The sequence below is a fragment of the Oncorhynchus kisutch genome, linkage group LG19 (assembly GCF_002021735.2).
Source record: "Oncorhynchus kisutch isolate 150728-3 linkage group LG19, Okis_V2, whole genome shotgun sequence".
NCBI lineage: Eukaryota > Metazoa > Chordata > Actinopteri > Salmoniformes > Salmonidae > Oncorhynchus > Oncorhynchus kisutch.
This window is the reverse complement of record NC_034192.2, coordinates 39,045,956-39,099,907: the sequence shown is the minus strand read 5'-3', so window position 1 is coordinate 39,099,907 and position 53,952 is coordinate 39,045,956. Positions and strand designations below refer to the sequence as shown.

The 53,952-nt window shown below is 42.3% G+C and overlaps 1 protein-coding gene across 1 annotated transcript; it reads right to left on the bottom strand.

Annotated features, from left to right (window-relative positions):
* Positions 1-16,191: 16,191 nt before the first annotated feature.
* Positions 16,192-47,262, bottom strand: LOC109864809 (ankyrin repeat domain-containing protein 50). The gene is made up of 5 exons (XM_020452770.2): positions 47,025-47,262; positions 44,923-46,069; positions 33,967-34,202; positions 19,305-22,846; positions 16,192-18,799 (listed from the first exon to the last, which is right to left on the bottom strand). The coding sequence occupies exons 2-4, from the start codon at positions 45,507-45,509 to the stop codon at positions 19,308-19,310; spliced, it is 4,362 nt and encodes a 1,453-aa protein (XP_020308359.1). The 5' UTR covers positions 45,510-46,069; positions 47,025-47,262; the 3' UTR covers positions 16,192-18,799; positions 19,305-19,307.
* Positions 47,263-53,952: the final 6,690 nt, after the last annotated feature.

Below are 53,952 nucleotides of genomic sequence, written 5' to 3'. Positions count from 1 at the left end.
AACAGCACTTATCAGTTGACCGGGGCAGCTCTAGCAGCGCAGAAATGTAAAGAACTGACTTGTTGGAAAGGTGGCATCCTGTGACTGTGCCATGATGAAAGTCACTGAGCTCTTCAGTAAAGCCATTCTACTGCCAATGTTTGTTTATGGAGAACTGTGTGCTCAATTGTATACACCTGTCGGCAACGGATGTGGCTGAAATGGCCAAATCCACAAATTTGAAGGGGTGTCCACATTCTTTTGTATAGAGTGCATTTGGAATGGATTAATTTGTATTTTTTACTCATCAATTTACACACAATACCACTTTTATGACAAAGCAAAAACAGATTTTAGACATTTTAGCAAATGTATTAAAAAAATTATAAAACTGATATCACATTTACTCAGTACTTTGTTGAAGCACCTTTGGCGGCGATTACAGCCTCGAGTTGTCTTGGATATAGCGCTACAAGCTTAGCTTGTTTGGGGAGTTTCTCCCATTTCTTCTCTGCAGATCCTCTTAAGTGCTATCAAGTTGGATGGGGAGTGTCGCTGCAGTTATTTTCAGGTCTCTCCAGAGATGTTCGATCGGGTTCAAGTCTGAGCTCTGGCTGGGCCACTCAAGGACATTCAGAGACTTGTCCCGAAGCCACTCCTGCATTGTCTTGGCTGTGTGGTTAGGGTCATTGTCCTGTTGGAAGGTGAACCTTCGCCCCAGTCTGAGGTCCTGAACGCTCCGGAGCAGGTTTTCATCAAGGATCTCTCTGTACTTTTCTCTGTTTATCTTTCCCCCAATACTGACTAGTCTCCCAGTCCCTGCTGCTGAAAAACATAATGCTGCCACAACTATGCTTCAATGTAGGCATGGTGCGAGGTTTCCTCCAGAAGTGATGCTTTGCATTCAGTCCAAAGAGTTGGTTTCATCAGACCAGAGAATTGTCTTTCTCATGGTCTGAGAGTCTTTAGGTGCCTTTTGGCAAACTCTAAGCAGGCGGTCATGTGCCTTTTACTGAGGAGTGGCTTCCGTCTGGCCACTCTACCATAAAGGCCTGATTGGTGGAGTACTGCAGAGATCGTTGTTCTTCTGGAAGGTTCTCCCATCTCCACAGAGGAACCCTACAGCTCTGTCAGTGTGACCATCAGGTTCTTGCTCACCTCCCTGACCAAGGCCCTCCATTCCCGATTGCTCAGTTTGGCCAGGCGGCCAGCACTAGGAAGAGTCTTGGTTGTTCCAAACTTCTTCCATTTAAGAATGATGGAGGCCAATGTGTTCTTGGAGACCTTCAACTCTGCAGACATTTTTTGGTAGCCTTCTCCAGATCTGTGCCTCGACACAAAGCTCTACAGACAATTCCTTCGACCTCATGGCTTGGTTTTTGCTTGGATATGCACTTTCAACTGTGGGACCTTATATAGACAGGTGTTTGCCTTTCCAAATCATGTCCAATCAATTTAATTTACCACAGGTGGACTCTAATGAAGTTGCAGAAACATCAAGGATGATCAATTGAAACAGGGTGTACCTGAGCTCAATTTCGAGTCTCATAGCAAAGGGTCTGAATGTAAATAAGTCATTTCTGTTTGTTATTTAAATACATTTGCAAAAAAAAGCCTTTTTTTGTTTTGTCATTATGGGGTATTGTGTGTAGTAGATTGATGAGGATTTTTATTTAATTGAATCCATTTTAGAATAAGGCTGTAACGTAATAACATGTGGAAAAGGTCAAGGGGTCTGAATACTTCCCGAATGCACTGTATGTAGTGTATGTTAGAGAACAGAGGAGGATACAGATGTGGGATCTTAATTTGAGCCAGTTTGCTACAGCAGGAAAATAATTCTGCAGCATCGGGTAATGTGGATTATAATTAATGGACAATTTTTGTAGGGGTTGATACATCTTTCGTTAAGGCAAATCAAGTCTGATATTTTAAAGTGGAATTAAACATTTTAGAAGCCTTTTAAACCTTAAATATACTACAAGTTTGAAAATTCTCAGCGACAAAAGTGATCCAAGTTAAAATTATATGACTGTATAGGCTTATATTATGACCTTTTACATTCTGTTCAGGAGGTTGACATTTACAGATTTCATGCACCAGACTCCCTTAAGAACAGATGGATCTCTTGCATGTCATTCACACTGATCTGACATTTTTAAAGAAACTGTGTACAACTTTCAATATAATGCATCTCAATAGGAAAATAGTGCTTTTGCACAATGTTAGAAACCTAATATTCCACAAATTACTTTGTAATTTCAATAACAGGTATTCTTATCAACATTTTAGTTTTTTAATAAACTAATGTCTTCACAGTGTTGCATATTTGTTTCTAGGGCACAACATGTGCTTCAAAAGTAGATTTCGTATTGGGGTTGTTCCGTCTCAAAAAGCAGAAGATTTCAACACCAACCATCTCAAATTGTTCTGAAATCATTTCTGTAGTTCGGAACAGATACGGTGAGCATTCCGGAAACATTATTTTGTTGAATTATAATTTGATCTCTGAGAAATTAAGCTAATTGAATACCCCCAAATTGGCCATTTTTATTTATAGGGTTCATATAATATTCAATAATTATAGTACCTAACATCCAATTTGGACCAAACCTTTTTCTAACAATGAGTAAGGAATCCAAAGAACTGGTCAGAAGCCATCCACTGTTTCAAATGTTTAGCATTTGTGGCACAAACCCAATATAATTCAATAGTACACATATTAGCATTTTCGCGCTTCATTTCCAATTGGCTTGCTGAAATGACATGGAACGACCCATCGGCCCAATATAGGCTGGATGTCAATCAACATTTTTTTAATTATATTATATATATATATTATATATTTTTTAATCAACCAGTTTTGTCCTTTTCAAGTTACAGATGTAGAATAGAGTTAAGCTGCCATGACATTACACTTTAAGAGTCATGACATATCCACATGTTGACTTTCTTGAAATCATTTTTGCTCTGTGTGTCTCAGCAAACCATTTGCTATCACTGTTCTGTATCTAACCCCAGAAATAGATGTCTAGCATCCCTTCAAAAAAAAAGAGAGACTGGGCGGAGCCGGAATATCACCACAGAGCATTTTCAAATAGGCTTCCATCCAAGTGCCTCCAGCACACCCCCCCCCACACACACACCATAATTGCAGTGTCAATGCACCCCTTGAACCAAAAAGGCTTCTGCAGTGAATCAGACATAATTCCCATGAGGCACAAGAAGAAAAAAAGGCTTATGTTTCTTCAATGGAGGATCCTCTGTTTCCAGGCTCAAAATGGAAATAGACTGACCTCCACCACCATGGACCAATCACAACAGAGCGATTGGAGCGTTCATTGAGTTAATTGTTTCCTGACACTGAGGTACAGTAAAGTGATTTAGGGACAAAGAAAGTGGGCAGTGTGCTACTCAATGCATGGAATTGTGTGCGTCTATTCTCCAACATTCACTTTCACATGGAGAGAAAATAAATAATATTTTTGGATATTGTAACATTGATATGTTGATATGAAAGGAGTATAGCATAGCTGCCAATCATCGTATTCATAGATACGGATTGTAAACGTTCATCTGATTTATCATAATCCTATTCAAAGTGGGAAAACAAGTACTTCCTTTAGTTGCGAAAAACAGAAAAAATAATTTAGCACATCCATCGTAACCATACAATGTTAGTGAAGCTTGTTAGATATCCCATTGATCGAAATGTTAGCACAGGCCCATAGCATGTTAATGCACATACACTCAACATATACATGCCCTACACCCTACACACACAGACTCACAAAGACAAGACCCAGAAGATAGCTAGCAAGAGAACCCCCATAGCCTAGGGAAGAACTAGCTAGCACCAGCTGGCACCTTGCTGTGGTAACTCCCTCCATAATGGTAGCTAATTGACGCGCAGCGCCAACAAGTCAAGCCTCCCTTTCATCTGTCCATGAAAGAAAAGGCTTGGGCTGGGTTTGGATGAGGGACAGGAGAGGGTAGGCTGCCTAGTGCCAACACCCATTGACGGTCATGAAATATGTATGGTTGCCGAGCAGCAGCCAGCCGTAATTGATCAGAGGGCACCATTGTGACGGCACACCCCTATTTGGCTGCACCTGTGGACCCTTCCACTCCATTAGTCCTCTATGATGATCAGAGAGAGGAAGGAGACACCCCCTGATGATTTACTGCCACTCTCACACTGGGTCTTGGGCCTTGGTCTTCACTGTTATGGAAGGGGGGTTTGGATGCTATCCTTCAATGTTATCCAGCGTCTTTGCTAAGGTTGTTTACATAGGGAGGGCTTAAGTCTTTCACATGCAATACAGATATGAATAGTGTGAAGTCAAAAAGGATTGTTTCGTCGATTTAAATATGTAGAAATATATTAAAGAGCTATAGCTTGCACAGGCATAGCAGTTATGCTACTGCCTTTATTCTGACTATCATGCTAAACAACATGGCCTAGAGCCTATCTAGCTGCAGAATCATCTGAATGAACCATCCTATGCATAATATGCATTCGTAACAGTCGCAGGTAGCAGCGCTATTCTTCACCATAGCAATGACCAGAATCTGGTGTCATTGTTTGCACACAGGAAAGGGCCCACATGTAATCCCCTGGCAGATGTCAGGCGCCACATTCTCATTCATTTCATGCATTGTTAGCTGCCCCTCAATAAGAGGTCTGCTAAATTACTTAATAATCATCATCAGGAGAATTGTAATTGCACAAACATTGCAGAAGACAGGACGAGGACGGCCTGTGATGTGTGTACCACTGCTGAACCCAATTCCCAGTTATGTGACGATAATCCATATGGACAGGTGAATTACAGAGAATTCCCTGGCAGATTGTGTGGACTTAGACAATCAATGGGTTGCAGCTGAGAAGTGCAGCGAGTTCTGAGAAAAGGCATATGTTTGTCCTGCACTGTAGCTCTTTTGTTGCTTTCCTTGTTCCTTCTTGAAGTAATCACAGATCTGAGGAGACTGGTGAGAAGACCAATATGGTGGACAGGGCTGTGGATTTTGAGAGTTTGAGACCCATTCCCCTGCACTCATTGATTCCTTATCTATACAGTGTCATATGTCAAGGCCTGTCAATCCAGAGCAGTAATCACCTTGAAGGGATGGATTGTGGTAGGTTGGAAAGCCTTTTTTTAGAGAACGTTTAAAGCCACTGAGAGAGATTGATTACTTTTACAGTGATAGGGGTAAAATCATCTGTTTAAAGCCCTAGAATTACCATCAGTATCAATCTAAACATATGAGTCTTCATAGACTTTACGGCTGTTATGATAATACTAGTACTGAGCGATTAGTGATTTTTGAGGTCAGTTCGGTTTTAGTTTGACTGTTAGAAAATAATCACAGATTTCAGTTTCAAATATTTTCTTTTAAGGATTAAATGCACTATGCATTTTGTGGGCTGAATGCTGTAACACAGAATAAAACAATTAATACAAGTCCCATGATGGCAGTGACTGCCCATTACTGCTTATCACTAATTAACCATAATTTATTCACATTACTTTACTTTAGTAATATGTTTCAGTTGTGTATATTACATTTGCTTTATTTGATGACTTTATTATTTAATTCAAAGTCACCATCTCATCTCTATAGAGCTGCTTCCTAAGCTGTCTGACAAAATCACTATTTTAGTAGTTCAAAGTAAGGCATACTTTTATGACAGCTGAATACCAGCTATCAATCATTTGGATCATGTATTTTCAGGTAGAGATAACTCGTGCGGCAACTGCTCTCTATCCCTCTCATCGAGCATTCTTCTGTCCCTTTTAAATAGCAGTCTTAAAAGAAACACAGATTGGACAAGTAGGCAAGCAATGGATTATGGTCATTGCAGTTCATTAACATGTTTTCGGCTCTAAACTATGTCGAATATTGGCCTGTTGAAAACAACAGGCCTACATCGCATAGTCCGGGCTTGATCTGATTTATCTCTAAAAAGCCTGTTTTAGAGAACGTTTAAAGCCACTGAGAGAGAATGATTACTCTTCTTTCGGATTACAAATTGGTCCTGCATGCTCTAGAACTCTTTCGGAATACAAATTGGTCCTGCATGCTCTAGAACTCTTTCGGATTACAAATTGGTCCTGCATGCTCTAGAACTCTTTCGGATTACAAATTGATTGCAGGCCTTGAATCACTCCGTTTATTGATATTCCTCCTATCGCAAACTGCATCCACTCCGTTCATTTTGATCTCCCTGCTGAAAGAAAAAAGGTTACTGAATGTTTGATGTCTGCATACAAATTAAGAATGCTCTATTGAGAAATTTTACAAATCAATGACTCGGGAGTTTAAAAGAATCGGAGGTTCCATCTTGGTTTCCCACGTCGGTTAATTGGAAAAGTGTGAATGCGTAGGCTAAGTGTACACACTTCACCTTAACAGTACAACTTCTTAATAATCTTCTACTCTTAACTCTAAAGAACTCCACCAAGCTTATATAACTGGATGACGATTCAAATAGACGACAAAAGTTCATAGAATATTTGACATTCGATGGTGTGTCTGTACAAAGATGTGCCAGTCTGAAAAGGCTCCAAGGCAGCCATCTTATAATAGCTTCCTGAGCAGAACAAGGCCATGACACGCTGAATTGAATTTCATTGTGGACACCAAGGCTGTGGGATGTTTGGCTCATTGTTAGAGTCATCTCATTTCCTCCTGCCGTTGGCGGTTTCCACTTCTTGTTGTGTCAGGTCAGGCAGGTGAAATGTGTCATGACCAAACGTAGGGAAAAAGTTGCGTTACATCTAATTTAATGGAGCTGGTTTTTTCTATGTCAAGTGCATGTTAATTAAACATTAGTATGATTACAGGAAGCCGAGTAGCATGTTTCTATAAAAAAAATATTGAATCAGATTTACTGGAGCTGACGTCATTCTAAGTGTAATTGACAGTGTAAAGCTGACCCTGAGATACACAGTACAACTCATTCATCTGTACATGTGTATTTATGAAGAGGATGTTGGGTGACATTCCGGTCCAAGGTTACATAGCAGGGTGTATATACTTATTTCCTACAACAGAAAAAAAAATCAAGGTTAGTGAGCACTATTTACTGTCGATCACATGCATATGTCTACTTAACACCCTGAGTGCGTCGATCCAGTCTCTCTACACGTTTTGAAATTGGTCATCAAAAATTATACTATATGATACTAAATTCTTGGTTTCATGAAGAAAGACCATTGCCACCTACCGATTTTAGTATATACACAATACACCCATCTTAATGCGGTTGCTGTTCAGTAAATCGATAGAAAGGTTAAGAAAACAGCTCTGCACACCTTGGGTCATCCAAACACAGATTGGAAGAAACTGTCTAAATGTGCATATTTCCACCAAAAGGCCAACGGCTTAGATTTAATGAGCAACATCTTGAAAAACAGAAGACATCTTTGGAGGCCAAAGTCGAAATGATGAGCCAAAGAAGAACAAAACCAAGGTACACAAGTAGATTGAGAATTGACCCATGCCTCATTAAAAATTCCCTTTCTTTCACCGTTCAGTCACTTTCTGTGTGCCTGAGCAGTAATTTGTTGCAGGGGCGTTGATGAGTGAGAACGGCATATCACCCTAATGGGCATGTGAGGGGGTGGTCTGCACTCTGAGGGTTGTAGCATCTACCAATGACTCAGCCATTCAGCGCTGGCCTGCACACAGGTTTCTCTCTCTTCCTGTTCTGTTCCCTGTTTCAATGCAATAAAGCGTGCTGTTAACACATGCTTTCATAAAAGCCCACTTTTGTTATGTGTTTGTCTCTTATGCAGTACAGCACATATTCAAGGTAGTTATTAACAATGTAGTCAAACCTGTTGAACACATTCTGCAGTTATGACAATCAAATGCCCTTCTTCAAATCAACCCTCTCTGAAAACTGGCAATTTTATGAAATCATCCCTCCATCACTCGCAAATACCATATTACAAGACAGAAATATTGTGTTATTGTACATATATCATTTCTGTCAAATGCGGTAAACACAGCAAACCCACACACATGCATAAAAACTAGCTGCACCTCCCAAAATAACAAAGCTAGCGTAACATGCAATTACAGTGCTACATGTGTTGGTTTAGTTTAATTTAGTGCATGTTTGAGGGCTGAAATAAAGCTAGGAGAAAACCCTTAGCAGAGAATGATTGAGGAACGCTCTCAGGTTTGTGGTGCTCAGAAGCTGTCTTTGCAACACTCCATAATAAGTGTGGCTTTCGAATTATTATTCTTCACTGGAGTGGTGTTATGTAACTATTGCCGCTTATGCAATACTTTCTATGTGAAATACCCATTCAACATACCAAACAGAGAGGCCATTAATTGAATGCACTATGTACCTAGGCTTTTTGTCACAAAAAGCTTTATGTAGTGGAGAACTTGTGTCAAAGATACCTTGACAAAGTGGATGCATTATGGGATGGAAAAGGGAAGAAAACATTTCCACCCACGTTGTCTCCTCTTGTGTGGTAAATCCATTTCACAAGACACCCATCTCTCATTGAAATCCCACTGACCTCACAGAAAGTCTAAATAAACAGATAGGAAATGAGGGGCAAGAGCTTGCCTGTAGTTCCATTTATATGTTAATCTGTTGCAGCCTTGGTCTTGGGCTTTGAGTGATTCTCGTATAAGGCAAGGTAATGAATTCAGCTGGACATATTCTGCTGTACGTGACATTAAAACTTGAAACTTGGTCATGTAGAGCCTACACATCCTTTGAACTCAGAGACAATCCATCATTATGTAGGTCCTGCAATGCATTAGGTTCAAGCCTCCGTAATTGTCCCATTTCTTTAGAAGATAACTGGTTTGTAGTGAAATGGCTGGTGTATATAAATCACCTTTGTAACCATGGGTAATCGTAACTCCAGAGGACAAAGCATATACATTTGCCTTTTGTCCAGTGCAAAGAATAAATGTAGAAGAAGAAGAAGATGAAGAAGAGGACTTCTTTATGGACTACTAACTAAAATTCACCTCTTGAGTCTCTCCATTTGCATGATGGATTGTACATTTTGTCAAAGTGAAGGAGCATTGGACCTGCACTGTTTCACCCCCTCAAACACCACAGTACATTAATGGAATTTTAACGCTCCTGTGAGTTTTGGTTGTAACGACATTAATTCTTCATCGTGTGTGTGAGGACAAGATGGCACCAACAGACACGGTCACCCTATTTCTAGCTCCTAGCCAACTTTGTAGTGTTTCATTTTTGTGTGTGTTACACACAGACAAAAAATAACCTTTGGACATTAGAATAGAGGTCACTGCCAGAAATGTAACTTCCCTGACCTGGATCCTTTGTTTGAACTTCATGAGGCAACTCTATTCATCCCGGGGGCAGCATCAAAACACTGACGTCTGGAGAAAAGTAAGAAGTGGGGCCATAGTCAAACTCAGGCGGCGTGCATACCATCGACTGCTTCAGAGTATATTACTCTCTAACGTTCAGTCCCTGGACAAGAAAGTAGACAAGCTCAGGGCGAGGATCTCCTTCTAGAGTGCCATCAGGGACTGTTTTACAGAATCATGGCTCTCTGGATATATTGTCCCCGTCCATCAGCCAGCGGAGTTCTCTATCCATCGCATGGACAGGAAGAAAGAACTCTCCGGGGAAGAAAGGCAGAGTTTTTTTTCATGATTAACAACTCATTGTGTGATTGTGGCAACGTACAGGAAATCAAGTAATTTTGTTCTCCCGGTCTGGAATACCTCACCATCAAATTCCGAACACATTACCCCAAAGATACTTTTCAGTCATCATCACAGTCATGTATATCCCCCACTCCCAAGCAGACACCTTGACGGTTCTCAGGAAATCTGAGGAAAACGCTACCGAAATTCTATCAATACATCAACTGAGCTACACACACATCATGTACCCTGGATCAATACTACTCTCCCTTCCGGTACGGCTACAATGCCATCCCCCGACCTCCGTTTCGGCAAATCGGATCACGCCTCCATTCTGCTCCTCCCCAGCTATAAACAGAAACTTAAACAGGAAGCACCCATGGAAAGGACTGTTCAATGTTGGTCTGACCAATTGGAATCTATGATTCAAGATGGTTTTGATCACGCGGATTGGGAAATGTTCCGGGTCGCCTCTGAGAATAATATGACGTATACACCGACTCGGTGACTGGGTTCATCAGGAAGTGCATAGAGAATGTTGTTCCCACTGTGATGATTAGAACTTATCCAAACCAAAAGCTGTGGATAGATGACAGCATTCATGCAGAACTGAATGTGCGAACCACCACATTTAAACATGGCAAGGTGACTGGGAACATAGACACGTACAAACAGACCAGCTATGACCTCAATAAGGCAATCAGAGACAAAACGACAGTACAGGGACAAAGTGGAGTCGAAATTAAACGGCTCAGACACGAGACGTATGTGGCAAGGACTCCAGATAATCATGGCTTATAAATGGAAATCCAGCCACATAACAGACACGACGCCTCGCTCCCAGATACGATTTAAAAGTTCTGTATTGACTGACCTTCATGTCTTAAAGTAATAATGGACTGTCGTTTCTCTTTGCTTATTTGAGCTGTTCTTGCCATGGACTTGGTATTTTAGCAAATAGGGCTATGTTCTATATACCACCCCTACCTTGTCACAACACAACTGATTGGCTCAAACGCATTAAGAAGGAAAAAAAAAAACTTTTAACAAGGCACACCTGTTAATTGAAATGTATTCCAGGTGACTATTTCGTGAAGCTGGTTGAGAGAATGCCATGAATGTGCAAGGCTGTCATCAAGGCAAAAAGTGATACTTTGAAGAATCGCAAACAGAAAACTATATTTTGATCTGTTTCACACTTTTTCAGTTACTATATGATTACATGTGTTATTTCCTAGGTTTGATGTCTTCACTATTATTCTACAATGTAGAAAATAGTACAAATATATCTATATATACACACACACACAAACACACACAGTGTTAAAAACATTAGGAACACCTGCATTTTCCATGACATAGACTGACCATGTGAAAGCTAAACTCCCTTATTGATGTCACCTGTTAAATCCTCTTCAATAAGTGTAGATGAATGGGAGGAGACAGGTTAAAGAAAGATTTTTAAGCCTTGAGACAACTGAGACATGGATTGTGTATATGTGCCATTCAGAGGGTGAATGGGCAAGACAAAATATTTATGTGCCTTTGAACGGGGTATGATAGTAGGTGCCAGATGTTGCAGTTCTTGAGTGTCTCAAGAACTGCAATGTTGCTGGGTTTTTCACACTCAAGAATGGTCCACCACCCAAAGGACATCCAGACAACTTAACACAACTGTGGGAAGCATTGGAGTCAACATGGACCAGCATCCCTGTGGAACACTTTGGACACCTTGTAGAGTTGATGCACGACGAATTGAGGCTGTTCTGCAACTCAATATTAGGATAGTGTTCCTAATGTTTTGTGCACTCGGTGGGTGGGTGTGTGTTAATTCCGATCTTTTTACTTTTTGGATTTGTGTGTATTGTTTTTTATTGCCAGGTATTATTACTGCACTGTTGGAGCTAGAACCACATTTCACTGCACCTGCCATACCATCTGCAAATCTGTGTACGTGACCAATAAACTTCGATTTGATATCCCTTCTAAACTCCATATAGCCCACAATAGCAGATGCTTGACACGTCATACCCGACATATTTGTCTCAGTTACTCATTCCAGTGTGAAATGATATGTTTTTAAAGAAATTTGACCCAAGGGCCGAAAATAAATTGTTTCACATGGCTATCAAGAAAAGTACACAGACCTAGCCAGAGAGGCGCTTTCTAGGTTATAGTAACTACAACCCAAGGCTATATGTTTGGGCTCCCAAGTGGCGCAGCGGTCTAAGGAATGCATCTCAATGCTATAGTCGTCACTACAGACACCCTGGTTCGAATTCAGGCTGTATCACAACCGGCCGTGATTGAGAGTCTCATAAGGCTGCGGACAATTGGCCCAGCGTTGTCCAGGTTTGGCCGGTGTAGGCCGCCATTGTAAATAAGAATTTGTTCATTACTGACTTACCTAGTTAAATAAAAAATTTAATAAATGTATTTATGTGCACTGCAAATATTCAAATGGTATTTGTGGCACATAGTCAGTAGGTCAAATAAATGACAGACCACTTGAGAGCCCTTACCTCTTCCACATCCCAGCTTCTGTGGTTAATGAGTTCAGACTCTATGTGCTGCTTGACTGGCCAGAGCAGCAGAAAGGGGCCCCTTTACAAGGAGTCAAAGGTACTGACCTGGAATAAGGGTTCAGGGGTACGTGAAGGGCCATGGAGCCAGTGAGAATGCGCATCTGGGGAGTACTGAGTCGGAAGGTCATGCACTGATTGTGCTGAATTGCGGCTAACTTTGAGGGTCACTCGACCACACAAAGGGTCGGTCAATGATTTCGATGGTAGTTAACGCATGGCCGGATGGAGCGGCAGGTTTTGACGGAGTGATCAGTCGATAAGGCAACATGTCAGGCTGCCCACGAGTTATCCCTTTTGCCTTAGCCCTGGAGTCATGGCCATAGTTGTTTGGTTAAAGTAACTCTTATTGGTGTCCAGCAGCTAACCATCTCGTGTTCCCCCGGTGTCTTCAAACCCTTTCTCCACACTGTATTCAACAATATTCAACAACGCCCTCTGGAGTTCATGCTATCGTCTGGCACTCACATCTAGCCTTGCTTGTCATTTCACTATGTTGATTTCCAGGCTCCTTCCATATTCATTCTCAGTTCCCTCATACACAGTAACAGTTTTTGTTTCTTCTCCACAATTCGCCATTTGTCCCAGGGCCCTTCGACACCTAATGTTTGTATTCGCTCGACGCAGTGGAAAGCAGAGCAGAGAAGAGAAGAGCACTGGTGTCCTGAGCTGAACCAAGCAACAGTCAGGGAGGATTATTTGCTGAAGAAAGTCGCCACTGCTAAAATTCACCAACTCCCTACTATAATAGCTCAAACGCAATAAGCTGTTCATGTAGTTTATCAATATGCATAAATGCGTGCGCTCTCGTATTCCTCAGTTTCGCGGTTTGATAGCGAATGGTCTATTTGATAGAGATTCAATCTCATTCCGTTGTGCACAATGTTTATAGCTGAAAGGGGGAAGGCAAATCTGTTGATGATTATTCCCAGCTGTCTCTGCAAGATTCCAGTTCCCTTGTGTCCCACAGACATGAAAAAGAGAAGATATCACAAGCTACAGCATCAAATGCTGCAAACAGCAGTTTAATGTAGTCCTCTGTCTTGGCCACTGGGATGGTTAGGCTGTAATGAACTGATGTTTATTTCCCTTGGCTTCATCTGTAATGAGAAATTACGTCTGTGTGGTACAAAGGTACAGTATATGGGCGATTCACATACTAAAGGCCAGCCTTTCAAAAGAAATGTCTCCTCAGTGACAACACATATTCTAAAACTATTGTGAAGAAATGGCAGATATGAATGTTCAGTCATGAGGGGTATTCAGACTACAGTGAAACTAGGACACCTGTGTACATACTGGGCCATCGCTTCGAGCATCAAAGAGAACAGATTTTCTTTGGAGAGTCCTTTTAAGGCTTTTTAGCCACTTTTTTTGATAGATCATAGGGATTAGGTAACCTTAAGCAACAAAGGCATACGGAATATGCATATAATGTTATTGTTTTATGTGAAATATTAGCATTACCTGCCTTGAGGCACCTGCTTTCAAAATAGAGTCATATAGATAGGTACCTTTATTGAACAAGGCATGCTTTTATCACTGCATATCAATATTTGGTTTGATGCTGCCTTTGGTCACTTCAGCAAGTTAAAAAAACTAAAAGACTTAGAAAAGTATCGCTTAGAAACAGTTTATTTTGTGCTCTGTTACTCATGAGGGCCAATTCATTCATTCCTCTGAAGGGTATCATCTCAGAACACAAGTCTACTTTCCACATTGCTTTTATGATTTCAGTCTTAACAAATGGTCGTTTAACGTCTTCTTTTACTCTCTGTTCAGTCATGTCCTTTGCCTTAAAACATTGCCTCATATGAAGAGAAACGTTCCCTTTCCCCAATGTATAATCCAGCGCCAGCTCCCCACGTAATGAGATATGCAGCAGGGCATGTATTTAATGCTACTCTGAAGTTCATTTGCCACCTCCATCTGCAACATAATAAATCTCCATCCAGCATACCCAAATCATAACCTTTTCCTCCAGTAAATTATTATCTCATTGCAGGAACGTTCAGCAAAATTCTAAATATTTATGATTATTAAGAAAACCCTAGCAATGGAAACATCTGGCGATTTCAATTTGCAAACCAGACGGATAAAGTGTTATGCCTCACGGCACTTTTGTCGTAAAATAAATGAATGAGTGGACTTATATTTCCCATTGAGAGATTTCTCCATGGCCCCTACTTTATTGCTCCTCACCAGCTCCTACACTGACAGGATGTACAGTATACTTCCTTACTCCAATCCAGCTCATCCACTAAATGTGTTTGTTTTGAAACACCACAGCAGCATATTGTCCCATCACATGTTAAAGATCACTCGTGAACAGACTGGCATCAAAACATGTCAGATCCATTTACCAAGTAATTTGAATGCAATATTACTTGAAATTGGTCTACGGAAAACAATTGGGCTCTGTTCAGAGGTTGTATTGTGAGAATCCACAAGGAGGAGGAACAGATGTGGACACTGGCAGAGTCCAAGAAAAATAATCAACCATGGACACTCCTGATGATGTCATCACCAGCTGATTTGCTCATTAACACCCTGGTTGAATCGCCTTAAAACATTCTATATGTGAGGACCTACAACAGAACTTCTTTATTACTGGCAGGGTGGAGATATCAAAGACCATGTCGCCCTTGTTTGTGGTTGGAAGCTCTGAAGTCCCTAGAGCAAGATTAGTCTCTTTGTTTTGATGGGCTCATTTCTGTATTACAGAAGCTGGAAATTGCATCGAAGGCACAACTCCACCCCCCAACCCACAACAACTAAACCTATAGTAATTAGATTTGTATATTCGAAACCACAAAATAACACAATTTTCCTGTTCAGTCAATGCCTGGATGAAAAGGGTGCAACGATCGAAGTGACTTACTGTCAAAAGCATGACAACAGAAAAGAGAAATAACCATTATGATCGCCAACTTATAAAAAATAAACTGCTAATAACTGTTTTGATTACAAATGTTTGCTCCAATCTGCTTCATAATCAAGCATAATATCAACACTTTATTTATTTGGAAGTAGATTCAACATTTAATCGCTCGTGTAACATACGATACCATCCCTGTGATCAGACCCCTCATGTATCTCTTCCTATGTGGTGAACTGAGTGAACCAGAGCTGTGATGGAGCTTGGCACAGCCCTTTGTTCCACTTCAGTTTGATCCAAGTGCTGCGATGCATGCAATGTCCTGGTTCGGCCCTCCGCCATCAACTGCATGGTGGGGAAAGATTGACAGTGTAGCCTGTGGTTATATAGCTTTAATAACAGGAAAATCAGACCCTATTCTTTATCTACCCTTCTGCATTTTGACCAAATGTCCACCCCACTGGGGGCTACTGACTCAGGCTTTTATTTGACTTCATCTATGCTCGGATAAGTTGGCTGTAAATAATTATGGTTGCAATACAATCTTTAATTTGAGTCAGATATCCACTATGGAGACTCGTTGAAAAATGTGAGTTGGATACATTTCAGTGTCAATTTGTCAGTAAAAGACATTATCCAATGAATCAACAGATTACCTTTTGTATGTTGCGTCATACTGCTGACCTACAGTATGTGTCGTTGCTGAAGTAAACAGTAGAAAGCCATGTATTATATATAGATAACACAATTGACACAAGGCTCATTGGGAAATGACTATCCCAGAACGTGACATACTTCTCGAGAGGATACAGTAATCAAGTCAATCTGTGTGTATATGTAGGCCTCACGAGATTCAACGCATTAAGGCAGGCAACAATGCCAAACCAGGCAATTATTTGACAAGAGAAGAACTGGTTGCTCAATGCTCAGGGATGCATGTAATGGCCTTCGACACGTAAGGTTATCTAATAGGGAACAGACATGGCATAGTATGCATCTCTGTTAAGAGTCCGGTACTGTGGTTAAAAGGATTCATTGAGAATGTGGCGATAATTCAATTACAATAATGGAACAATAGAGAGTCCAGCAGTAAAGCAAATATGTTTATTAAGCACTTTAATATACATCAGAAAATTCGGCTTAATAGAGTACAGGAAATACGCTTTTTGAATGAAAAGTTCAATGTACATGGTAAGCTATTTACAATCGAATTGTTTAGGGTCAATTCAAAATAACATTACAGGCAACACAGGCAAGACAAGTAATGACAGTTTGATAGATGGCGAAACAAGTTTGAATACTCATCCAGAATTGATCCTAAAATGTTTCCTTTCTATCTTCATACTGTAGCACACCTTCATGCTGTACTGGAGAGCGGAGGGCTGTGACTTGGGCTTTATACCGTATGTGTTTGTGCATGCGACAGCGGTCCATTTTTTTCTCTCTCTCTTGGCACAACATTGCTCATTGTGAACATTGTGAAAAATATGACACGCCAATGCTCACACACAGTCCATTAGAAACACATGTTTCCAATCCGAAAGCACCATCTCCAGGACCCTCCCTTGCCAGGGGAGCCAGAGCTGGGGCAACTGATCTGCAGCCGCTCGGCGGAGAAGAAAAAAAGCTGTTTCAACTTTGGCATGATAGGCATACATTTCAAACAATGCCTAAAAAACATCATATTATTGAAGTCTACTACTAGGTGAAGTCGTGACAAGTGAACCTTAAGCCTTTTTTGTGTCTTGCCCCAAAATATACTGCAATTATCAAAACAGAGCCACACTACAATAGGGGAAAGAAAGCTTGAATTTAGTTTCTTGCATTGCGGGTTATATATAGAATTCTGTCAACGAATGCATTCACCCCGGCTTAAGCTTGAGACATTTGCATTCAGCACCAAACTCTGTAGTCGACAGTATACTAACGGTTATTTTAATCAATTTAAATGCACACAAAAACAAATTCAAAGTCCCACAGGGACAAAATGAAATCACATTGGTTTAATGTTTTCAACGAACTCTCCCCCTTAGGTACTGTATCTGCAGTACTACAATACACACAGCAAAGAAAATATAATTAAGACGACCAAAATGGAGTCCAAAATAACTGCAGGAATTTTTTTGAACACAGCACCATGATAGAGCTTACAATACAAATGAAAGTGGCTTTTTCCTAAATAAATATGCTTGATTATACTTGTATAGCAAATTGCCTTAACTATTATCATATTACACACAGCATAGTCTACATGACCAGAAGTATGTGGACACCTGCTCGTCAAACATTTCATTCCAAAATCATAGGCATTAATATAGAGTTGGTCCTCCCTTTGCTGCTATAACAGCCTCTCCCTCTTCTGGGAAGGCTTTCCACTAGATGTTGGAACATTGCTGTGGGACTTGCTTCCATTCAGCCACAAGAGCATTAGTGAGGCCGGGCATTTAGGCCTGGCTCGCAGTCGGCATTCCAATTCATCCCAAAGGTGCTGAGGTCAGGGCTCTGTGCAGGCCAGTCAAGTTCTTCCACACCAATCTTGAAAAACCATTTCTGTATGGACCTCACTTTGTGCACAGGGGCATTGACATGCTTAAACAGGTAGGAAGCACAGAATTGTCTAGAATGTCACAGCATTAAGATTTCCCTTAACTGGAACTAAGGGGCCTAGCCTGAACTGTTTTCTATTTAATGAGGCAAGTCAATTAAGAACAAATTCTTATTTTCAATGACAGCCTGGGTTAACTGCCTTGTTCAGGGGCAGAACAACATATTTTTACCTTGCCAGCTCTGGGATTTGATCTAGCAACCTTTTGGGTTACAAGTCCAACACTCTAACCACTAGGCTACCTGCCACCCCATGAAAAACAGCCACAGACCATTATTCCTCCTCCACCAAACTATAGTTGACACTGTATTGGGGCAGGTAGCGCTCTCCTGGCATCCACCAAACCCAGACGAACTGACTTGTTGGAAAGGTGGCATCATATGACTGTGCCATGTTGAAAGTCACTGTGCTCTTCAGTAAGGCCATTCTACTGACAATGTTTGTCTATGGAGATTGCATTTCTGCGTGCTCGATTTTATACCCCTCAGCAACAGGTGTGTCTGAAATAGCAGAATCCACTCATTTGAAGGGGTGTCCACATACCTTTTTATATATAGTATATGCTTAGCACACTGAACAAAGTTAACACCGATTATTTGGGGTTTTCAGAAAGACAGAGTATCAACGCGTGCAACATGTCATCGATTATCTTGATGTCCCTCTGATCAGATGTGACAATGAACTCAGTGGTAAATGGCTGTTGGTGTGTATGATTCCAGGACAAAACAACACACACAAAATATATATATGATCCTTTTGAACAATTAGTTTGAACCACATGAGCATAAACGGGAGACTGAACAAATGCATGTTTGTCATTCTCTTTTTAAAAAGTGCATACACTGCATAAATATCAATACATTAAATTAAATGATAGTGTGCATGATTACACTGAGAAGACTGTAACAGATGTAGGCACATTGAAGTATCAGTTCATGTAAGCCTTGTGCAGCGATCAACATTCTTCCCTTAGGTTTTCTGAGGTGTTCCACTTGAGAGTGGAAAACAATTCAATCGGTTCTTATGCGGATGAACATAGTTGCTTTGGCACATTCCCTCCGATGTCTGCATGACGAATGGCATTCAAGACATCTGAAACGGCAATGAAAATGATTTGGGTTTAGTGCTGAGTTGGAAAACATCGTAGTCTTCTTGGCCAGAAAAGGACATTCTTTGAAATGCATCAGTCATGTTCAAGTTTGTTTAAGTTCTACTAATGATAATAGAATATTGACAGGACATTTCCATACAGTGTTTCCAGTTAGTGGTGAGTGAGTCATTAGATTGTATTTTAATAACAACATACTGTATCAACAACGTGGCAATCAATCATACAAGTAATATACAGACATGTATACTAGTACACAGGGATTCTGATCTTCAGCCTTCATCCCATCCCTGCATGTTGTTAACTAGATCTTCTATCTTCAAGATGTAATGAAACCATTTGAAACCATACTGAAAATAAAGCCCGTCTGAATTGATCATCTACTTATTAAATCATTAATAAAACAACTGTTGAACACCAGAAGAACTCTTGAGTCGGTGGTTAATGCTTAGGAAAAAAGCATGACATCAGATTAGTTTAAACCCTTACCAGCTATAATGGAGTCTCCTTTTTGTAGTTAAACCCAGGGTCAGATCCTTCTATCTGCAGTTTCAAGACTTGTTTAAGGCTTAATTCAGTCTCCCCTATGGGGTAGTTCTCCAGAACGTCCTGGTGCCCTCTATTCTGTACAGTCCTATGGACAGAAACCCTCCCGAGGAAAACCTGATTGCCCTGAAGATGGTAGTTGGGGTTGGTCATAATGCCATTTCGCTTCTTCTCTGCAATGCTCTGCTGTTGGATGAATAACTGCTCTTGGGTCATTCCCACTTCTGGCTGGGTGGAGCCACCAACCATGATCTTGCAATGAGGATCTTTCACCGCAATGCTCGCTACAGACTTGTTGAGCGCAATCCTCTTATCAAACTGGGTCATCTCATATTCTAACACCTGACCCTGGGTTGAGCCAATGCTCTTGAGCCTTTTCTTGTCTCCAGACCCCCCTTTGCTGTTGGAGGTGGTATTTTCGGTCTTACTCCCTTTGGTCGACTTGAGACCTGGCTTAACCTGAGCCCAGTCAAATTCACTCAGAGACCCCTGTTGATGTCCAATGGACTTGGTGGTGGAGGAAGGTGAGACGATGGATTGTCGGCTCCGACTGCGAGGCAGGGAGTGTTGCTGGATTTGCTCTGTGAAGGTCATTCCGTGGAAACTATCTATGGGCACAGTCTGTGCAGTCGCAGTGGACGAGGTGGTTCTCAATGAGGAGTTCTTTGAACTTTTGAGGGAATTATTTGAGAGAGACAACTTCTGTCTGTCCACGGTAGAGTCAGGAGATTCCGAAGGGGAGCTGAAGGCGTGGACAGGACCATTCTGTAAACCACGTCCAGATGACTGCATATCTCCAGCTCCCGTGCTGCCAGAGCTGTTGGATTTTATTGTGAGGGAGTGCATTTTCCCAGACACAGAGAGTGGGATTTTCTGTTCCATAGTGTGTACTGGCGAAGGACTACAGCCATTAAGACTTGAGGCCCCATACTTCTCAAGAAGTTTGATGATCATTGAATGCCCCCCTTTTGCAGCAACACGCATGGCTGTGCGTCCAAACTGGTCTGCGTGGTTGGGGTCAGCACCATGCTCCAGAAGGATCTGCACTACATCTCTGTGCCCCTCTTGAGCAGCAATGCCAAGCGCTGTTGCCCCCTGATTACATGTATTGTCCACGTGAGTGCCATTGTCAATCAAGAACTGCACAACGTTTGCGTGGCCTTGCCAAGCTGCTGACTGGAGGGCCGATCGCTTCTCGTTGTCACAAGAGTTCAAGTCGGCATGATAGTTGATCAGCATCCTGACCATTTCTACATGCCCTTGCCAGCAGGACACGTGGAGGGCTGTCCTTCCCTCTGTGTCGCTGACTTCCACATTTGCCCCATTTTCCAGGAAGTACTCCGCCATTGCTAGCTGATTCTCAAGTGCCAATATGTATAATGTTGGGCGTCCGTCTGCGTCTTTATAATCTATATCAGCACCATGACTCAGCAACAGTTCAACAATATCCCTGTGGCCTTCCAGTGCAGCTGCCCTGAGAGAATTCCTCCCATCGTAACCTCTCTGGTCGATGCAAGACTTGTTGTCCAGAAGAATGTGGACAGAGTCATAGTGGCCCTCTTGCGCAGACAATATCAGGGGTATTCGACCATCGTTATCCACCTCTGTGCATCGGGCACCTTGCTCAATGAGGGCATCGCATACTTGCCGGTGACCCTCGAATGAGGCCATGTGCAGTGGGGTCCAGCCTGAGTCATCTCTGTGATTTTCATCTAGCCCTCTGTCCAGCAGAGTTCGTACCACCTCTACATTCCCTTGAGCGGACGCTATGCTCAGAACAGTCCTTCCTTCACTGTCGATGCTGTCAACAGCTGCACCCCAGAAAAGCAGGGTATTGACAACAGAGGCATGGCCCATGGATGCTGCTGCAAGAAGAGGCGTTCGGCCATTGTTGTCAGTGTGATCCACGTCGGCTCCACCTTCCAGCAGCAGATCAACTACGTCCACATGTCCTTCATAGGCAGCCACAAGGAGGGGGGTCATGCAGTCTTTGTCGCAGTGGTCCACCTCTGCACCCCTGTCAATGAGGAGGCTTACGACAGAGGCATGACCTTTACTGGCAGGCACACAGAGAGCAGCAACTGAGAGGGCTGTCCTTCCGTCCGCATCTTCATGGTTCACCTCTGCCCCGTGTTCCAATAGGTGCTCTACGATTTCTCTGTGCCCCATGTATGCCGCTGCAATGAGAGCCGTCCTTCCTTCATTGTCTGCTTTGTTGACTTCTGCCCCGTGTTGGAGGAGGTTCAGCACGATGTCTTCATGGCCTCCCCAAGCTGCGGCTCTCAAGGCGGTTCTGCTGTCGGCATCAGCACAGTCAACTTTGGCACCGGCGTAGAGGAGAGCAGACACCACCTCCGAATGCCCACCCCAGGCTGCAGACCTAAGGGCGGTCCACCCATCGTGGTCTGTGTGATTGATGTTTGCCTCACAGCCAATGAGGCAGTTGACCACCTTAGTATGCCCTTGTCTTGCAGCAAGAGTAAGTGCCGTTTGTCCATGGCTGTCCACCAGCTCCATGTTGGCTCTTCTGGATATGAGAAAGTTCACCACATCCAGGTTTCCACTGTACGCAGCATTGGCCAGCAAAGTTCTGCTACTGGAATCACATTGGTTCACAGAGGCCCCATTGTCTAGCAATGTCCGAATGGAATCCTCTCTCTCCAGTGCCTGCTGCACTATGCAAGAGGCATGGTCGTCCTCGTTGTTGACATGAGCCCCAGCTTTGACCAGAAGCTGCAGCACCTCCTGTTCTTTAGGTATAGAGGTGGAAAGAGAGTCTTTAGTCGGTGTGCCATTCCACACCATCCAAAGAGCCAGGTTGAAAGGCTCTATCTGCAGGTTGGATTTGATCAGATGCAGGGCAAACTCCTGCACCTCCAGCGGTTTGAGCTGCTTGGCCCTGCAAGTGTAACTCATTGCCATCATTCTATGTCCCTCTGCTTCATTACACAAGTACTTTTGGGTACAATGCTTAACATCCAGGAGCCACTCGGCAAAACTGTAGTGAAAGAGGATCTTAGTACTTCTGAGGCCATCGATCAACAACTTGGAGAGGATGTCCAACTTCTTCTGAAAGTCCTCCATGGTGAGGGCCATGTTTTTGGTCCAGACAGCATAGTAAAGCTCCTTGACAGTAAGCGGCCTGCAGGTGGCGAGGATCACGTTGAGGATGGGCTGGACTTTGGCAAACTGCTTCCGAACAAACAGCCTTTGGCAGAGCCACAAGTAGAGGCCATTGAGGGTGCCGGGGATGTCACGGATCTCTCGCAGCATGATGAAGTTCTCCACCACCCCGTCCAGCACTCGTTCCAGGTACAGGAAGCAGCCACTGCTTTTGATGTGCAGCTGGTTGAGCATCTCGGCCGTCTCCTTGGTAAGATGCTGGCGAAGGGCCTCCTCCTGGTCGAGTCTGTGGAGGATGTACTGCTGCACGTCCTTGACGATGTAGGCTTTACGGAGGTCATCCAGGCTGATTTTACGGAATCCTAGAAAATAGAGGAAAAAAAACTATTAGTTTACCACAAACTTTTATTTCCACCAACTTCTTCCCACACATTTCCAATATTAATATGGCAGTGTTACAGTGTATCAGAGTAATACAGAGCGGGTATAATTAGTCTTTACGCTGAATTTCAGCACTCATACGAAGATAAGTAATACATTTTCCCATGGTGACCTTAAATTCTCAGAAAGACGTCTGACCTTCAGAATATAGTCACTCCATTTTCCCATTGATCTTTTACCTTTGAAAAATTATATTACATCAAGCTTCCATTTCCTAAAGCAGAGACTAATTAGTGGCAAAGCCATGTTGTTCAAATAAAACCTTTCAAAGGAATTGAGAGCATGACCCTGGTCTCTGGCAGAGTAATCAGTTCAGCATCGATATGGCAGATCTTTTGTGAAGGACTATGGAAAACAAAGCTGCTGTAATTGACGCTCTAAAGGGGTATTTGATGCATAAGGCCTTTGATTATCCTAAGAAAACACAATACATTATCAGTCCAATACATTTAACCAAAGACATCAATAATATTGTAAAATATACTGCACAATAATATAAAACGCAAGAAATGCTCACTAACAGGGATGTAAATGAATTTGTGCACAAAATTTGAGAGAAATACGATTGCTGTGCGTATGGAACCTTTCTGGGATCTTCTATTTCAGCTCATGAAACATGGGACCAACACTTTACATGTTGCATTTATATTTTTGTTCAGTGTAAGTAGTTTTGGAAAATAAAGTATGCAAATAAGACTCTCTTATACAATACACATCAAAATCCTTAAAGCTCAGGGCCCAACTAATTCATTAAAGCTCAGGGCCCAACTAATTCATTAAAGCTCAGGGCCCAACTAATTCATTAAAGCTCAGGGCCCAACTAATTCATTAAAGCTCAGGGCCCAACTAATTCATTAAAGCTCAGGGCCCAACTAATTCATTAAAGCTCAGGGCCCAACTAATTCATTAAAGCTCAGGGCCCAACTAATTCATTAAAGCTCAGGGCCCAACTAATTCATTAAAGCTCAGGGCCCAACTAATTCATTAAAGCTCAGGGCCCAACTAATTCATTAAAGCTCAGGGCCCAACTAATTCATTAAAGCTCAGGGCCCAACTAATTCATTAAAGCTCAGGGCCCAACTAATTCATTAAAATGACCTCTCCTCACATACCTCAGAAACATGCATTGAGACCTGTACTGTAATATATTTGAGAGAAAAGCCACAAAGTAGGTAACATCTGGGAGACATATCCATTTTATAGTACACCAATGGCCATAAGACAACTCTACTGCTTCACTCATTAACAGACTACATGCACAGACCAGACCTTCAGAAAGAAATCACCATGGGTCTTAATGAATGACCCCACTAATGTGCAGTAGCAATCCTTTCCCAGATAGGGAAAATGAGCTCCATGCCAGACTGCTAACAGACATGTAGAGGGAAACTTCCTTCATGTTGAAGCAGTTCGCTCAGGCTACACACCCAAAGGGCAGGGGAAGCATTTCCACATAGATGTATTTACTGTTCCCATCGTCTGAGGCCTTCTGGGGAAACAAGAGACTCGTTCAATGTTGACATATTTCTCAATTCTAAACTAGCCTCCTGCTGTGGGAAACGGGTGTTAAATTCCTTTCTTTTATCTAATTGCTTAGATCATCAAAAACAAGCCACTTCTAAATGTTTCCTGAAGAAATGGGCTCGTTTCCTGCTGCCTGGGTTAGGGTAACCGGGTTAATTAAATGAAGGTACCTTAATAAATAAAACAAACATTGCAAAGTAAGGATCTGAGAGGATTCTAGACAGAGACTAATGACAACGTTTAGACACAATCAACATGCTCAGAATCAATCAGTGCCATTAATACTACAAACTGGGTTGGTTTGATTGTCTGTGCACAAGTATCACAAAGCCTGTGGCATTGTGCCCTCCATTAATAAGACTATGAAACCTTATCCAACACAGAGGCAATGGAACCACACCTGTAGGTACACGAGGCACACCCCTCTAATCATTGTCATTGTAGCTTTCGACACATGAACCTGGCAGTACTCATACATGTGTGATAAAGCGATCCTTGAGGAATATAAAACGTTTCATGCAAGTCAGGGTTAATTACATTCTACATTATAAAATGCCATTCCAAATAATTACAAACGGCTATCTGTGGTATAATACCATTCCATGCTATAACAGAAACGACAAAAAACAATGCAGCTAATCTGTCCTACATAATGTAGTCACTAATAACAGAGTACAGTAGGATCACCATAATATTACTTAGAACCCAATGACCCAAAGCCTCTGTGTGTCAGTCAATGTTTTTAGCAACAGAGTATTTTCCACTGCCTCTTCCAGGCCCTGTGGCCTCCTGCTCCACCTCAGTCTCATTCTCCGCTAAGCATTCGGGATCCCTCCAGCGGAGACAGGAAACCCACCGCCCGAGAGGAGGAAGAGGCCATTAAGAGACGGGGGACTGAACGATATCTACGACAGATGACCTAAAAGTCAATTTTAGCCAGCCGGGAGCTTTTGCCTCAGCATATTGTCTTTTAAAAGGTTATCTCAGTGTTTGATTTAGACACATGTAAACCACCATCAGAGGATCAGTGAATCAGACGACACTGCATAGCAACTTGTAGCAGTTATTTATCTCTCGAGGCAATGATGAACAACGAATGCACTCCTTCTCTCCTACAGTTCTGAGACTACTGTCCTCCCCCAGTTCCTACACGGTTGTTCATATGTACATTATGAACACTGATGATGTGGAAAAGTCAAGAGGAGGAAAAGAGAGAGAGCAAGTTAACCACAGCCATCTTGAAATAGAGCATTATCCCTGAAAACATTTCCAGAGGCCCAGAGAAAGGAAAAGAAAGAAATGAACAAGCATGGGCCCCCTGTCTGAACACACCAGAGGTCTTTTCATTAAATTACTATAAATGGAGGAATCTGACCTACAATTCCCATCACAGACATCACTTCATATGGCCTGAAACTCTGCTGTGCAGTCGTGGCAATATCATTGTTCTCCTCGTGTGGCACAGATGAACACAAGAGAAAGTTGAGGCAACAACTTCGGCTCATCGCAGTAGCAGATGTAGTCACTAGCTACACAATTAACTGCTATCAGAGGTCTGCATGACTCATGTTGCACAGGCCTTTCAAGAAGCGTGTTTTCTTTTAACTGCAGGCAAGGACATGATGCCAAGACCTTGAAACTTTTCCAGGTCAACTGGACCACAGTCAATTGTAACTGGGGGGCTGCAACAGTACGAGCATGGATGGCAGGGGTCTGAACAGAGAGGGACAGCTAACCAACCAACAACTGACGCATTCATCAGGCCAGGGATGCAGCGCCGAGTACAGGCCTCTGAGCCAGCTGCTGCTCGTTACGGAACTGGATAGGAGCCACGAGAGACACAGTCCAATACAAAATGATGTCAGATGACAAATGAGGTAGGGTGTGTGTGTATGGAGTGGGGGGTGGTTACAGGTTCTGACCCATGGACTTGGTTCTGACCGACAGCGTCTCAAATTTGTCACATTCTTCGCGAACCACCATATTAAGTCATAAGATCCAAAAGGTAAACAGAAACCCTAGCTCCTCTGCTCTAGCCTGCCGTAACCCCCCCCCCCCCCCCAACTCGACAAACGCCTGTCCAACAGCTGCAGAGGTCTTGGCTCCAACACCGAAAACGGCAGCCTCCCAAACACAAGTATGTGGGACGAGACTCTGCTCAAACCGTCTGTAGAAAAATAAGTGTTAAAAGCTTCAGTTGCCTTTTCATTTTGAAACATGTTTTGCTGCAACGCTCGAACACTGATTACATTAGATACATGTTAGTGGACTGAGGAAAACATGCCAGAGTCTATTTGTTATTGAGAAATGAAATATAGATGGAAGTTGGTATTCATTTAAAATAAGCAAGAAATGAAAACTGTAACTGTCTTCAAGTTTATTTGTTGGGAGAAACATAACTATGTCAATGATTTCTGTGCCATTTATGTCCTTACGTGGCATCCTGACATGAGAAGCAGAATTAAACGTGCCACTGGAAACAACTACATAAACATTCAAACAATTCATTTGCAGAGAGTAATCCTGGCGGCACAAGCTTGAATGGGTCTTGTCCGAACGTGTCCTCTCCTGAATTTCAAAACGGGAGAGGAGACCTTCCAGTTAGACCTGTTGTGGTAACTGAGTGGACTGGGGAACACTGAAAGGTATACACTTCGGGCCATTTAGTACAGCCTAGTATTACAGTCTACAATCTAATGGTCCCATCAAGCCACCTGCATGAAAACGCATCACACGCTGCAGGAATATATCTATCAAAGATGATTTATGTGAAACACTGCAGAGCCTGCAGACTGATTAGGGGAAATATCCTGCCAATGAAACGCTGTGTTGTATTCCAGTGATACTACAGGATAGTGGTATGAGATGAATTCATAAGGCAGCACACCTGGGTGGCTATGCTCAGCTCAGTCTTTGACCCACAATGGGTCACTATATCTACAGCTGGATTGACATGAAGCCTCCTTTTTGCATGCAGCTGCACCAATGACTAGCCTTTTCCTCCAGATGACATTTTGAAAGCCTGCATTAAACTGATGGTGATACTATGTTTCACAACTAGGGCCAGCCATTTATCCTGACCACATGACCTAGTAAAAATAGTTACTAAAAAGAACAGTATTGTTTTGGTTGCATCTTGCCATGGTTCAAGTCTTAATGACCTAATTAATAAATATTTTGTAAATTTATTGTCATCAGCGCAGACTCTCTTGCCTAGAGTGACTTACAGGAGCAATTTAGGGTTAAGTGCCTTGCTCAAGGGCACATATAAACAGATTTTTCACCCAGTCGGCTCGGGGATTCGCACCAGCGACCTGTCGGTTACTGGCCCAATCCTCTTAACCGCCGGGCTATCTTCCGCCCTTTTTGACCCACTCTTTATGATTTTCGGCACAGATTTTCGGCACAGAGTAACGTGTCCGGTCTTGGAGGCCAATCGTGTTTTATTTGCCGTCACTTCAAATCAACCTCTATCTGTTATCGGTGTGCAGCAGGGAGTCTGGAACCATATTGTTCAGCATGTCCACGCACCAGATTTAACGCTCAGCCCATGGAATGTTCACAGAGCTCGCTGTAAAACCCAGGTACTTGCAAAGTTATTCTTGGCATGAGAGTCGGAGTCAGTCTGGCATACCACCCTGTCTTTAGCACGCTTTACCCCCCGTTGCAAGGCGAACCGTTGGCTTGCCAGAAATTATAGGGCATTTATTTTCCTCAAATCAAATTAAGACCTAATTAAAGATCCCTGTATCGAAACGAGAACCGACATGCCTATACAGAAACCTAAAGAGAATACTAATCTTGTTCTATGAAACCGGGGATTGTTGGCAGGGCCATGCTGCATTCCAAAAGGCCATCACCTAGAAGGCAAAGAGACAGAGTTCTTCAACCATGTCTTGAGTCATGTTTCTGCGGTGCAGCACCAAAGGTCTCATAGATACACAGACACAGAAGACCTGTAATTTGCTTGGCTGTCAGACTGCTCGTGGTAAATACAGCATTCGGGGGGGATTAGGGTTGTCTTCAGCACAGCCAAGTAGCGCTCAACATGCAGACCCAGAGACTAACCAGCATACAGGACTACAAACCTGATGCACAATCTGTAAACACCAACTCAGCAACTATGAAGTTAACGACAACTATGACGATAACCATAGAACAACCAAATACTATCATTTTAAGGATATTTTAGTCCGTTGAGGCTGTGCATTCTGTAAGCAATACCTTCCTGACAAATAAGTGGTCCACATATCTAGCACAAAGTTATTTGAATGGTCACTTCCACTGACATCCCTCCCATTTCTAATGATTTTACGTCACCTGTACTACGTCCACGCTTCCTACATCTATGACAATATGTCATGACAGTGGAGCCTGCTGGTCAATGATAGGTCATCCAAACACCATCTTCATCCCTCTTTGGGGAGCATTCCACTCCTGGTGTAGAATAAATAAACAGTCCTCGATGCTTTACAGCGATATTTGTGTTGTCAGCTGGCCAGAATATAGTGAGGCCTCTCCATTTGCACCAAAAAGAAGAAAACAACTCCCAGGATGGAGACTTTGAGTGCTTTGACTTTCTTTCGGAGGGGCCCTATGCTCTGCGGCCCCTCGTAATCAAGCTTGGGTCTGCAGACAAGGGCTGGTCTGAGAGCTATGGTGGGGGCAGGAGAGGCCTGCTATTTCATTTCTGGTCAGTGGTGGTAAATCAGGCTTGTCACCTGGCTTTGGTGCAAAGAATGGTCCATTCAGAGCCGGAGCAGAGAAGGCACAGCTCCTCACTAGGGTGGACTACAGCTCCTCACTAGGGTGGACTACAGCTCCTCACCTGGGTGGACAACAGCTCCTCACTTGGGTGGACAACAGCTCCTCACTAGGGTGGACTACAGCTCCTCACTAGGGTGGACTACAGCTCCTCACTAGGGTGGACTACAGCTCCTCACTAGGGTGGACTACAGCTCCTCACTAGGGTGGACTACAGCTCCTCACTAGGGTGGACTACAGCTCCTCACTAGGGTGGACTACAGCTCCTCACTAGGGTGGACTACAGCTCCTCACTAGGGTGGACTACAGCTCCTCACTAGGGTGGACTACAGCTCCTCACTAGGGTGGACAACAGCTCCTCACTAGGGTGGACAACAGCTCCTCACTAGGGTGGACTACAGCTCCTCACTAGGGTGGACTACAGCTCCTCACTAGGGTGGACTACAGCTCCTCACTAGGGTGGACAACAGCTCCTTACTAGGGTGGACTACAGCTCCTCACTAGGGTGGACTACAGCTCCTCACTAGGGTGGACTACAGCTCCTCACTAGGGTGGACAACAGCTCCTCACTAGGGTGGACTACAGCTCTTCACTAGGGTGGACTACAGCTCCTCACTAGGATCGACTACAGCTCCTCACTAGGGTGGACTACAGCTCCTCACTAGGGTGGACAACAGCTCCTCACTAGGGTGGACAACAGCTCCTCACTAGGGTGGACTACAGCTCCTCACTAGGGTGGACTACAGCTCCTCACTAGGGTGGACTACAGCTCCTCACTAGGGTGGACAACAGCTCCTCACTAGGGTGGACAACAGCTCCTCACTAGGGTGGACTACAGCTCCTCACTAGGGTGGACTACAGCTCCTCACTAGGGTGGACTACAGCTCCTCACTAGGGTGGACTACAGCTCCTCACTAGGATCGACTACAGCTCCTCACTAGGGTGGACTACAGCTCCTCACTAGGGTGGACAACAGCTCCTCACTAGGGTGGACAACAGCTCCTCACTAGGGTGGACTACAGCTCCTCACTAGGGTGGACTACAGCTCCTCACTAGGGTGGACTACAGCTCCTCACTAGGGTGGACTACAGCTCCTCACTAGGGTGGACAACAGCTCCTTACTAGGGTGGACTACAGCTCCTCACTAGGGTGGACTACAGCTCCTCACTAGGGTGGACTACAGCTCCTCACTAGGGTGGACTACAGCTCCTCACTAGTGTGGACTACAGCTCCTCACTAGGGTGGACTACAGCTCCTCACTAGGGTGGACTGCAGCTCCTCACTAGGGTGGACTACAGCTCCTCACTAGGGTGGACTACAGTCTCTCTCTGAAGAGACGTGAGAAGGAAACAAAAGCTGCTGATAAAACCACCGTTTCAGAGAACGGACGCAGCATAAATGGTGACACACAAGCATGGGGGGAGTAACAGGTATGTATGTGGTAGACATTAGTTATGGGAGTGATTTGTGCTCAATTGCCCAATGGATAAATGTTGTCTCAATAAAGTAATGAACAAGTGAACCATTATTTCCCTATGGAGGGCAGAAGAATGTCCCCTGGAAGGGTTTAGGCTTCCAGCCACCATTCCTGGGTGAAAAACTGAAATATATCCTGTTGCTATACATGGCCTAAAAGAGAACACCATACTGTGTGTGTCAGCCAATACTCCACTGAAAACTTTATTGGACAGATGGTATCAATCACTACAGTTCTACTGTACTCTGACAGGGAAACAAGACAGGGCTTCATCATGCATTCCAAATGAGTTTTCACATGATTAGTCAGTCATTTTCAGTCAAGACTACAATGTTTCACTGTCCGCTGTTTACAAAGAGTGCACGGCAAACATAGTAAGGTAATCAGACAGTCCAGGAAGAAGCTCTTTCAGCTTAAATCCTGATCATGTTAACCTTCAAGACAAATCTGAGAGAGAGAGAGAGAGAGAGAGAGAGAGAGCGAGAGAGAGAGAGAAAATATATATTTTGAGATACAATGAGTCAATTTCCATGGCAACATTTTTAGGGATACCATCCAAAATATTCTCCAGGACCATTTGAGCTGAATGGTGGCCTACCCAATGACCTTTTGGTCAGAAGTCATTCTCCAAACTCAATCTTCACTATATTCATGTGACCACAAAGTTCCCACAACCACAAAACAGCGTGTATTGGGCTACAAACACCTCCTCCGCTCAGGACAGAAGTGCTATTTTCAATAGGCGCATGCGGTCGCTTTACAGAGAGCGTGACGCTGCACTCTGGCAGAACTCTGCCAATACAAACTGGCCTCGTAAACAATACAGAGGACTATTTTTAGTGTACGCTTCGACTCAATTTGATACTCTAAGTCTTGTGGTCTATTTTCATCAAGCTCTACGGGAATTGTGAGTATTCGCACAGCAGTTAAAATAAGTGGGTGTGTCTAATGGACGATCAAGTAAGCGTGCATGTGTGTGGGAGACTGCAGAGCTGAACGGTTGCTGATGGTGTGGAAAACACAGAACAATGAACACAGACTAAACCAAAATGAATGGCTTGACCATGTCAAGAAACTCTTCGAGTTTTGCTTTCTGTGAATGCTAAACCTATTACTCAGAAGCACAAGCCACTTTATCGGGTGTGTAGACTTTTGATCCTGTGACTGTTACAACAGCTAGCAGCATTTCAAAACACATGTTTGACATGTTCATTTTCCATCTGCAACAGACAGGTAAAACGTATCTCGCTGTTTTTATTATTCCGTCGGGCATTTAAAGTGACAGTAGGCTATGACATGGGCTTGGCCCTTATCATAGTGACAACTAAAGGGATCGAGAGGACGGGAGTCAAACACAAAACACAAGAGATAACTGTTGTTTATCGGATTGCTCCATGGTGAATCTTCCTCTCAATAAAACCATATCAAAACAACTAAGTAAAAATACCAGTAATCATTAATATCACTATTAATTATCAGGAAGCAACTTCCTGATGAGGATTATCATCAGGGATTTAAATTGGTGGCATATACCAGCAGTAATTCCATCCCCAACAATTGATGTCTCATGAAATCCACAAATACGGATCTACAGTTGGGGGCAATCACAAATGTCTGATATCTTTCCACTCATGATGAATGGAATAACGGAAACGTTTAAAATAGTATGCAAATCTGACAAAGCCTTCCACTCACGTCAATGTGTGCAATGCATCTGTGTGTTCTGTGGGCTAAGGACAGTATGGAAAGGAGACATGACAGAGCTATGATTCATCGGCCGCTGTGTTCGGTTAGATCAATACTGTTAGGCAGGGGGTCCAGGTCACTGGTGTAATGGGAACTGAATGCCTCTGCAGACATTCCAGCAACTATTACGTTTGATTATCTCGATGCAACGCTTACATTTCAATTTCATATCTATTTTATGTCCATTGGAATTGGCATGGCTGGTCCACACAAGGGTCAAAATATTGATTTAAGAATCCTCTCTCAAATTCCTGCTCATGTTATCGACGTACAAAACAAAACAGTGCCATAGAAGAGCTTGGGGCAGGCTTCCAGAACCCTATCCTTTCACGATTCCAAAAGATCTTGACTGTGCTCAGAAACAAAAATGTGTTTTCATACAGCGCATGTAAATATGATTGAATCTCTCTAGACATTTCTTGAGTTGTTTGCCCATCTTATTAACATTTGCAGTTATGTGGCAGAATATGAATCAGTACATCATCTTGTTCAAAACTGCCAGCTTCCCTGTGTTAACTCTGCCCACAGCCAGTAATACCTAAACTAGCATAGCATAGGAATTATATTCAGCAAGAAACCTTAATTGCATTTGGCAACCACTTTCTGAATAGAGCACAGAATAGACAGGGCTGTTTTAAATGGGGTTTTACATGATGTTTCAAGCAGCAACAGGAGGGCATCCGAATCTCCCACATATTGTGTTTGGAGAGCTGAAGGGGAAACAACACTGCAGGCTCTGCGGCGGGTATTACACCCACACTGTCTTACTGGTTCGATTAATGTTACGCCAGCCTCTCTGCTCATCACCCAATAGTGGGCTGTTATTCTGACAGCTCCATAATGGCCGCTAGTTCGGCTTGTCATGGCACAGAGAGCAGTAGTCGTTTTCGCAAGACACCGTGATATTTAAGCGTTCTGTGGCAGGACCTAATCTTTTTAGCATTTCACGATGTTAAAATCTATACGGAATTAGCATTCGCTGAGCCGACGTGGCTGGAAGCACAGCATGACATGTGCTTTGTTTAATAGTTGCCGAAAAGGCTGACATTTATCACGACACGGAGTAGAATAATCTGTACTCCAGAAGAACATAACCTGCTCAGTAAGAGTTTAAATATAACTGAAAAGGCTTTTACTATGATTACCTTACAGAAAACCCAAAGGAAATCCATATATCTCCTGAGAAACATATGCTTAATGTATGCAAACAAAAGCAGTTAAGAGGAAGTTTTATTCTTCAAGGAGCCACAAGTGGCAGACTAGTGTCAGTACAAGATGCCACATTCCCGTTAATTGTTTGTTTGTGTGGCCATGTGTGTTGTCTAAAGGGAACTAAAATGTGTTCTGCGATACATTTTTCCATTTGGTGGAAAATGACTCATTACGTGAATATACGAAACAACATATACAAACTGCTGTATATAAGCCTCACCATATGGATCCCAAAAGAAATTAAAAACAAAGTCTTTCAAAACCTGGTGAGAACCCTATCACCCGACCCGAAAGGTACCCAAACAAATTTACTCAGACCTGTGAACAGTTTGGTGATGGCCCTGTTCTGTCGGCGTGCTGAGCAGATGAGGAGGAGCCAGGGTGGGAAGAACTCATGGTGGCTGGCCAGAAGCTCAGCGATGGTTCTGGGGGTGCCTGAACCTGAAGACCTCTGTTCCCCCTCACCCAGCTGACAGCCTTCGTCAATAGAGTCTACCAGGAGGAAGAGGGCCTGCTGAGGCGGCTTGGCGCTCAAGAGTGGGAGGAGAACACACCTGTAGGGCAAAATAGAAGAGGAAAGATTTAGAAATCTCTCTGTGCACCTAACGCTTCCCACAGCAAGTTGATACTGCCGAGGAGAGGTGAGGATGAAAGTCCACCTACATCAAAAATTGATTTAATGTCAGTCAGTATCAAACGTTTGATTGTATCTTAGAAACTTTCTCTCAATCAACAGTTTAACTTTCAGGCCCTTGACCTGCCTTCACAGTGCAAACGCAATCTCTAAAACTGAAACCCCTTTAGGGAATTGAAATCTGCAGTACAGACATCACTGCATATAGACGGTATAACACTGCATATAGGCTGTATAACACTGCATATAGACTGTATAACACTGCATATAGACTGTATAACACTGCATATAGGCTGTATAACACTGCATATAGACTGTATAACACTGCATATAGACTGTATAACACTGCATATAGGCTGTATAACACTGCATATAGACTGTATAACACTGCATATAGACTGTATAACACTGCATATAGACTGTATAACACTGCATATAGACGGTATAACACTGCATATAGGCTGTATAACACTGCATATAGACTGTATAACACTGCATATAGACTGTATAACACTGCATATAGACTGTATAACACTGCATATAGACTGTATAACACTGCATATAGGCTGTATAACACTGCATATAGACTGTATAACACTGCATATAGACTGTATAACACTGCATATAGGCTGTATAACACTGCATATAGGCTGTATAACACTACATATAGGCTTTATAACACTGCATATAGGCTGTATAACACTGCATATAGGCTGTATAACACTGCATATAGGCTGTATAACACTGCATATAGGCTGTATAACACTGCATATAGGCTGTATAACACTGCATATAGACTGTATAACACTGCATATAGACTGTATAACACTGCATATATGCTGTATAACACTGCATATAGACTGTATAACACTGCATATAGACTGTATAACACTGCATATAGACTGTATAACACTGCATATAGGCTGTATAACACTGCATATAGGCTGTATAACACTGCATATAGACTGTATAACACTGCATATAGACTGTATAACACTGCATATAGACTGTATAACACTGCATATAGGCTGTATAACACTGCATATAGACGGTATAACACTGCATATAGGCTGTATAACACTGCATATAGACCGTATAACACTGCATATAGGCTGTATAACACTGCATATAGACTGTATAACACTGCATATAGGCTGTATAACACTGCATATAGACTGTATAACACTGCATATAGACTGTATAACACTGCATATAGACTGTATAACACTGCATATAGACTGTATAACACTGCATATAGACTGTATTACAATGCATATAGACTGTATAACACTGCATATAGACTGTATTACAATGCATATAGACTGTATAACACTGCATATAGACTGTATAACACTGCATATAGACTGTATAACACTGCATATAGACTGTATTGCAATGCATATAGACTGTACAACACTGCATATAGACTGTATAACACTGCATATAGACTGTATTACAATGCATATAGACTGTACAACACTGCATATAGATTGTATTACAATGCATATAGACTGTACAACACTGCATATAGACTGTATAACACTGCATATAGACTGTATAACACTGCATATAGACTGTATAACACTGCATATAGACTGTATAACACTGCATATAGACTGTATAACACTGCATATAGACTGTATAACACTGCATATAGACTGTATAACACTGCATATAGACTGTATAACACTGCATATAGACTGTATAACACTGCATATAGACTGTACAACACTGCATATAGACTCAATCCTCTAGATTGTTTATTAGCCGTCTGCTGAGAGAAAATGTGAGAGAAAATAACTGAATTTCAATTGAAAACAGACCGAGCAGGTCCACATGAATCAAATGAAGACAAGCCATGCTTACATGGACGACAACTGTCTTAAATAGTCAGGGAAATTATTTGAGAGTCGTTAAAAATCCCTGTCAGTGTTTGAGCCTACACACACACACACCAATTAAAACAGCCTGGATGCACTGTGAATAATGTACAGCATTAAACAACCAACACTCAGCTATACTCACAAACCCAAAGGGTTTAAATGCTGTATCGACATACCATAAGCGTGCAAGCCAAAGGGAAAAGTGAAGATCCCATTTGCTGGAATGATAATGCCTAGTATGACTGCGTGCATAAATGCCATGATGTCAGCCCTGTGTTTGTTCCCGTTATTTTCCAACCACATGTTTGTGCTGGCAAGACTTTAGTGCCTGTGTACAGAGCTGCTACCCCAACCTGATTCCTGTGTTGAAACTGTTATTTTGCTGTTGTAAATTCCCACCACCGCTAAAACAGCCCTTAGTTATGCATGCCCTCGCTGATCCCCAAATTAGAGTGTTTTAAATGTTACTTTAAGTCAGAATGCAATTCCAACGGCTCAGCAAACACTTTCTCAGCCAAACCTGCCCTCCAATCCTCTATTTTCCAGCAGCTCATTTTCTCAAGTGCAAGAAAGGGAGGGTAATGCGCAGTCATCAACCTTCAAGCTCCATCATTACATCGCACCATCTCAGAGAAAAATGGCTGATCGCTCTTTCTGACGACTGCAGCCCCACATCGAATCTGCAGTACAGGCAGGGAAACCAGCCAAGAGGAATGTCCATCTGCAGAGTTTGTGTGCTCCAAACTACTGCAGAGACGAACAAATTCACAGCGACAGCAATGCAGGCCTTGTTACGAGACAAAGAGCCATTCTTTCTCTAAAAATCAACTGCTTTCAGAACTGTTGACAACTGACTTTCCTGCAGGAAGGGGACAGGGGCCTGAAATGAACACAACAATGGGATGGGTGCCAGACTACCTTCCTAAGTACCTCAGCCTATGATGAGTGTATTTGTGACGCATCCTGTCCCTCAGACCTTAACACCAACTATTTGGGGCTTTTGTATTCCATCCTCAAAATATGCCAATAGCTGAGGCCCATTATCATTTTGGAAAGAAAGAGAACGTGAAACGAGCCTAATGCACCCGCCATCTGTTACGCTGCGGTCCCCATCTTCCACGGCCCGGCCACATTGTGCAAAGTGGATTTCACTGTGATGTTTAGTGAAGATGTCTGGGCCGACAGTCAGTACTGGGCACCGTGCCCGCGTCTTACAAATTTACTGAGTCGCTTTTATGGAGTGGGCGCTGAGCCTGAAATTTCCCCCGTCATGCAATGGCGCAGGGAGACTGGCTCAAGTCCAATATACATGTCCGGCCATGACACCATTCTATTAATGGAGTAGAGCTGCAGGTGAGTCAACGACTCACTGCAGAGACCCAATTTGAAAAGCAATAGCTACTAGCATTCCACAGTGGCACAGTGGAAAACGAACGACTCTTCATTAGGAGAATCCATTTGAACGGGAGCACCTGGATTTCTTCCTTTAGAGAGTCCATTTAGCCTGCTCAGCTTCTTTGCAGAGTCAGGAGAGCTTAGCAGAAAAAGACTGTATGACAACAGTTGACTCATGCCCCATCAGGGGGGTAGACAGAGAAAAAGCAACCAGCCCCGAATTTGGAAAATGCCTATTATTAATTTACACCATAAAGTGGAACTGACGGCATTTTAACTACTTTGAAGATATGAAAAAAACAGACAATCATATCAGCCCAAAATATACAATTCCCAGTTTATGCTACAAAACCAACTTTATGAGGTTTTAAAATGAGGTTCTATTTGACTCAGCATTCCATGGCGTAGAGTTGGGCATTGTTTGCAGAATAGATGGATGCAGTACAATGCATGACTCATAATTCACCACAATACATTTTTTTGGTAGTTCAACAAATATTGCTATCAGGTTGTAAATCACAGCTGGTCTGGTACATTGTATGCTGCCTCCAGCCATTCAGGATTCAGTTCCAATGACTCAATATTTTGGAAAGAAAACCAACTAATGTGATTACAATTCAACTAGCAAGGGCAATGATCCCACCCTTCCAAAATATCCCCAAGAGCCTCAAGAACAATAGTAAATCAGGTAAAAGCCAACCCAAACATAACATCTAGAGATTTGCAGACCTCCCTTGCTGCATCTCCGGTAACTGTGCTTCAACAATAAGAACACTGAACCGAAATGCTATTCATGGGAGGGTTTCTAGGAAAAAGCCTCTGCTGTCAAAAAATAACCAAACGGCCCATTTGAACTTTGTCAGAGACCACCTGGAGAAACCTGAAGGTTTCTGAAAGTCCATTCTCTGGACCGATGAGTTCATATACAGTGGGGCAAAAAAGTATTTAGTCAAGCCACCATTTGTGCAAGTTCTCCCACTTAAAAAGATGAGAGGCCTGTAATTTTCATCATAGGTACACTTCAACTATGACAGACAAAATGAGAAAAAAAATCCAGCACTGTATATATTTTTAAATAACATAGTTTTGATGTCTTTACTGTAATTTTACAATGTAGAAAATAGTCTAAATAAAGAATAACCCTTGAATGAATAGGTGTGTCCAAACTTTGACTGGTACTGTACTTGTTTTCTCAGCAAAACAAAACCAACAGGAATCTATTAAGCAAATACTTAAATGCAGAAAATAATGTCTGTGGTAAATACAGGCTTGGGAGATCTTATACATGTTGTTCTATGAGTTAATATCAGTCAGTTATTCATTCATGAGTATTATGAATGATCCTTGTTTTGATTACATAAATGCTTCAAAATTCACAAGTGACGTTAGCTAATGAAGATGATCTCATAGAACAACAGGTATAAGATCTCCTAAGCCTGTGTTTACAGCAGACCTTAGTTTCTACGTTTACCCCTCCAAAAAAGTTGTATTTCCCCCATAGGCTTTGGCCAACGAGCCATGGCGGAGTTAGCCTCCGTTAGTGCCTACAAAAAGACACCATTACTATTGCTCTCTAGGAGACTTCAGCTGAATGCTTCATAAACAAATGAAGGACTTTTCACCTTGTATGTATACAGAGGTGAATTGGTAACTATGCTGGAATGAACAATACTAGCATTTTGTCAAAGAGGAGTCAAGAAAGTACAGCAACGCATTTAGAGTATAAAGCAATGGGGATCTCAGACATGTCTACTGGTGCTGCAGAACAAAGTCCAAACATTTCTAACGCTCAAACAACTGCATCTCCACAACCCACAAGTCTCTGCAAGTACAAAACCATTTCTGACATTTTCTGATAAACTGCACAGTTTATCAAGATCTTTTTTTTTGGCATAAAGCTATTCTGCCCACAATTCATATCTCCATGGGATTCCCCCCTCCTCCCTGCAGTAGCAAGGAGTCATGGATTGGTTGACTGGGTTTACTGAATGTGGGCTTTTAGACAAAGTGTTTTTCTCTAGAAGGAGTACTAAATGTATGTATAAATGGCTACTACAACTTAGCAGTAACTTGACTCAAGGTAAAAATGGCAAACTAGGTGGCTACAAGTTAGCAGTAACTTGAGTCAAGGTGAAAACAGCAAATTAGTTGGCTTACAGACAGACAAAAGCGGGAATCTGGTAATGAGTTGATGGATGTTGCAAAATCTATTTTCTGCAGACATCCTAGAAAAGGGAGAGGTCTAGAGCTGTCGTAAACAGTGCTCTAGAGACAGTTCATGCAATACAAGGTAAAGACAGGAGTGGTTAGCCTATACAATTCAGTAACCTACACAAAAACGACGTACTTTGTGCTTTGGAATTCATCTATTTCAAACGAAGCAAAAAAAAATAAACATGAGTCCAATTTAGCATAACCAGAAAATGTATTTAAATGTGGTGCTTTTAAGTTATTTAATTGTTGATTGATCACAAACAGGTTTATTCCCTACACTAACCCCTGAAATTATATACGTTTCTAAGTGGTACGGTGTGCATTCCCGGCCAGGCTGCCAGTGATTCAACAATGTCAGTGGGATCTGAAATGTCCTCCTGCCAACTCCCAGACCAATTTTCTTAAAAAAATTGATTAAACCTTTATTTTGACAGGGAGTCAATGCTGACACCCAATGTCTCTTTTCCAGATGATCCCTGTATAGCACCACAATACACATCAAAATACAATAAACACGTGAAACTACACATTCATATACACACTAAACTAGACGTTATTATACAGAACAACACACAAAAAGCTAAACAAAATCATAAAAAAACAGACACATTTTTCAGTAAAAAACTTCCCTAAGATCCGTCTGAAATGCCCTAGAGGCACCAATTCCTTCCATTTTAAAGTGCATTGTATATCATTCCACACGCAACGGATCTACCTAACTCCCTAGACGTCAAAGGAGTCTCCAGAGTGAATCAACCCTGTGGACGGGTTTGATCACTTTTCATTTTAAATCTTAACAGTGATGTTATGTGAGTCGGAAGTTTGTGGAGCAGGCCTTCGTAAATAAAAAGAGTGTAATGATGTGATCTACGTGACTTCAAAGCGGTCCAGACAATCTTTTGGTAAAGAATACAGTGATGAGTGATGAAACTGTCTCCAGTGATAAAACGGCATCCAGGGCTTTAATAGTAGAGGCAGATTCACTTTGATAAATAGTATCACCATAACCAAGAACAGGTGGAAAGGTTGACTGCACAATCTGCTTCCTGCTGACGAGAGAGAGACCAGATCTGTTTCTGTTCAAAAAAGCCCACTTTAAATCTTAGTTTCTTAACCTCCTACCCTTATGTATATACTTCTGTTAAAATTGGACTCTGGGACACGCTACACAGTACACACACAGCATGGTAAATGTCTGACGAAGCAGCCTGTGGGGGCAATGAGAGGGTCTCCTGTATTTCATCCTGATGAGGACACACAAGAAAACATCATGTGCCAGACAAAGCATATGCAACTTCCTTCCCTCCCATTCACTCCAGTCAGCGCGAGACAGAAGTAGGCATATCCCACATGGCATTGCCGAATTGACATCCTCTGATAGCACAAAAAAATTCTGCCGGGGCTTTCATTTCACATCACTTAGCGACCCTCCCCATTTCCGAATGTGTGTGCAGCCAGCAGCTCAGTTAACATTTAATATGTTCGTCATGCAAACACGCAAAGGGGATCCGATGAACGTGTTTGGGCTACTTGTTGTCATAACACCCACTCCCATACCCACCGCCCCTGTATGCCAAGTTAAAGCGACGTGGACAGAGGGGCTGGCTCCAGAATGCTGAGTCATAGCTGCAGCCACTGAGACCGTCTCTCTGGCTGTCTGGGGCTGAGCCTGACGCGCCACAGCGGCATCCTTTAAAACCTGGCCTAATCTGCAGTGAGTCTTCCGCAGCCGTGCACCACATGAAGGGCGCGCGGCACTTTCATCTTCGATTAGCATCCTCTTCTTTCCCCCCGACTGCCCCTCTGCAGTCCCCAACCTTCTAGGCAACAGTACAATAAGTACTGCAAAGTACAATAAGTACTGCAAAGTACAATAAGTACTACAAAGTACAAAAACAGAGTACAGGTACTGATCCAACTTTACAAGAACTGTGCCTTTATAATGATGTATTTCGATGGTAGGCAGATACATAGTTGCACCTGTTTGTGGCATGCAAATAAGCTCAGAGTTGAGATGCATTTTCAGGATACCAGCGATGTTATGGTGAATTGCATCAGACGATCATGACACAGGATTGTGAAGTTAGGACAATCATATACCATGAACATAAGTGTCAGCAGAGTTTCAATACATCCAGATCGCTATCCATCATTTATGGAGTTTATGAATGTTGATGTTGTTAATAACATCCGAAGCTCCAACTACAGTAGACGAAAAGCAGCATATTGCTGTCAATGTGATTTGTAAAGGCTAGCAACAAACTTGTCATCGCCTTCAGTCCTTGCATGTAAAAAGCTTTAGAACATTAGCTTGTTATGCTAGCTGTAGGCCTATGTATTTAACAATGTTTTTTATATGGAGCACATATAGAACATTTGGAAAAACCACAATCAACTTTCAAAGCAAAAGGGTCATAAAGGCAAGAACGCAGACAGAATTCTGACAAGAAACTCAAACCTGGTTTTCAGATTCAAGCCATGAACACTCTACAAGCTCCGTTTGCTACCACGTACAGATTTGCCTGGCAGTTATTCAAACAACTGCACGCCCATTTGAAAATTAGACTTACAAACAAACCCCAAAAGCTCTCACCTAAACAAAAAAGTAATCTCCCCTCTCAGCACATTTCCCAGTGCCTTCAGCTTTTAGAGTGCCCACATGACTGAGTTAATTCCACCTATTTATGTGTGCTCTTTTGTCCCGAGGGAAAAAAGACATGTTGGGGAGAGAGAGACTGTTGTTGGATAGTTTCAAACAAGGCCACATTTAATTACACTGCTAGTGCTCTAGTCAAAACATGGTAGAGGCCATTAATAGAGGGAAAGCATATTGTAGTTAGATCCCCTCCCTCCCAGGTTTTCATGTTGCCGTTGTTCCTATCCAAGATATCCTATTCAAGTTATAGCTTCCTCTGGTGACTAGAAAAGCACACAATGGTGAATGGAGAGGATGGCAGTGCATAGGATGGAGATGTCAACCAACGTCTGAACCAAGTTTATTGCATTGACACACAACCGATGATTACGATCAACATACACGCTTGTTTGGCTTTGATGAGGAATTTTGTTAAACTCTCTGGTATTCACATGCTGGTAAGGTTTTAAAACTGAGTGGGGGCCAAAGGCTAAACAAGACTGGTGGAAAAATCTGCCGACGTGCCCTTGAGCAAGACACTTAACCCTAATTGCTCCTGTAAGTCACTCTGGATAAGAGCATCAGTTAAATGACAAAAATGTAACAAATGAACACACTCTTTTTCATTTATTGATCGAGAATATAGCCTAGTTATTGGAACACGTTCACCTGAGATGAGTTTTCCACCCACTGTGAAATGATATCCCTAAAGTCAATTAGCGTAACCATCATTTTGGAAGAATAATACACTTTTTCTATATTCCTCCATTACTTGCTTTGCCTATTGTAAATGCCAGTCCCCAAAAATAAAGCGGAGGATCTTGGCTTGGCTACAGATCTTCCACATTCCAACGTTCTGCAACCTGACAACATCTAGTAGATTGCCAAGGGGCCGTGAGATTATTTGTGTACAACAGTATCCACGACACTTTTACACCTGAGATGGCGATAAGAAATTCTTCAGAGTTCATATTTACTCCCCAAACAAAAGGCTGTGATCTTCATTGGATAAGAATTCTGTATGTTGTCCACCGGGTCTGAACCAAACCTCAAGCGGTGAAGAAATACCCTTGTTTAGGCCAGGATTAGTTGGTGATGCGGTCTGTGAGAAGCACTCTGACCAGAAATGGACCTCTGTATTTCCACAGGTTGTCCATGTCCCAATGTTAACCTGTCTTCAATCTCAAAATTCACAGTCAAGTCCCAGGCATCAATAGTGCCTTATTACTATACTAACTGACACAGGGCTACTTCCTCGACTTCCGTTGGGAAAGGTGTATAACCCAAGGGAAATCAATGAGTCTGTTGACTATTTAAAAATGATTTACCACACTGAACGTTTGACCTACTTTCCCAGTGTGTGATGTAGAGATGGTGCAATAAGCATCACCAGATGGCCAGACATGAGGCATGTGTGTTCAACACTGCATTCCATCCCATGTGTGTAATAGTATAGACTGGCTGACCCATCCCATGTGTGTAATAGTACAGACTGGCTGACCCATCCCATGTGTGTAATAGTACAGACTGGCTAATTCATCCCATGTATGTAATAGTATAGACTGGCTAACCCAACCCATTATGTAATAGTATAGACTGGCTAATTCATCCCATGTATGTAATAGTATAGACTGGTTAACCCAACCCATTATGTAATAGTATAGACTGGCTAACCCATCCCATCTATGTAATAGTATAGACTGGCTAACCCATCCCATCTATGTAATAGTATAGACTGGCTAACCCAGCCCATGTATGTAATAGTATAGACTGGCTAATTAATCCCATGTGTGTAATAGTATAGACTGGTTAACCCATCCCATGTGTGTAATAGTATAGACTGGCTAATTCATCCCATGTGTGTAATAGTATAGACTGGCTAATTAATCCCATGTGTGTAATAGTATAGACTGGTTAACCCATCCCATGTGTGTAATAGTACAGACTGGCTAATTCATCCCATGTATGTAATAGTATAGACTGGCTAATTCATCCCATGTGTGTAATAGTATAGACTGGCTAATTCATCCCATGTGTGTAATAGTATAGACTGGCTAACCCATCCCATGTGTGTAATAGTATAGACTGGCTAATTCATCCCATGTATGTAATATTATAGACTGGCTAATTCATCCCATGTGTGTAATAGTATAGACTGGCTAACACGTCGTGTAGATAAGTCATGCAAGTAACATACACACATAGCAGTTAGCCCCAGTCTAACAGTTTTTGTTATCCTGTATGTCCAATTGTACTTGTATTAGATATATGTTCTTCCCTTTGGCCACCTGAGCTTTGGTGCCACTTAAAATAACTGACCTTTCCTCAACCAAGGGGACAGTCCCACAGCATGCCACACAAGGGGAAAACAACAACACAAACACTTCATCAATGGGTAGGGGGAGAGAGGAGGTTGGGGTTAAGGAAAGTGTTTGAGCAGTGAAAAGGGGAGGGGTGGGGTAAGGCAAGGAAGGGAGAGGAGGGAAGGGGGTGGGGTAGCAGGTTTCACTTACCTCTTGAAAGCCTCAGTGGGGTTTCTCTCACACTCCCCGGGCTGCAGGGCGCTCTGCACCGCTGGTTCATGCACCTTCTCCTTGTAATCCGGCACCAGGCCGCTCTGGCAGATCTGGGCCACCAGGCCTCGGATGAAGCCGCCAAGGCAGAGTGTGTCCGAGTCGTCCGCACGGCAAAAATGGAAGGCCAGATTCTGCTGCTGCAACCCCCGATGAGCCCCCTGGGCTGAGGTGGGCCACAGAAGCTCTGTGCATAGGGCCGTCTTCCCACTCCCAGGCCCCCCCACCAGCAACACCCCCCAGGTGGTGGCCTTCGCAGAGCCTGCTGCGGAACTGCCGCTGGGGATGGGTGTGCCAGTACCGGAGGCAGAGGACTGCTTGCTGGGGTTGGGTGTGCCAGTACCGGAGGCAGAGGACTGCTTGCTGAGGTTGGGTATGCCAGTACCGGAGGCAGAGGACTGCTTGCTGGGAGTGGTGATCACACCACTCAGGCCATTCGTTTTTTCCCGGATGCAGTGCTGGATCTTGTGGAAGACCCAGTCCCTGCAGTAAAAACGCTTCCCCTGCAGCAAACTGGTTTGGGCCATTTTGAGATACTGCTATTCCGTCTATTCCTCATAGGGCTTTCCTTGCCCTCACATTTTCAACCCAGAGTGGGCCAGCTGTAAATTCGAATATCCATTTTGTTGACTCCACATGTGCTTTTCCAAGTTGATTGCAGCTGTCCTTAGCGTTGTCATAAAGCCAAAGTGAAACTGAGGCTCCCTTCTGAGAAAACACAGAATGGTTGTGGACAAGAAAACCAGTTTTTGAGACGTCGCTTAATATATGGGGCAAGAAAAGAGTCACAATTGAGGCTTATACTGTACATTTTCCACTAACTTTTTCCATGGCTTTCTCATTGGCTGGACTGAATGCCCAGTGTTATTCCAGGTTTGTTGCTTTAACATGGTGTTGTGCATGACAGGGCACAGTGCTTTGAGTGCATCCACTTTCAAACTCAACCACTGCTTGATTAGCCCTGAGAGTCAGTTATCTGTTTCCCTTGATACATTTCAAAGAGAAACTGGAGCAGAGATATTGTTTCCATTACATTTGCCAGAGATGCGTTGGTCTGTCCATAAACATTGAGCGCCTGGTCACTTTCCTGGAATAAAAAGTTTGGTGTAAAAAAAATAATAATCTGATTAGAGGTTCAACTTCTATCTAGCAATACAACTACACAGTTCACTCCCATTTCGAAAAATGCATAGCATTTGCTGAATGGGGAGTTTGTTTATAATACAGAAACTAACAAGACATTGCTGATGGTCCTCACACTTGGACTCTGGGCATGGTTTCGTTCAGTTTCTCTAGCCTACTCACGGATCCTTCTTCCTTCCTATGTGACTGTGTCGCAAAAAAATCACATCCGTCCTGAACGGGGAAAAACTCCAAATGAGAGGACCCCCTTTCTCTTCCTACTACATCGATGTTCCCTATCCCTATCCCCTCTAATGGCTAAAAGCAATAACCTTAAAGTGTCGGTTTCTATTCAGATCTGTCATACAGGTGGGCGCTATTCTGCATAACAGTAATAGGTATATCACTTAAAACACATGTATTATGTCCGGTAAATGTTATTATTCACCTTTCTCCAGTTTTCTAGGCACACATTTTATCGCGTAACCATTATAGCCTGCTACAGCGCTCTCATTTTAGAAAGAAATGACAAGAGGTAGTTAAAAAAAAACTCATTACCGAAATGCAACGGCAAAAAAAAACTGCCTACGAATAGGTAGACACAACCGCTATTAGGGGTAAACTGTCATAGGTGTCGATGAAACGTGGACCAAAGACTGGTTAGGCTACACCGTCTTTTGTATGACAAAAAAACCTCACCCATTTCTAAAATATAATACAATCGAACACCTTTAGTCAATCTAAAAACATACACTATATAAAGATAATGTCATGCCCATTAAGAGCAAATAGGGCAATTAACTGAATGCTGCCTGTAATCTTGTAAAATACAATGCAACTATTTTTAACTTTAAGCAAATGTGTATAACGTTTTTCTATGTTACAGTTTCAAATGTCTCGTATAGCCTGCGGCTTCTCACCTCTTGCTGAATCTCCCTTTTCTTTTGGTTTCTGTGTCCGTGGTAAAACCATCTGTCGTCTAACCAAATGCTATGCTTTAAAAGCAATATTTGATTTGCTTAATAGATTTCCAAGCCCCATCTTCCACTTCGTCCATCCGCGTCTTTGCATGATTCTATATTTCAGCAGCGGCGGTTCCTGCTATCCAACACAGCACTGTAACCAGTAAACCATTCTCTTCCTCCAAACGCTCTCCAAAATTCATCCCTCCTTGCATACAGAGCACACACGCAGGATGGACGCAAAGTCTGATGGGAATTGGGGTTTTGGCTCCCCAAGCCGCCATTATAACGGCCAAATAAACGCACATTTTCTGCATTTTAAAGAACAACAATAATTAGCAAAAAAAAAAAAAAAAAGGGTTCGCGTTAAAACCAGCCGTTTTCTTTCTTTACATAGATGTATAACAATGCTAATATAGGCCTAATGTTATTACGACAATGTTGCATAGAGGAAAAAGTGACAGTAAAAAATGTTCCAGACAATTTATAACCTAAACTTTTGAGGTACCATTAATCATTCAAGGCACTATGGTGTAAAACATTGTTTTCCAACTGGTTGATCATTTGGGTGTTTTCAGAACAGAATACAGGAATTACCAGGCTAACTGCCTAAGATCACTGATTATTTGATTAAAGAATGACAAGAATGGTGTTGCAGTTGTAACACGTTGTAATTAAAAACAGTGTTGCTTGTGCCTGCAGTTCACACCGAGTAAATTAGTGTTTTAATTTCAAAGTAAACACCTTTCCTTCTTGTAAAAGTGTTGTCTGACCCTTACCCTCTGGGGAAGGAGGTATGCTTATAGAGCTGCCCCCAGTGGACACGACAGAGAGAGATAAGCAAATCTATATATTGAACCCAGCCTTTCTCCTGTAATCACACACACATACACACTCATCTCATCTCTCTGTCTCCTCCTACATTTACCTCTCACTAATACAGTGTGCCATGCAGGGTCTCCACCCACAGAGAAGTATGAATCTATGTTTCATCTGGCTGTTACAATGATTCTCGTTTGTAAATATGTCCAATATATTCTGCCTCAATTTGACATCAACAGTTTAACACATTTGGTGTATTAGGTTGGCAGCATGTTATTTATTTGGGGAAAATAGTGTAGCGAGAGTATCCATGTCTTTGCCATTTTGTACTCTTGCTGAAATGTTGGCAGATGCTCTACTAAAACACAGCTCTTCAGGGCCTGAGAATGTAGGTTAATTGGTTACTGCTGGCTCTTCATATTGCGCCTTCTTGCCTTGCAACTTAAGGATAAAGAATGGGACCTTTAAAATGGCAATCTGGGGTAAAAAATATTTGTAATATATATCATTTATTTCAACACTACAGACAGCAAACAAAACCCAGAGGACTGCAATGTGCATCCAACATTTTGTGTGTATCCACTTCAAGCTTATTCCACTCAAACATTACAGCACGCTTTCCAAAACAAACATGTATTTCATAAAAGCATACATGCAAATCAATATATTCCACAGTGAAGCCAATGTAACATTGATGAACAATAACAGGCATCATATTCTTTTTTTCTTCTTCACATGCAATAGCACTTAGTGTACTTCACAAATCCCAGCAGCAGGTCAGCAGGTGAATAATACTTAGAAATCACTCAATGCGGCTCCTTGATTTGAGCATGCTCCAAGAACAAATACCTATTTTAAGGTATGTGTGTGTATAGGCACAGCATAGTTATTGCGGTAATTTAGGGGCATGACTAATGTGCATAGCAGTAATTGTTTGGCTTGCTGCATCCTGGACTCAAAGCATGAATCACCTTCTGTAATAGATTAGCAATCATATAGTCTAAATATCAATATCCCATTAAAGTGACATATTTAGAGACTATTGACATTTGGGGTGACACTGACATGACCTTCTCCCTCCAAACATCTTCTCTAATTGTAGATATGGAAAATACTTCGATACGAGCATGTATGTTGACGAATATTTTATCTTCTTAAGGCTTGAAATGTTGTTGTTAGACACAATACTCCCTTGCTGTTGGACCCTTATTGGAGCTAAACATGTTTCATATGTCACGCTTTCCTCTCACTGTCAGTTAGAAAAATCCTTCATAGCACAATGTCTTCAGGGCCACAGAAACAAGTTGAGAGAAACTCAAGTGTCATGGTTCAACAGAGTACTAAGACCCCTCAAACAATGAGGGCAGTTGGCAATTTCAAGGCCATTGAGCTCCACTATGTTTGAGGTTAAGACGTATCATTGGGTTTTGAGGACCATAATGAGTCTGCTGCCTTCAGGACAGAGAAATGCAATACAATAGACCTACTTTTGGTTTTGCTGCTGGGTTTTTCTACTGCGTGAATTCATCTCAAATGACAAGAATTGGTTTGACGGGATGTCGGAAATCACACCATCAAATCAAATCAAATCAAATGTATTTATATAGCCCTTCGTACATCAGCTGATATCTCAAAGTGCTGTACAGGAACCCAGCCTAAAACCCCAAACAGCAAGCAATGCAGGTGTAGAAGCACGGTGGCTGAGCCAGGCAATTAATAACAACACCTAATAGTGTAAATGTCATATGTCATCTGTCTACCTGGAGTGGGTTTAGTTTTCTCATGGAAAACTATGAGAGCTTTTGTTGTGTGGAGCTTTTGTTCCTTGCAGTTTTTTGGCCTCCGAAAATAAATAACTACCACCTACTCCAAAGAAGTTGTTGATTGGAGAATAATGCTGTCAATCACTTTATAAGACAGATTCACACAGCTCTGGGGCCAAGTTGACACTCTATGTACAATGTTGTCCAGCAGACTGGAACTAACAACAACTACTCTCTGAAATATTAATATCCCTGGAGTGAGAGTGTGTGTTGGCTGTCGATGGAAAACTGGCACAACATTGATGCATTACTAAAGGGGGAAGTCTTCTCTCTCTCTCTCTCTCTCTCTCTCTCTCTCTCTCTCTCTCTCTCTCTCTCTCTCTCTCTCTCTCCCTGTGCCTTCAGGCTACATCTCCCACTATCGATGCTAAAGATCCTGTGAATTCCCAACATTGCTATATTTGTCATGCAAAGGCCATGTTTACTATATACAAAATGCATCCACTCTTTGTCCCTTACTTGGAGTAATTACTGATCTGATTTGATTGGTCGAAGAAAGAGAATGGAAACTACACTAACCATCCACATACAGATCAGTGAGCACTTCAACAAAGGATACATTTTAAAGTATTTAAGGGGGGCATTAAATGTAATGCATCCCAGAGTGGACAATGTATAGTAGATTCATTCTCTGAGGTAACACTTTTAATGGATGCTTTTAATGAAGTGTGGTTTTAAAAGGACTGTTACAAGTTTATGCAGTCTGCCATCATTCTTACTATTTCCCTATGAGACATAAGTTATGGTATTCACATAGGCTATATCATTGAGTTTAGAGCTAGGGTTGTATGAGTCAACATGGGAAGGCACCCTCATAACAAGCAAAACCACTTTTCATTGAGATTCTATTGCAGCACTGTTCCCAAATTCCATACCCAAATTCTCATTGTAAATTCATAACCTCTTGAGTACTGAATTATTAATTCTAAAATAACAATATAAAACATGAAACAATAACATGTAGTCTTCAGAAATCTAGGACATGGACATTGAATCGTGAGCATTGTAAAACAATACAGACTTAAATAATTGATGAAGTCTTGGTGGAATCAAAGGACTTGTGATAAGCCCCCAGACTGCGGTGGATACTCATGAGAGTATTAGATGTCTGTGTCTATGTGTCTCTGAAGGACTCCTTTGAAAAAAGAACAGCTTTGTCTCTCAGCGTTTCGCTTACGTAACTGGCTCATCCAAGGCTACAAGTTTCACTCTTCTCTTTATTTCCTACTTTCCCTCTTATCAAAACGATGAGATACGAGCGCCTGTGGAGGAGAAATATGTTGTGCAATGACTCATCATGGCGCACTATTGACAGAGAAGGAAGAGGAAGCGAGACGCCACACTCCCTGTTTTTTTCTGGCTCAATGAAAGTCAATGATCTAAGTAGACTAGACCCAGCTGATATTGCATTGGTGTCTATGGGAGACACCCACTTACGTTGACCAGAACTGACCATAAAAAGAACTGACCATAAAAAAAGGAAAACGGCCTGAGTGAACTCTTCGTTTATCCACTGTCTTTGCTAGCGAGTCACTTGAGACAAAGTATGTTCACAAGTAAAGAGCACGGCGTGTCGGTGTGGAGTGATGACCTCGGGCATTCTGGGTGCGGAGTGATGACCTCATACCAAGAGCATAAACTCTTGGTCCTCCACCACACCATGTTACCATTGTTTGCATGGTATGTGACACCAGTCTGGTTCCTCATATTTCCCAAAGGACTAGAAGTCGTTTAAGTAGTGGTGAGAATATGTAAAACAGTCTAGTTGTAAAATGGATCTGAATAGAGGCCAAAAAGGTGCGGGTGGAGACCTATGTTGGCCAAAAAACTAACCAGTAAGTAATAATGTATTACTAGTAATTAGAAATGCATTATGTTAATTTATGTAACAATCATTTGGGCCACACGGTCTGCAGCGCTGCTGGTTTGCATCCTTTCCCACTACTCAGGGATTGAGAGTAGACTTTCTGTCCCATTCATGATATAGGAGAAATTAAAACCAGCAGTACTGAGGACATTGAGGCAAGTATTTGGGTATCGGTACCCCAGACATACCCAGATATTATACGTAATTTTAGTACAACTCTTAGAACTGCAGAAGTTATTTGACGATAAGAGGTAGATTGGTGCATTGATACCTTAGCTGCTCTTCCGTCCGGACAGTCCCACTTCCTTCCCCTTGCAGTGACCTCCAACTGGCCTGGAGGTGACATGGCTGTCTGTTGTTTTGCTACACTGCAAAACTGCCTATTTAACTGCCTATTTCTTAGTTGCCTATTTTTTAGCTGCCCTATTTCTTAGCTGCCTATTTTTTTGCTTTCCTATTTCTTAACTGCCTATTACTTAACTGCCTATATTTGAGCTTTCCTATCTTTTAGCTGCCTATTTTTTTTATCTGCCTATTTTTTTTATCTGCCTATTTATTAGTTTTCCTATTTTTTTGCATTCCTATTTCTAGCTGCCTATTTGTAGCTGCCTATTTCTTCGCTGCCTATTTTTTTACTTTCCTATTTCTTAGTTTTTCTATCTTTAGGTGCCTCTTTCTTTGCTGCCTATTTCTTAGTTTTCCTATTTCCTAGTTTTCAATGCCTTTTAAAAAGGACAAGGACACTGTAAAGGACCTTCATTATAAGAAAGAAAATTAGTAAATGTGTGAAGACAGGCGACATTAGTTTTAAAGTCTATTGCATTTGTCTAATTAGCTTGAGTGACTTTCAAGGTCAGTGATGACTGGAGAGATGCCATCAGGGATATCTGTATCATGGTGATTGGAGAGATGCCGTCAGGGATATCTGTATCATGGTGACTGGAGAGATGCCATCAGGGATATCTGTATCATGGTGATTGGAGAGATGCCGTCAGGGATATCTGTATCATGGTGATTGGAGAGATGCCGTCAGGGATATCTGTATCATGGTGATTGGAGAGATGCCGTCGGGGATATCTGTATCATGGTGATTGGAGAGATGCCATCAGGGATATCTGTATCATGGTGATTGGAGAGATGCCATCAGGGATATCTGTGCCATGGTGACTGGGGAGATGCCATCAGGGATATCTGTGTCATGGTGACTGGAGAGATACCATCAGGGATATCTGTGCCATGGTTACTTGAGAGATACCATCAGGGATATCTGTGCCATGGTGACTGGAGAGATACCATCAGGGATATCTGTGCCATGGTGACTGGAGAGATGCCATCAGGGATATCTGTGCCATGGTGACTGGAGAGATGCCATCAGGGATATCTGTGCCATGGTGACTAGAGAGATGCCATCAGGGATATCTGTGTCATGGTGACTTGAGAGATACCATCAGGGATATCTGTGCCATGGTGACTGGAGAGATACCAAGTGTGTGCAGGCCAAAGGGTCAAAGGTTGCCACAATTCCAGAAGTCTTAATATGTTTTCCAGAATCTATGACTAATCTGATAGTTTAACAACCATTGCCTTCCATTTGGAGTCAAACTTCATTAAACTCATACTGTGGACAATATGGGAAATGTTTAGATTCACATTTTCAATGTTGTGATTATGGCACTTCAACTACAAAAATTCTTGTCTTATATTACTTACAGTACACTAACGGTTTTTAACATGTTTATTTCTATTGTGAAGCACTACCTTAATGAATAGCATAATTCTACCATCTACGATTCCAAGACTCTGCGCTAGTGTTGTCAGTGTTTTCAGAAATACACAATGCCTAATACATCTCTCTCTTGTTAACCATGTTTCAGCATAACTTCACTGTGGTTTCAGTATTGCTGAGGAGAGTACACTGTACACTGACTCTCTTAAGGTAGCCATTCACAGGGTGGCATTTCCTTTCCCTTACCCACTATGCAATTACTGCCTAAACTGGGCTCTGTCTGAAGTCTTACCAGGTGCGGCTGGAAATTGTGTGTTTGGCAAGAATGCCATCTGTTCAGGGAATACCAACATTTATCATCTCCCTCACAGGCCTTTTATGGTTCTCTGTCATCGATAAAGCTAAAGAAACACAGCTGGCAATCTTGAATATTCTGAATGCACTGTTGCATATAAACAGTAGTTGTTGGCATAGAGCTTAGGCCATTCATTTATTTTCTTTCTACACTTACCCCGAACATACAATGGCACGCATTCATGACAATATACTGTATCTCAGCAGATGCGAACTGCATTCACAATGTAGGCTACCCATCTGTCCCTGGCACAATACCCCTCTACTCTGTACACTGGAGTCAAGAACAGTCTG

Excerpts from the sequence above, each read along its gene's own strand:
- LOC109864809 (XM_020452770.2), bottom strand. The coding sequence starts at position 45,509 with ATGGCCCAAACCAGTTTGCTGCAGGGGAAGCGTTTTTACTGCAGGGAC. Across the intron at positions 34,203-44,922 it reads CCCACTGAGGCTTTCAAGAG|GTGTGTTCTCCTCCCACTCT; the intron begins GTAAGTGAAACC and ends TTTGCCCTACAG. Across the intron at positions 22,847-33,966 it reads CATCACCAAACTGTTCACAG|GATTCCGTAAAATCAGCCTG; the intron begins GTCTGAGTAAAT and ends TCTATTTTCTAG.